General features: G+C 33.8%; 2 protein-coding genes across 2 annotated transcripts; one reads left to right on the top strand and one right to left on the bottom strand.

The window, feature by feature from the left end:
• Window positions 1-15,284: 15,284 nt before the first annotated feature.
• Window positions 15,285-26,448, top strand: LOC128192119 (uncharacterized). Its single transcript, XM_052864614.1, has 5 exons — window positions 15,285-15,716; window positions 22,143-22,240; window positions 25,256-25,363; window positions 25,695-25,830; window positions 26,118-26,448. Exons 2-5 carry the CDS (start codon window positions 22,146-22,148, stop codon window positions 26,181-26,183), a joined length of 405 nt encoding a protein of 134 aa, XP_052720574.1. The 5' UTR covers window positions 15,285-15,716; window positions 22,143-22,145; the 3' UTR covers window positions 26,184-26,448.
• Window positions 26,449-37,687: 11,239 nt separating this feature from the next.
• LOC128192637 (uncharacterized) lies at window positions 37,688-42,544 on the bottom strand. The gene is made up of 4 exons (XM_052865530.1): window positions 42,419-42,544; window positions 40,743-40,790; window positions 39,742-40,160; window positions 37,688-38,034 (listed from the first exon to the last, which is right to left on the bottom strand). Exons 3-4 carry the CDS (start codon window positions 40,030-40,032, stop codon window positions 37,732-37,734), a joined length of 594 nt encoding a protein of 197 aa, XP_052721490.1. The 5' UTR covers window positions 40,033-40,160; window positions 40,743-40,790; window positions 42,419-42,544; the 3' UTR covers window positions 37,688-37,731.
• Between the last annotated feature and the right edge of the window lie 10,926 nt (window positions 42,545-53,470).

The following is a 53,470-nucleotide window of genomic DNA, read 5'->3' as shown; positions in this document are numbered from 1 at the left end:
TTTGTAAAACGCATTCCAGTTACCACATAAATAATGTATATTAACTTTCAAGGAGGATTTTTGCAGCTTAAAGATTGTCAATAACTCACAAGATTTGAAAATAAATCGGTTCACAGTAAAAGATAAAGCCAAAGAAAATCTACCTCTCTTGAGAAAAGCTTCTCATTCCATTACATACAACATTATAAAAAACACGTACATTTTTTCACCAAATGAAACACAGAATTACTTGCCATTTCTTTGGAACTAAATTATTGATATATAGCGTTCACTCCCCCGTCTATTATGATTAGTTTGTTTAAAACCCATTTTTGTGCTGACTGATAATGGGACAATAAATAATTTGTATATTTGATTCAATGCTGATTTTGAGGCCATTTAATTTCTGTCATGGTAACATGACTCAGAAAACTTTTACCTACTTCAAGTTGTCGTTCTTACTTTGGTGTAATACATCGGGAGCAATATTTAATATTTTGTTTTCGATAGAGAGAGCTTTTGGGATTTGCAATGCAATATAATGTTTATAATAAGCGTTCCATTTTAAAGGAGTGTTTTATTGGATTTTTGTTTAATACCTTCGTGTGCTTTTACTCATCTACTCAGCATTTTGTTCCACCTGCGTAATAGAAATGCTTCAATTTAAATAGTATTAACAATAATAATGCACAAGCATGATCCATTTTCTATGAATTGAAAATGGTATTTTTATATCTTTATCAATGTGTCATTGTCTACGGGGGATAAGACCCCTTCTATTTGTTTTTGCTGCAACAACAATATCATTTGTTAGAATAAATGAGTTTTTTTAAAAAGAGGTGTTTTTTTTTTAATTTTACAATTTTGATACATAACAGAATTCGTAAACAGGTTTTTTAATACGTGAAAATAAAACATTCTTAAATGTCATTTCAGGAGACTGGATGTTCAACAAATTATCATTCAGACATACCTTGAAATTTTAAAATTAGTTTTAGTTGTAAAAAATCAAATAGGATGCGCTTAGACTTCGAATATTTTCTTTTAAAAATATCTTCTTACAGAGTGATTTAATATAGTGTAAAAACGACCACGGCTATTTGACTCTACACATATACATGTTCAAGTATATTATTAAAGTTTCATTTGACTTTAAGATGATAACATTAGAACAATTTGATGTCGAGTAACATGTACGTAGTTGGAAAAAAAACCCACCACTCCTGTTTTAATTGGTATAGTTGTAATCTGATTGCTTTTTGAAATCTTAAATCCCGGTTTCAGTTCGTCTGACAAAAAGACAAATATTCACAATAACAAACTCTCATCAGCAGCAGCAACAACAACAAAAACAACAAACAAGGCTCGGACAACAAGACAAAACGTCATGTATATGGCCTAGATACTCACCTGAACTGTTGACTTGAAGTACAAAAACCTACTTACTAAGGCAGTCGTGTGCTTAGGAATGACGGATTTTATTTCTTAAAAACCGAAATGATTTAAGGAAGAGTCATATCGCATTTGGTAAGAAAGAAATTCTATGCCATTACAGATTTTTAATATAATTTTTTTGTGCTAAAAGTCTTGGTTTAGAATTCAGAAATCTCCATAGGTTCCTTTATATGATAAAAAAAACTGAGAAATTTTGAAAAAAAAAACATGAAAAAAGTCTCAGTGACGTTGTGTATTGACGTAACAATTTTTGATGAGGGTGTACGGTGACGTTTTGTTTGGACGTTACAATGTTGATGAGGGTGCGCCCCATGATAATAGCACATGCGAATTTGAAATTTAATTAACACGTACATGTACACCTTCCGACCAAATGCACTGAAACTTCTCTTATAAAATGTTTTTTTTTCAAGAAAACATAAAAAAAAAAATTTAAGATGACAATGTGTTGATCTTGATCTTCGTATTAAAAAATAAGATAAAAATTCACACTGTCTTTTTATTTTTTTGATTGAGGCTCGACCTCAGTTTGTATGAAACAGTAAATAAACAATGAGGTATATTCTAAACATGCATAAAGTCACCAAATTGATAATTACACACAGCTAAATATTTACTAGCAATATCTTCCATGCTTTTCACTTGTTAGTTCGTATTTTAGAACAATTATTGCAAAATTATAGTTGAAATATGTTAGAACAGTGTATTTAGGAACAATGAATTACCACTTTTAAATGTAGGTAAACTGTCAACCAAACATACGTTGGCTTTTTTGTCGAATATTTTTTTCATAAACTCTGATGCAAAGTTTTAACCCATACTCGCACATCCTAATTTTTTGTGTTATTTTTTTCCTTCATGTGCTGTTACTCATCACGTAGACGAAACACTTAAAGGGGACATCACTTCCGATTTGCGCGGAGTAATCTCCGGTGCGCAATTAAAAACCTATAACATAGATCTTGGCGGGAAAATATATTTCTCCGTCTATCTGCATTGACCTGCTTAAATTACAGCTTCTCTCAGATTGTACTGGGCGTTTGTAGTCTGAATGTCATCACGGGTTGTGACTTAGAGTTTTTCTATCTCGGTGTCGAGCCACACTTCATAAACACAGTTATTAGGATGTATCAATGAATTTCTTAATCAATATTATCAGAATTTTGACACACATATTTAGAGGTGTGCTATGACCTCCATTTTTTCCTCATTCCTCCAAGTTTTGCTGCATGCAATCACATAGGCCGTTCATTACACATTTTGTAGCTTTTGGCAAGATTCAGAAATTGTAAAAATCAGTAGTATGACTAATCAATTAACAACAGATAATTGAGGGGAGCACGTGATCCATATTGCTTTTCTATGATACCACGTACCATTTTTCTCTTTTAACAAGAGTAAAGTCTAATAAAATTGGGCTTTTGGTAGATTTTATTAATGAGATATTCTCCTTATGAACATGCAAATTTTGTACATTATAACCAATGCATCATTATGAAAATTTATACACTATCTACTTTTCTTTATTTATGCAATATTTGTCTTCATATACATATTCATTAAGAATTACACAATAATTAAGGGTCAACTTGCCTCTTTTTCCGTTTCTCACCCCCTCCCCCCTCAAACTTTATGTGTACTGTTTAACAACACTTATCTATAGGGGAACATTCGATGAAAATATAAGTAAACATGACCTTCTAAAAAGCGGCCTTGGAAATGAATGAAAATTAGAGCAATTCTGCATAGTTTAAGCATTTTCGTTGATAAACTGTTCTTTTAGCCGAAATAATCTTGTTTTGAACGACACCAATCTGTATCCATTCCAGATAGAGAGTACTTAAGTGCGCCTGAGATTTAGATTTTTCTCCAGTTGTTTTGAACAAAGCACTTTGACATCCGAGTGAAATCAAACATTTTAACAATGTCTTTGAATGAATTCAATGCCATGAAATTTTCCGAGCCTGAAGTGTTAAGCAATGTGGTTAAAAGCATTTGCATCTCCTGAAGCAAACGGTCAGGTCAATGATGTGTTTTGTTGTTTTCATATGCAAAATCTTCGCTCTACATGTAGTCAAATAATATTCAATTTTCTAATATTTTGTTTAGGGTTCTCCATTCAAAATTCCAGATTGTAAATCGATTACCATGCGGGCGGGGCTCTAAAACAAAAATATATAAAGACACAAATTGTAATTGGTTGGTTTTGTAATGTACATTGTATGTTTAACATTGAAGACAAACAAAAACTACTATTGGTAAAGGTATAAAGAATTGAAATCTTTCTTTTACATTCATAGCTTTGAAATAACTGGCAAAATGGCCGAATTTGATAGAACAGGTTTTTATAGAACAAAGGTTAAGCGAATGAAATGCTTTTTGAAGCATAATGACATCGACATGATATAACGCTAACACCTCGAGTCAGTATTGACAAAAAAGAGTGTTCACGCTATTCAATTAGTTTTATTGACATTTGTCACCTTTGTTAAAAAAATTAAGATTATTAGAAGCTTAAATATCCGTAGAAATGGAAAAATAGTTTTGACTTGAAATTATATTTTTTTTTGCTCCATGATCACGAAAGCGGAAAAAGCGACATTTAGCATGAGCATTCGGCATCACTCGGCTAATTCCTTTGCTAACACCAACAGTTGTAAGACACGAATTGTTTGAGTGTAGCAAACGGTCTGTCAGTAGTTTTTAATTTCTTCCTAAACAGATATCGTTTATTTTCTGATTGAACCATTTTAACAAGAGCTTGGACTTTGGGTAGTTGAGTCAAACGGCAAGGTGACGTAGACCTGTCTATTTCATTGTAGGCCACCCAGCAATGGCTCTTTGAAATCAACAGGAGTTGTCTGGCTTTTGAGCGAAGACTGCGCAATCGCTGTATATATTTCGCTTGAAACCAGCGTCATTTTAACTTGTTTTGACACAAGAAATAGATCGTTACATCCTACTGAAAGTCCAAGGTCTTGTTAAAATGGTTCTAATTTAAATTGCTCCCCAAATTCTCTCATTTCTCTCTTTTCTGTATCTTGTACGATATTTGAAGAAATAGTTGCAGAAACGATTTACTCACATATTTATAACCAAAATCGCGTGTTTAAATCCTCGACTTTGTGACTTCGTCCAAATGTAAATATTAATCTGAACATTCCAGATGAAATAGTTTGTTGCAGGAAATTAACATAAATTTAAATCAATGTTCAATTAATACATGTGTAATGTTAGAAACTGGTAAAGGAAAACTGTACTGATGGCAAAATTTTAGTAAATGTATAAAAACTCAAAACAGATTTTAAGAGATATCTATATCCATAGTCAATGAATGTATATTGAAAGAGGTATCTATTCAAAGTCAATTTATTTATCTCATATGACCTGTATGTAAGAAGTTTTATTTACAGGTGAAAATTAAGTGGAAAATATTTTGTCATGTTGTCAATGTTGTATTTACACCCAATCAGTAAACTCAAAATTCACAACATGACAATCCACAAAAAGAATCCTGTATACCCCAACTGTAGTTCTATTTTTTTCATATCTAGAAAAAAATAAAAATTAATGCTGTTCTTAAGTTTTAGACACTGAACAAGGGAACTTTTCCAACTTTGTACGCAGATTCAATAGAGACAATGACTTAGGAACCTGAATTTTCATTGCTAGTTTTTTGTACACGTTTCTGAAATAACATTGTAATATGATCATTGCTCTTCAAATGTTTTGCTATTAACTTCATCCTATATGTTTTTCCCCTGATATATAAGAAATATCAAATATGTCTGTTTTGTACTGTTTTATTAAAAAAAAATTCGGTTCTATTCTATTTACAAAACTAGATATCGGATATAAATTGATCTGGTTTCCTAAAGACTCAAATTTCATGCGATGTCTGGAGTGTTTTTTAAGCTTTTCTACACTGAGTCATATGATGTTTGGTCTTAGAGAGAAAACAGGTACTCTATTCCCCCCCCCCCAATCCCTTTTCAATGACGGTGGTCGCTAAAAAGCCGTCGATCTTTGTGATGCATTGCGACTGAGCAACACAGAAACTGTAACAGCAACCAGACACGTTAATAGCTGTGAGTTGTTAAAACAAAATGTTAAATGTCAGATGATAAATCGGGATGCCTAACTTACATATCAGGTTAAAGTGCATGCAAGATAACGGTGGCGTATATTACTGGGATAAAAGTGTTTCAGCTGCCTTACTAAAAGAAGAAATCCATGCTTAGTCTCTTGATACTTGAAAATCATAGGGAAAACGTAGTATATCTCCAATTCAAATGTTAATTACTTTGCACAGTAGTTTGTAAAAAAGGAACATTTTTTAATAAATTTGATATTTTAATGATAAAATGATATTGGATTAAAAATATTTATAAAGATGCACAATCTGTGTAAAAATTTTAATTTTTCACTTTGAGAAATATTTCGAGTCTTGTTAAAAATGACTGCTCCTATTATATGAAGTAGATTAAATCGGTACGTACGAGAAATGACCGGGAAGACCGTTTGTACTTACTGGATATTAATTTTTTTTTTCTAATAAAGTTACAAAAAACCATTCTGTTAACTAAAACTCCCCACTTCCTAGAAAAAAAAACAACAATTTGGATCCGTGCCCCTCTAATACGTCCATTGGCTGTAACTTGTACAATGGTCTTCAGTTTTATGGAACTATATAAAATTCTTTCATCTTCATCCCTTATCTTATTATTGTACAGAACAGTCACAGACAAATGATATGTTAAAAAAGAGTTTCAAAGCAACTTTTGCTCAATATCTGCCGTTAATATATGTATGAATGCAATCGAAATTTTTTTAAATTACCCTACACGAAAAGCGAGTGACATACAGGGCTTGTTTCGGTTGTCTTAGGAGTGTGTCTTATGCAGACTTAGAGATTATTTACTGACGTCATTGGAAACCCTGTAATAACCTAAATTTCATTACATATTGGAACTAATTCAACTGTATTATCACGTTCCGGTTATCGAGGGAGTTATCAAGACAAAAAATTACTCTAAAGGTCGGCTTCTACATTTCGTCTCAAATTTTATAATTATTGTGCCCCCGAGTATTAATGACATTATGTTTTTGCTCTGTCTGCAAACTCTTCCATTTTTTTAGCGTTTGGACCTTTTATTACAGATTTTTTTTTCAAAATTGGAATTCAAAAACTATACTTCTTGGCAAAAATATTGAAATCTGCAAGCTTTTAATGAAAATCATCAGTAGTATATTTCAACAAGCCAACGGTACGATTTTTTTCAATTTACAGGACCTGATAAAAAAAAAATAGTATCATTGCATGTACCAAGTAGTCTAAGTTAGTCTAAACTAAACTGCAAGGTACAACATGATTGGACAGAAAGTAATGGAATCAAATCACAACAGCGGTTCAAATACAATGAAAGAAATGATAATTGTAACTAATGTATGTTACGAGTAAAAGAGGTGAATTATTTCCTGATAGTTTTCTCTGCATCTACAGAGAGGAAACTATATTTGGAAGATTACTGCTTTGTTTCAGTCTTCTTCCATGAGAGAGAGAGGGAGAGAGAGAGAGAGAGAGAGAGAGAGAGAGAGAGAGAGAGAGAGAGATTATTGTGCTTTTTGCTATTTTGCTATAGTTGTTTTGGCCAGAAATACGCTTTTTGAGCTTCTTGAATTCTAGGAAAGTAAATGCAGGACCAGGAGCAAATTGGATGTTGATTATCTATACTTTTGCTTCCATTTGCATTCAAAGGACTATATTTAATGAGAGTCAAAACTTGGTCTCCATGATTGAACGTTTTTAAAATTGTTTCATAAACATCTTTAAACGCATTGGCGGATCCAGAGGGGGGGGGGGGGTTCCGGGGGTCGGAACCCCCCCTTTCTCTGGGACATGAATTTTTTTGAAAACTTGTAATGCCTATTTAAAGGCAATTATTACCATATATACTATAAATATTTTAATTATCTCAAATAAATGCTTTTAAAATTGCTCATTTAAAGAATTTCTTATGCGGGTTATGCTATTTTTTTGGAATGCTAGCTACCTTCATACCTGAATCACAAACGAGGTTTTTTTTTGTTTCCAAGAATCGGAAATTACGTTACAAAAATACCGTGTAAGGGGTTTATATGTAAACCATTATGTAAATGCACAACTTTTCAAAACTTTCTTGAATATGATCGCATCTGTACTAGTGCCGGGTGATGTGGCTCGCCCATTACAGAGGTCACATCAAGTTCCCTGGGACGACTATTGTTTGTACTATTGTATTACACACGTACCATCTATTCAGCAGATAAGTTATACCCATTTTTTGTCATATCCTATCATTTAGACCTTAGGCAATCGATAGAAATCAAAATCGATAAATAGTTCAGAATTTAAACATCAAAGACATAAAAAAAATTGACCAAAATATTTATATTTATAATAGCTTGTCGTAATAATTCTGAATCATTTTTTTAGTGTTTCTTTCTATTAAGCATAGACGCACGTTCTCATTGCTGGAGACTTGGATTTTTTTTCTAATGCTAGAAATTGTGCAAATCTTCCTTACCTAACCCAAAACGCTTAATAAATGCAGGGCACCCTGATATTAAAATAGTTATGAAATACATGTAGATATTGACGAGATAACTGTTAATTAATTTACGCACGGTAAACGTTCAAACGGCCTTGTTTATTGACAAATAATGAATTTTGCACGTATTGATTATCATCAGTTGGAACCCCCCCTTTTCCAAATTGCTGGATCCGCCTCTGAAACGAGCACAAATGCTTTGTCAATTATTTGTCTTCCATGTAAATATTTCATTTGTCCAAGCTTTTATTAAACGTCTTTTGATAGAAAAATGCCTCAAAATAACCTGTTTTATACGATAAATAAATAGATAAAAAATGGGGGGTATAACTGTATATCAAATGTCATGTTTCGAAATCGAGGGCATTTGGTTTAAAATGAAAAGTTCATACATGGATATATAAATCTTAAGGTAAGCAGTTAACACTTTGTTCATTTTAAAAAAGAACCCATAAAATAGAGCATTATTCGTCTTGAAATAAACTTTATAGAGACAAAGTGAATTGTTTAGTTGTAAGTTTAGGGATTTTAAAAATTCAAAACCACAGATAGTTTTAAATTCTTTGATTTACAAAACCTTGATAATTAATATAAATCAAGCCATTTTGTCAATCCCTGTGGTTCTTGATACAAGCGTAACAACGTACATCACAAACAAATGAATTATCAAAGACTTGCTGTCCTTAGGGAAATTCTTATTGCGTTTAGTAAATAGGTAGACCCTTTGATGCCAACTCTAGGACTTTTCAATTCTAAAGCACTTTAAACACGTATAAAAATCCGTTTAATCAAAGAGGAGGGAACAACGCTTTTAACATTGCGTCATATTAATTATTAATAAAGCCGAAACTTGGTCCTCGTAATCATCCTACCATGCATTAAACACGTATGCATGCATGTCATTGAGAAAAACTTCATTTAAAATTCTATGTTGAATTTTTAAAGTTTAAAGTTTGAAAACCACAGGGTTGCATTTTAGGTTTTCAAAAAAAAAAAATCCACCTTTCTGTCAAATAAATTACATGCATCATGTTATATTTTCGTCCTTAAAATATTTTCCAAGAAAAATTATAGGCATTTTTTCAAGGCATTTAAAATAACGGCAACTCGACACTGCTTCAGAGCTCCGTAAAAAATAACTTAGAAATCTCACATATTTAATTCAATGCATAGAACATTTCTCTAACTCTTCATCAATGATCAGACTAGTCTGGTTCTGTTTCAGTTAATTTTTCAAGAAATTTAAAAAAAAAGTTAGCATACTGTACTTATCAGTAAAGAACAGTTCACATCAATAGTCCAAGAAGTTCAAGGTTTAAAATTACGAGGGCTCGATACTCGGGACCATTTTTAGACTGTACCAACCTCCTTTATAAGAAGAGCTCGGTATAATGATATTGAAAAATAATGAAATTAAAAGCTAAAGTTTATGAAATTTTTCTGTGATAAATAATATTTTATAGCTTAACAAACCCTATCTGAAATTTTGAAGGTAGATCTGATGGTTAATTTGTTGACAGCCTAGCCTCCTTAGATATGTCACCTCTTTTAACTCAATATTGACCATAGAGACAATGTTTTACCAGGAATTTACGGTTTAATGGACAAAACGTGTGAGTTAGTCGACGTGTTTTGATAGAAAAAAAAACATCTCTAGAAGTGAAAAATGTTGAAACCCCCAAAGTAAAATATTAAAAGTAATGGAGCGAGCGTTGAAATGATTTGAAATAAGAGACTTTAAGATAATTAATTTAAAAACTGTCCCGATGTCAGAGGAACACAATGTGTTTATATCCACAAAAATCATAAAGTTTCGAGGAACAGATAGGTTTTATTACGTATAAGACTCGGCGTTAAGATGAAACCCCCCTTGGAATACGCTTCAATTTGATTATAAAGAGAAAAGGCGCCGACAACTTTGATATAAGGTTGGTGTTAGGGTTATGAGATAGACAGTAGAAGTCTATGGGTCGAGAGATTACATGAAATGAAACAACGATTTCAAAGGGAACGCTATCTATATGATAGATAGTAAATTGTTAATTGATGTATATTAAGATAGAATTAGCTTCATTGATTAAAGATAAATCCACCGGTGGTCTTTCGTTTTGTAAGATATAAGAGTCTGATTTATTAAGAGAAAGATTAAATGCTTGCATTAATTTCTTGCATTCAGCTTTCGAGTAGGTACTTATCACTGCAATAATTTATCATCAACTACCTGTAATGCACAAGTAAACTGGAGATATAAAAAAAATTAGAAGTTTTCAAGATATATGTCAAAGTCGATTTCTCAAAGATTATACTAGCTAAGAAACAAAATAAAAGAAACTATATGAATGATATATTTAACTATACGCGTCAGAATCCACCCGTCCATTCATATATACATTTTAACACATGAAAGGAATTTTCTGTGAGCGATATCTTGATTAAATATCTCGATATCTTATCGTAAAATTTTGACGCAAAGTTAATAAAACGGAAGAAATGTATCATTCAATTCATCTAGTCGTATTGCACCATATAATTGATTCAATTCGTTGTATCTTAAAATATCAATGTCTTGTGCGATGAAAATTCACAACCATAACAACGATAATATGTTGTTGGTGATTACTAGAACTTCAGCGATCAACCGAAAAAGAAAGGGAAAAAATATGAGTTCTCTAATAATTCGCACTCTTAAGTAGAACATTATATAATATTTTCATTGTCTTTCCCATTGAGAAAATATCTCTTGACTAATTTGAAACATTGCTAGACTGACACTTTGGTTTTCTCAAGAGATCGTTGAAGTCAATGCCATTCAAATGTTAACGATTTATGAAGTCCCGATTTTTCTCTTAAAAACAACTGGAAGAAGCGTGATCATTTTCAAATAGAATTTAAAGCTTTAGTCACTTGAATAGCGAAATACTTCTTCAAACGTTCAACACTTAAACTGAATTAAATTTCATTTTAGTTGTCTTTACATCGTGACCTTGCAAAGCTTTTTAATGATAAATACGTTCAGATTTAGTTCTTTGATAATTATATATACTGAATGTTATACACAATTATTGCCTGGCTTTTAGCATAACATGCGTTTTGCATGACGTCCATCCAAGTTTTGCAAAAAGAGGTAAATCCTGAATTGCAAAGCAATTTCCTCTTTTAATTTTTAGGATTATTGAACTCAACCGTTTCAGCAGAAACACAGAAACACTAGCTTTTCTTCAGAAAATTGATGTTTTTATATATTCCTTATTGAATAAGGAAAATTCCGTAACGGTAAAAAACATTTAACAAGATTTCGTTCTTTCCCCCCTCTCGGGTATGAATCCAAATATAATTACAACCAATTGTTCGTTGAGGTTAAAGTCTAATACCAATCTGTTACCAAAAACTGATATCATCGAGTGGATATCAAAACCAGGAGCAATCTGTTTTCCGTTGTATAATTTGAAAGTTTTCTAATCTTAAAAAACAAACGGAATTGTTTTGCAAAGAGAAAGGTCTGCCCTTTTAATGTTCATTACCCCGGGGATCATTTCATTCAACTGATTACTCGATGAATTAATAACTGAACTGTCTAATTGATATTCCAATTGATTTGGCATGGTTAGTGTGAAAAAACCCTCTAAATATTTAAACTGCCGCTAGAAATTAGCAATTATTCTTAGAAATGCCATGTTAAATGGAAACAAAATTGAAAAAAAAGCGAACTTTACCTATTTTACAATTGATAAACAAGTTCTACAACTTATTTTAATATCTTTCGTTGGCACGGATGTTAGGTCAAGGGAATCATTGATGTGGGAGGAAGCCGGGGTGCCCGATGAAAACCAAACGTGTCCAAGCGGGCGACCCCCATACCCTTTCATATGCAACAACTGTCTATTACGGGGATCGAACGGTGAGATTCGAGTGCATTGTCCACTGCGCTAGCCTAAATGGACAGCAAAAGAGCGGAAAACTGGATTTTTTTAAAATTCTTGAAAATTTCTTGATTATGTAATTCAAACATTCTTTTGAATAATTACATGTAATCCACTATCTATCGTTCTGTCATTTTCCTTGAACGCAAGTCTCTATAATTTTCAGAACATGGAAAATACATCTTTTCCTTGCTTTTGGTCGCTGTTTGAAAAATTATAAGATTTATTGTTTAATTTCCGAGCTTACAAACTGTGTTCAATATTTTTTATGGGTAAAAGGTTTGCTTTCAGATGAGAATGATACATGCTCAAGTAAACCTGCCACAAACTGGAATAAATTACAATCTGCAATCATAATTACTGTTCTAAATAATGACGACCAAACCTTATATATCTCAAATATGTGCTGAAATCGTTCGTAATACGATAAGAGAATTTTACTATCTAAGAAGCGAAATGATATACTATAGCTAGTATTCGCGAGTCTTTTGAAAAATAATAAACACTTGCAAAAGCTGTCAAATACTTCGACAGAAGATTAAAGAAATATTCTAAAAATATATTTTTTTAAAAATCATCCGAACCTATATTTTTTTTTTCATTTTGTAAACAATATGTAAATGCTAGTATTACATGTAGCTTTTAATAAACAACAGTGCACAACATATTTTTATCAAGATTCAAGATTAAACGATATTCAATTACTCCATGATGATATAGTAACAAAGTGAATACTTCATCTTCCTGTGACAGGCAGTGATGCCAAGTCTTTAATATAAAAGTTTCAAGATTGAGACATTACCATTCATCAAATCATCATACAGGTTACATTTACATCCTCACAGATAAAACACAACTCTAAAATGCAAGCGAGAGAGCCTTCGAAATGTCAATACTGTATAAATCATTTCCAGATCACTTTTGTAGAATTTGCTGAATGACGTCATTCATATGATAAAACAATCTAAGAAGACACAATCCAACGTATATAAGCATTGAATGTTCGTTGTATAGCAAATACAGATTTAAAAATATATTTTGAAAATCATATTATTTTCTTTTTTCTGTTTGGATGACAACAATTCAGTCATATTATTTCTCTAGAATTGAATCTTTTGGTCAATTCCTTTTTCTTGAATTTTGTTGCATTACGCTTTTATATATGCTTACAGAAGCCCTTTAAGGCCTTTGTACGAAAAATCTTGCGAATAATTTTTAACGTGAGTGAAAACTTAAGTTTTTATTCATTTTGATAAAACATCTTATGAGATTCTTACGTGTTAAATTAAGATTAAAGTAGCGAGTAAAATGTTATAAGATTTTCCCCTAAGACTTTCCTCTCAGATTAACTGTATCAATTAACACTGAATCAGCAATGCTCAGACGTTGTTCAAACAATAATCAAAAAGAACCAACTCCTTTAAGTATACATGTAGTTTCGTTACTTTGATATGCCATGAACGCGATACGACAATGGGGAGGTCGATTTTTACAAATTAATCAAAATGATTCATGTCAACGTTCAACGTCATCGCTGACAGTAATTTCTTTTTTGTCATGTTAAAATGACCTCGACTAACGGCATCGAACAAAATTACCTCACTTGTTTGAAATAAACTCGATTGACAGCTAGTATTGCTCGAAGGAGTGGGTTTTTCTATTTTCAGTCGTTGAGTATATTTGTATACATGTATTTCATATACTTACTCGCTTCTTGTTAAATGTAGCCATTACAAAATCGATATCCGGAAATACTTGATTAATAGCTAAGTTACACTGGTCTAATTACTTATTAGTTGTCACATCAGGTCGCAAATAGCAAGGGGAGGGGATGGAGACGGAAACTGATGAAACCTATTAAATTTTTGGTGATGGACCATTTTCTGTGAATGAAATAATATTTTGTTTAGGCCAAATGCCCCCACCCCTCCCTTTTGAGACAGTCTAAAATTGATATATAAACTTTATAATTTAATAAGATTACATTTAGTTATAGTTGCGATTGACAACATTATTGATTAGTAATCAAGTGAAGGTCTTTGATTAAATGGACATTTTACATGTTTAATTAAATATGTGAAAACTTCAATTTAATCATTTCGTGTTTCCATATCATTATAAAGTTCAATCAATACTGACACGACCAATCAATCAATCAATCAATCAATCAATCAATCAATCAATCAATCAATCAATCAATCAATCAATCAATCAATCACAGATCGTTTTAGTTGTTGCTTTACGTCCCGTTCAGACGTTAACTGACCAATTTTTAATAAAAATTCAGTCATCGATAAAAAAACTTAGAACCTCTGATAAAGTAGGGTACTGTAGATTCCTTATTTTACGCGAGTACTTAATTCCGCGATTCAACGGTTTTCAAAAAAATCGCGAGAACATAAAATCGAGAATGACGAAATTTTATCATAGTTTCATGTAGTTTACATATGGCAAAACATAAAAAGCGAGATTTTAAAGTTCGCAAGACGGGCTTCTCGCAATTTTACGTGGATATTAATTTCTGGCGTTTAATTAGGAATTTACAATATTGTTCATATCATTATGACCTCGATATGTTGCTGACATGTTGGTGCTACGGCCTTTATAGTAAAATCATGGGATTAACATTTGTTTTTGACAATAAATATGTATAGAATGTGGATAAGACTTAATCTACGCATATGCACATAAACTGCACACGATGTGTTTGCAGTAATCCAAATATAATGTATTGAGAAGAGAAATTTGCATAACTTTTTGCGAGGTTCAAAATGAACCGGGGATAATGGCACAACGATATCGACATTAGAATAAATATATAATGTAATTCACCAACTTATTATTGAGAATATTTGACCGGTTTGGTCACAGTGCAGACACATATGACCAGGGCTATTATTTCTATTATATACGATACATGATTTTAACAATTGATAGAGTTTGGATAAGGGTTTTCCATGAATCAAATAATCTACTGCATTTCAACTGCCTTCCGTGTGAAACATCGAAACTTCTAAACCATTGTGAGCATCTCTGCATTCATATCTACACCAGACATACAAATAGAAGGCAAAATTAATCAAGGGCACTCGTCTTGCCTTTTGCCAAGCATGTCCTCCAATCTTCGTGGCATTCTTAAAGTGAGAGAACCGTGTAACGAAATCAACCTTAATCAAAATTCGTATTCGTCTGTATCTTATGCAAGATGGACATAAATAATTGCGGAAACTGATTCGATAAAACCTGACATTGTTGATAAATTAAAGCCGTGGCTGTTTGTGAAACACCCTACCGAGAGGGGAGCAACAGCGACTTAATTACCGATTATTTTGATGTATCGCACATCCTCGAGAGCTCACTCAATCAAAAACGGTCTTCTGTCTCCAAGTATACCGAAACTAAACGTCCTCCAGAGAAACAATAGATATTGGTCGTAACAAAAAACGTGAATTTCGAGCAAGAGAAGCCAGTTCTTCTTGATATCTGCGGTTGCCTGTTAGATGGAACTTTGGAGCCTGCTATAAGACTACCAGAGTATAAATGTATTAAGAGATCTAATGGGAGCTGTACCGTAGTGAGAAGTTGACGCATGTAATTTAATCAGGATTGACAAACGGGTGTCAAGTGGGCGACGTCAAGTTGAACAGAAAATAAAAGACAGAAAATAAATAGAAACTTTCAGTCGAGGACTTAATTTGAGAAGTGTTTTATGTTTAGGACAAGTTTGACGTGTCAGGGAGAATTTTATTCATCAGCGTGAGTACGTCTTCAGGTATGTAGAATTTGAGTATTCGACATCATGTGCTTTTGGTTGGTAATTCAAACCAATTACTTTATAGTTCTGTCAATAACACCCCAACACTTTTTTAAAATTATGACTTATGGTTATGATATGCTTCATAATACAATAATTAATTAAATGTTCTCATATATTTGTAGAACGATGCTCTCAGAAAATTTTGAAAAAAAATGTTTTGATACTGACATTATATAGGGTTATGAGTCATTACTGAAATTTTATTTAACAGCATCAAATTGAATTTATCTTCATCATGTTGAAAACCGAAAGGATCAAGTGTCTTTGCTGAAACTTTACAGAGAAATACACCTTTAATGGAAATGAATGAACAAAGTTAATTTTAGACTACCTGGAAACGGATGAAATCGAAATCAATTTTCATAATTAAACCCGGCTCTATATTTCACCAATTAACGAGATTGAATTTCGAAATTTTTCCAGTTTTCAGTTTATGAATTATGTATACAGTTAACTGATATTATAAAAAAAGAATTAATTAATAACATATAGTTTAAATGTTTTCACGTTAAAAAAACGTTTTTGTTTTCCCCGGAGAATCACCAAATTGACGATTCCAGTCGAAGTCTTTGACTGTCCGTGAAATGCTTTCTTAATCGCGTGCAAGGCATGTTGTCTCCTTTCATTGAGAGTTTCGTAGAACCGTAAGTTCAGGACGTGTTCCCAAGGGAAAACAAATGGGAAAGACACTTCGATAGTCTCTGTGTAGAGCGGAAATTCCTGGAAAAAGTCTGAAAGAATTCTACGTATAACGTAGACGATAGTTCATATTTAATAGAATATATTGTAGGTTTGTCGAGAAAATGACCAATAAATTCTAATTTCCCATTCAGTTTTGATTAGACTAAGATTAATATATGTTCAGCGATAAGTTTTTATTATCTACTAGTTTTACTATAATTACCTACACTTTATAAGAAACAAAGGGGTTTTAATGTATTTACAAGAGACGTAAAAATTTCGAGGTTTGATTTAATGTTTTGATGAATCAGAAGCTTATTGAATGATACTCAATAATTGACTGAAATAATCACAAAACTGAGAATAAAGTTCTAATACAATGTCGAACCGGAGTTATTACACAGTTATTAATGTCATTTTGTATACTATGAAATAACAAGCCGAGTCGCCGATATAATACATGTAGCTTGTCATCTCGTAACCGCCCTGACCAGTTAATTCAAACTTTTAGGCTTTAAAATGTTCTTAAAAGATTAAAATATCCTCCTTTAAAGTGCATCCATATGAAGACTTAATTGGCAACCATTTAACCTCGCCTCCACCTTTTGATCTCCAAGTATCTATTTTAGCGCACGCATCATACAGGGAAAGAATTCACCGGTTACAACAATATTTGGATAGGAGAAAGAATACTCTAGTTCAACACACAAAATCGGGAGAAATAATAGAGATCATTGTCAATATGATCTTAGGCTAATCACAAGAAGCTTTATGTGACAGACAGGCTTAAGAATTGCCAATAGACCAAGAAACAAGCCTATGATATGATTGTATGCTCGGAGTCCTTTCCGTGTAAATGAAAAACATATTGTTTAGCGAATAATATAAGATTAGAAAGGTGTAATGTAAGATTTCGTATATAGGTGGTTATTTTTCACATGTTCAGGTTATAAAAGTGATTCTGTCATAATAAGTTTTATAGTTACATTAAAAACTACAAACTAGTACATTGTATGTATATCTTTATGCGTAAGCTGAAATCTTATGCACGTCTAATATATATGATGATAACTTCTTATTTCTTCCTTTCTCTCGTTTTTGTTGTGTCCTTGATAGGTATCCCTTTTCTGTATATCTTTGCCGACTATCCAGTGTTACGATGTTTTATTCAGTTAAGCCAGAACAAGTATCACTAGTGGAAAAGCAGGACTTGACAACTGTTATAAGCAATAAAACATCATTCTTTAACTTATCTGGCAAAGTCAATTTCAGAACCATGATATATAGCCAGTAAACCTGGCCACATTGTAGAACAGTCCTCGGGGTAAAGTATTTATTATTTCATGTCATCTTGTTTTAATGCAATTCTGCGCGCGTTATCTTTGACAAATCCGATTCATTCAGTTTTATAACCCTTCACAGATATGCGGGGTGATGATGTATCTGAAAATTTCAAGATTCAATTATTGTTTGATAGAAACAACAGATCCATTTCACTTTTTATTGTGTTATAAAATGGAGAGGTTCAAATCTAGTATCGTAAATGACGCAAGAACACTCTGGAGGGGAAAAGAATTTGGCAAATCCAGGGCGCTGTTCAGAAAACAAGTGCACTGGTTATCAGAAATCTTTAAGTAAAATTATTTGAAGGTTTTTTTTATTTCCATTGATTTGATTTTTATCGATCCGACCTATTTTAACTTCTTATGTAACGCAAAAAAATTCGACCCCGGACTTTCAAACACCAGTGGATGTGTCGACATCAATTTAAAAGAAGCATGACTCTTGCCAGATAAAGAATAGAATTTGTTTAGTATTACGATCACACGTCGTTTTTACTTTCCTCAGATTCAGGAATACAAATCACCCTCTGCTATGTAGATCAAAGTTTACATAGATTAAATTCATGTTCTTTAAATCTTAAAAAACGTGGTTCCTGTATTGGTTATCGCAAGATGAGTTAGTTCTTAAGGAGTTTGAAAACGAAAAGGAGGAAACTAAATGAACTTTAAGTCAACACATTGTGTAAACAGTCCCCGAAACATGCTTCCATCGCAATAATCATTTCGTTAAAATATTGCACGTATATATGATGTATATACAATTCTTTGAAAAAAAAAATGATAGAAGGAACGAGCTCTTACCAAAAGTGCAATGTTAGAAATTAAAACAACTTAAAAGCTTAAATGTTTAAAAAAGCGAAGACCAGCTTCGCATTAAGTTAAACCAAAATAGTATTTGTCAACTTTGGGAATTTACTTATCAATTTCTAATTTTATATGATATGTGTAGAGTAAATAATATTATATTGGAGTATCATGAAGATTTAATAAAAAAAAAAGTTGAACAGCAAAATAAATGGAAAAAAAGTCAGAGAGCCTGTCAGTACTATCGGTACTTTGATTCTAGATATTTTTAGATGCATCAGCAGTCAAAATCAAAAAAAAAAACCACCCATCAGACTGATTAACAGCCGCAAAGTAAATCATCAAGGAACCACCAAAAAGTAGTAAAATATATTAACTTTTTCGATTCACAAGTCATTGATTTTTAAAAAATAAGTTATATATTCTTTTGCAAAGACCAAACCTTTTAATTTTAATTTTAAGATATAAAAAACTTTTAATTCTTCTATCAATTTACGCAGTTTGGGAAGTATGGTAGAGTAATACCGATAACAAGGATAATCAATGAAGAATTATAAATATTAATATTGATTCTTTTTATTTTTTTCGGGGGTTAACTCAATGAGAATATGAAATAAAAAAACCCCCCAAAAAACAAAAACAAAAACGGTACATGTATATGTAAAATTAAAGTTAAATCTGCCCTGAGAATGATAACATTTCATTGAGAAAGTTTTCAAACAAAATGAAAAGATTGAAATCTAGATTTTTTCTCTTGTTGGCAAATGACCATGTGTTTATGTGCAGATAGGGTAAAAACATGGAAAATCTCCCCATCTTGTATCGTAAACTGGGTGTTCCCCAAAGGGCAGATGGTGTGATGGGAAAAACAATATGTTTGTTGATCAGATACACAAAAGCAGCTTAGATTTTAGAAATAGATATTTATTTTGTTCTTACAACTCGACAAATTAAATGGTAGATTGAAAAATGTGACGTAATCCAGTTCTTATGCTATTGCAACTTTATTCCGCCAGGGGGCGACATCTTATCGACAATATAGCCTTATTTTGCATCCGGATTCATTGCCTGGCAAATACAATTCGTTTAATTTCTAAATTCACAGCAAAAATTTTCTAATTTTCTAAGTTGTGGATGTACGTTATGAATGGTCGTTTTAAGTTGTAAGATGTTAATTCACAAATTCTATTGGAAAGTTCTGCCTCGGATAACAATTGAGTTATCGATACACTGTGGGGCGAATTGTCGTGTTTAAGTTTAAGGCCACAGCATCTCCCGAGGGACATGTTGTTGTTCATTCACGAGACAGAATATCATTAAGAATGGATCATTATACGGAAAAGTAAACGTTAAACTAATGGCAGCAAAACGTTTGTAATCAAATCTTATTTCTTATGACACCTAATCATTTTCCCGTTTAAAATAAATCGGTAATATGTATAACTCAATTAATTTATTTTCTGAAATAATGAATTGCACAAACAATAAGATAGATAAGTATATATGAAATGCTGCCATCAATGCAGGGGTCGGTCAGCTCTGTGTAGTTAATCGACTAGGATAATTGCATTTAAAATAGTTCGGCTTTACTCCATTACTTGAAATTCCGGGGTTTTTAATCATTATTGCAACGGCTAATTTTTGTAAGGAGTCTTAAACATCTAAATAAAAAATTCGTTTGTACTTTAAAAACATAACTATAAAGGTATCGTAGAAAGTGCTCTGTATATAGAAAACTTTGCAGTTTTCATTTTTATTTAATTGTTTGAAATAGTTCAGAATGGGAAAATTAATACATGTACCAAGTAATTCTTGTTTGAAACAATGCATTTATTTTGATTTATTATATTAAGTTTTTAGCGAGAACATAGGAGAAATCTCAGAAACAGCATTGCATAACATGCACTTTTGATTTAAAAATACGATTTAATACCATAAGCACGTCTTGTCTTAATCAATAAGATGCCTTTAAATTGCAATTAACTACAGCATTTCAAAAGCATATTAACTAATTATCCAGAGTTTTGACCTGATGTTAATTTTTTAGACGGTTAGGCACAGAAGAATCTGTAACAGGAAGTTGTTACATCAGAGTATTAAACAAAACCAACGGAAATTAGAAGTGACAACGGAAACAAGATAGTAATAACTGACTTTTCTGAATGAAGAATCTTTGAGTTAGTTCCCGACAAGCCAGACACTTGTTGCCTGGAACCGGTAAAAAGAACATTTCCGCGTAAAGCTATATTAAATTGTTAACATATTCAATGTACATACATATATTATACATGTGTGCCTTGAATACTGTAAGTCATTTTTTTAATTCCGCGGTGTTAAATTTTCATGATATCTCAAAACGTACCAATCGCAATGGTTTTAATTTCACGCTCCAAGAAAACAAGTTGATCAAGGTATAAGCATTAACACGATTAAAAATCTTTTGTTAATATTTACGATTGGTTTAATTTTTGCGGAAAAACGATAAATCGCGAACATAGTGAAATTAAAACCATATTTATTGAATATGAATACATGTATTTAGTAAATTAAAATCGTTATACAATTGATCTTCAAGGCAGATCTGTGCATAATGTAGGCATAATATTTAAAATATCTTATCGCTACAAATGTTTGCAGCAAGTATTTACTTTTTTAATATACTAAGTGTATTCTTAACCAAAAAAAATATACTAATGAGAAAATGGAAACATTATTTTAGTAACTACGTGTATGAAGCATTTAAGACTTTTAGATTTGCTGTTGATAAATGTATGGTATTGGTATCTAATCAAACACGTTCAATATTATAGGACTTTGGAACATTTCATTGTTTTTAGAATAAAAAATATCTATAAAAAAGAGAAAACACTCTGATGAATAAATTCTTCAAAAACATGTCAGAATAGCATTTTCTTTACATTTTCAATTTTTTAAAAGAGGTTGAAATCTTTCTCGCAACAGTTTACGGTCATATGAACATTGTTTTTTTCGGACATCAATACATTCATAATTATCATAGTTGTAGTGTCTGGTCTGTAATGTTTCTCAGGTAGTAAGCTAGTATAGTGCAGACTTTAAAATTAAATGAATTACAAAAAGACCACGTGCACACTGTAGTACTTGAATTAACTGTTGATTACTTATCGCAACCTTTCACAAGTGGGAAATTAAGGAAGATATTTGCAAATTAAAAACGGAATTTGACGACATTTCGACCGCGACTACCCTCTTGTATTGACATGCCAGTAGGCGTTGCTCTTCTTTATTTAGTCGGTTTCATTACAGAACGAGATTTCATTTTTGTTCAATCCCTGGACACTGGTGTCTTCAAAATGATTTAATTATCTTACATGCACAGCTTTAATATACGCCCTGGAGATAAGCTTTATCATATTAAATATGAAATAAAAGAGCATCATATATTGTCTGATCGGGTGTCGATGCAACACAAGGTCTCGTCACAGCCGTATGTCTTTAAATGTCTGGAGCAGTAGTAAGCTTTAGCCATAACGTGAAATTCATAGGCAATAACAGTCGCATCAATATTTTGCAGAGCATGCAAGTGACAACGATCGAGAACGTCATCCTTGCGTTTGTTCTGTTTACAATGACGGTTGCAGGTCAAATACGAGCGAGGAGAAGGTTTTGCGAGTAAGTATAACATTTGTCTATTGGAGTTACACTTACTAACAAAAGTTAATGCGACTCTGGCAAACAGGTATTTTCAGAAAAAGTAAGTTTATCTTGTGGAAAAAACCCGTTACAAGACCACAGGTTCGTATCTTATACATTGTAAGTGCGGGTGGTCATTTCCAAAATTTGATCTTAAAGTTTTTCAGTTTAGAATGAAAATTTTTTAATGAAATATAGAAGACATCTTCATCACTATTTCATTATTTTTAAAGTACTGGTCAATTAAAATTTGATCTATTAGCCTGCCGGAATAGACAACATTATAGCTTACATGTAGATTTAAAACTATCCACTAGAATGTTATTCTGATTATCAGTTAATCAATATATGAGTGTTTCTTTTTCAAGAAAAAATTATATACAATTTCATTTTCTTTTATACATGTAGTTTGTTTTAAGTAGTTTAGAATTTTAATTTTTAAAAATCTTGTTTTTATATACAACATTGCGAAAGATAGCAGGTTAACGCGACTCTATTTGTAAATTCTCATTCGCCTGGGGTGGGGGTGGGTGTGGGTGTGGGGGCTTGATCTCCCTTTAATACTAGTAACTATGGGAAATTTATTTACAAATATCTATGTCGGATTTTCATCGAAACCTGTAGAACACGTAAAACAATATCTCAGAAATGAATTGGGGATGCCGGTATCGATCATCTATTGCTTATGCAATTCTCATAACACTCTTATTGAACGGCATATTTTTTTTTCCTGAAAATAAAGATATGGAGAGATTTCTTTATGAGATGATAAAAAAAGTTAATGCAAGAAAAACATCGCGTATCGTAAATCTGAACCAAATCGACAAAAACAGAAGTGCAGTTTGTATGGGAATTCTTCATCAGATCATTTGACTGCCAAACAATTGAAGTGTGTAGCAACAGGTTAAAAATGTTTGAACAAGGAGCTGTTGGTAAAATCATGTTTGAAATTTTATTCCTAAAACAATTAAAATGAACAATTCTTGTGAAATTATGTTTTTGAAGAATAGAATAAAGTTCATTTTTCTTAGCAGATAATGAGTTAGGATGAATTAGCTATGTTAATTATAATTTTGCAATCGAATTATACAAGTCAACGTAGCTAACATATATAGTATATATTTGTAAGCTGCACAATATACAAAAAATCCAATATTATAGAACGTTTTAAAAGAATTGCAGCTTTTATGTGTAAAATGACAAACATCTACTTCTTTCAGACGAAATTAAAATGATTTCTTGAAATTTTCTTTCTGACTCGATGAGAAAGGAAGAAACCATTCATGATGAGTCCCTCAAGTAATATTAAGTGAAACCGCGGAACCTCGAAAAATAATTTTTTCACAAAACATTCACTAAGATATTATTCTCTAGAGGAATTAAAATCTAAGCTATCAATCAAATTGTAATACTTCGGAGACAGAAATTAAATCTATAACTCTGATGTAAAATATCAGAACTGACTTTTTTTCTTTAAACAAACACGTTCAGTCTGGGCATATTTGAGGATAGATCTATTTATTACTACATGTAAATTTCAGAACAGATACATTATTTTTTTTTAATCCCCCACAACTGTGTGCTTATGTCAGTAAATACTGTTATGCCTTTCAAAGCATTCATCTCTGAGATCGAATACTGATCATAGGAAATGTTCAGGGTCGTTTCACATTTTGTTACTAACATTTAAGGATGAATTAAAACATTTATAGAAGAACACGATATCGGATTAGTCTTAATACAGTGTAAATGAACGTGTTTATCTTCTTATGTTTCAAGAATATTCACTTTTTTGTTACAAACATACTATGTATAACCAAAAAAAATTACATAATTATTTGTTTTTTATATACAGTAAAACACGGTTATAGCGAACACGTTTATAATGAATTGACGCTTACAGCGAAGTGAATTTCATCCCCCAAGTCTCTATTTCATGTTGTAAACTTGACGGATATAACGAATTACGCTTATAACGAAGTTAAATTTGCCGTCCCTGGGACTTCGTTATAAGCGTGTTTTACTGTAGTACTACAAACACGTTCGTTTTATACATATCAGGCTCATAAATTTTCCATTGAATACTTATATATTTGGTTTATGCATTACAAACATATTTGTTGTCATAAATAACGTATATATTCGTTTTATACAATACAAACATTTTTATATTCGTATATATAAACAAAATAATTAATATACAATTATTTAATGCTTGAGCAGTCAATAGACCAGAATGTTTTTCCCGAGGTGCAGGGAACAGCTCAGTATGATCTATTGCCCGAGGCCAACGGATAAAACGAATATACACGTTATTAATGCAATACACAGAAATACATCTAAGATTACCAATCTTAATCAATTTTTTCTTCGGGAACAAATAATTAAGAACTTCACTATCCAACAACCAAGCCCCTGTGCACAAAACCTGTTGCATGCATTACAACATCTCAATTTAATATTAGTTTACACAAAGAAGGGGGAGTCTTCAACCCATTAGATTTTAGATAGTCTTTTACCTTATATAAAGCTTTAGATTATATGATACTCCATTTTTGATAACATTGAATTTGGTTTCAGTAAGTATTAAAATAGCGTCTATGTAAAGGAATATACATTCCCTGAGAACTATCGAAAGGATGTAACATTAACATGCTCGCGTTCTGAAATACGTTGCCGGTCCAATAGATCGCAGTCTATTGACCGGCGGTCTAATAGATCGCAGTCTATTGACCGGCAGTTCAAAATAGACGCAAATATTTAATTTGTAATAAAACAACAAAATCCCTTTGATAAGGTAAATAATATTTTATTCAACCATTACATTGTTTTCAGAATCACCAAAACAAAATTGATCAAAGTAAAAATTCTGGTAAATAAGAAATATACTGAATTATATATTACTAACATGTTGGTATTCAACCAAATGTATATCATAGATATGTTCGTTTCCAATCTTTAATATATAACGAACTTTTTATTACGTTCCTTCAGAACATACCCGTTCGCACGTCGATGTTTGGGGGTAGCAGCCAAGAGAGACGTCACAAGTCTGCAGACCGAGAATAGCCGGGAACAGAGATTGTTGGAAATCGAAAACATGTAAGTTCTTTATGACAAATTATTGTATACAGGGTAATTTTCGCCACGTGTTTTTCCCGCCATTTTAAATCTGCAAACCGTTTTGCTCCATCTTATATTTGCCCAAACACAGTTGTGTAAAGAGAAAGATAATTTGAGACATTTGAATTCGCGCAGTCGTATTTGACCAATGACAACGCGGACAAAAGTACATGTAGTTATTCGGAAACTCAACCCTCTTTTAAGTTTCGTCTATTACCCTGTGTTCATGTATGTATAAATGTATAATAATATTTATATAGCAATCTCTCCAAGGGTCGCGTGTTGTTTTAACTTTAATTCTGCTTTCTAGGCTTGAAAACGAAAGGTTTCCAGAAAGAACAGAATCCCCCGAGACCTTGTTCCCAACCACTTACGTAAAAAGATCACCTGTCAGTTTACTTGAACAGATTCTCAACAACAGGCGGCGATTCGGATTAAAAAGACAGGTGGGAAAAACTTTTATTCTCTTAAAAGTCGGGTTCATGTGATATATGATCTTCAGTCGGCCAGCGGGTGGGATATATTTCTCCCTCAATTCTTTGCTTTGTGAACTACATTTTTTTTTCTTTCTTTTGTTATCCAAATTTCACGCCCCTTTAAAATGAACTACGAAATCCAATTTTATTCTCTCGCAGGATTTGCATTTTTATCAAATAAAGTGATATAAGTAAATGATAATTTTAGGTTTTTTTGCAATGTATATAGTGTAATAAAGATATATTTTTCTTTTCAGGATGAATTTTCAATATCATTAAAAGGTATTTCGGAAGATGACAGCGATTTCCCGGACGGGTTTTGATTTTTACTTTTCGACTGACTGATGTCTTCTGCTTCTTGTTTTTGACGGAACTTATATCTCTGCCATTTACTAAAACATCACAGTATGTTGGAATCGAATCAGTGTTTTTATTTATTGCTCCTCGGAATATAAATTCCCGTTCTGTGAAAATTCGAACTCAATTAATATTTATTAACATTATAGCCTAAATTATAATATATATTTGTTTTTGTTATAGTTGTTTTTAGAGTTAAATTTATTTTGGAAATAAAACTGTAAAAATGTCTACACTATTTGTTAGAACAGCCAGCCATCAATTTGAAATTATGAAATATATTTTATATACTCTGCATGACATCACTGTTATTTGTACGTCGTACGATGACACCAAAACCTCACGATTTCTGTTAGAGAATAATTTTAAAATAAGTAATACGTGGTTGAACATTCTCTAATACTGTTAGAATGATGAGATTGTCATTATAATTTATATTTAAAACGATCTTTTATCGTTGTTACACGCTCTGAATACCCAATATCTAAATTAAGAAGGACTGTTACTGTATCTGATAGCGGTGCTAATACTCACTGGTCGCTGAACTTGTCATTCTAATATAATTGCAATTATTGGTATATAAGGATTTCATTTATTCAGAGGGTATAAAAATTCCAATTATAAGAATGACAAACCACCAAATGTAATATTAAAACAAGTATTCACTGCCAAATAACTAGGTCAATGACCTTTTTTTATGCGGCTCATGATTTCAATATGTACTGCTTAAATTAAGATAATTCTGTATAAGTCAAAGCTTAGATCGTAACTGGTCCGAAATTTACACGTTTTCCAGAAGAAAATTTTGGGAGTTTGTTTGTTGAGAGAAGTATATGAAGGCTATTTCTACCTGTCCACTTCTCTTAAAAGAATAATTACCGTTCCAGTGTATCTGCCTTCAATGCTTATTTCTTGCACCATTTTTCATTGAACATCAATGCCGAAACCTTCTACATCGCTCATGTGAAGATCCATAAATAGCAAATTAATTTTGTTGCATTTGGCACATCATTTTCCATTCAAAACATATCGGAGGCAATCTCAGTCAACTGAAGGTGTATCGCATCAGTTATTCTTGATCGAATTATGAGACAAATAGCGTTAACTGTAACGACGACGATGTCGTACTGTCATGTTGGAAATTTTGAATTTATTGGGTGGCAGTAAATACAAAATTTACAACATGACAACTGTTGTAAACTTTGTATTTACTTCCCCGGTACCTTTAAAATTTACAACGTGACAGTTGATGCAATCTGTCTGCTACACTGCAACACCAGGTCAAAAAAAAGTTTTCCAAATTTTGCACGCATATTTACTTGCTTTTTCACCCTTCTATTAAATGCAAGTATTTAAGTAATTGTACCTTTTTATTTCATGGTATAAAAATAATAACATATGGGTATTTTGTCTTTAAAATGTATCAGTAAAATGATAATAATATTTTTAAAATATGCCACTATATAGGAATAAATCGGACGGAACCAGTTTCAAGTAACCGTTTGGCACTTCTGCATTCGATTGCTATCCTTATTATAAATAGGCTTGAGTCTGAATTCACGTCACTTGTTTTTATAAGAAATGAAATTGAAGCCCTTATATTACATATGAGTTTTTTTTCTCTCCAATGTTCTCCAATTTAATTGATATTGTTTTTTGTTAATAAAAAAAATTGAGCCTCGAGAAGGTGTGGTACTTAACACACGTAATTATCTGGTAGTTGCAAGGCATCTCCGATGCACGTGTTTGTAAGATAATGTGGGTGCAGTCATATCTTCTTCGACTTTAATCAGTGTAAATTGGTTATAGCAAGAGGGCATGTTTGTAGATACACGAATATTGGAATTAAGTGTTTACGAAACGTACAGCATATGTCCCCTTTTAGAGAAACTAAGGAGCTTTCCGGAGAAAAAACCACCAGACGCACCTGTGAGTGTTCAAAGGACAAAATGCAAATAGAAATAATTTTGTTTACATCTCGACACAATGATTAAAAACACCACATTTCTGTTAGATTATTAATTAATATTCAATTCTACATGACATTTGATTAAAACTCATCAATCTGACGCAAAATAAATTCGACCCCTAGCAACTTCTGAATAATAAGCTAGAAGGTTGTTTATCAATTAAACTTAATAATTGTACTTTTTACACTGGAAATTTGTTCAGCATAACATTCTGTCTAGTGCAAGTCAAAGTGTAGATATAACAAACGTCGGAAACCAAATATCCGAAAAAAGTTCGTAACATCAATGTAAATACGCGCATAATCCGAACCGAGTGAGATGATATGGGACACCTGCATATTGTAAAGTACTTCCTATTTAAAAAGACCCAATAAAATCAAGTATAATTTCATAAACATTTCTTTCCCTAAATTGTTACCTAACAGCGTAGCACAACGGGTTAGAGCGTTCACTACAAATCTGTAAGTCATGATCTCGAATCCCGCTGGTGCTTTTATAATTTTACCTTTCAAAATCTTTTAAAACATTTCATTTGATCAAATATTGTAAAATTTAAAAATTCTAATATTGTGATAGTATTTTGATTATAATTTACAAATGTACTTTTATCTACATTAATATTTACAAGTGTCCCAGACCAACTTTCATTCCTATACCTATAAAACAACAAGGCCTGCAACGGCAATCGGTTTTTAGAACGCAGTTCGCAGTTCGCAGTTCGCAATTGAATAGTGAACTGCGTTCTATAGAACGCAGTTCGCAATTCAAAATTTAGTGCGATTGAATAGTGAACTGCGTTCTATAGAACGCAGTTCGCAATTCAAAATTAAGAATTCATATTTGGGGCCCGCTTGCCTTATATTTGGGGCCCGCTTGCCTTATATGCAATTGAATAGTGAACTGCGTTCTATCTAGAACGCAGTTCGCAATTCAAAATTTAGAATTCATATTTGGGGCCCGCTTGCCTTATATGCAATTGAATAGTGAACTGCGTTCTATCTAGAACGCAGTTCGCAATTCAAATTGCTGAACAGTGAACTGCGTTCTATCTAGAACGCAGTTCGCAATTCAAAATTTAGAATTCATATTTGGGGCCCGCTTGCCTTATATGCAATTGAATAGTGAACTGCGTTCTATCTAGAACGCAGTTCGCAATTCAAAATTTAGAATTCATACTTGGGGCCCGCTTGCCTTATATGCAATTGAATAGTGAACTGCGTTCTATAGAACGCAGTTCGCAATTCAAAATCTAGAATTCATATTTGGGGCCCGCTTGCCTTATATGCAATTGAATAGTGAACTGCGTTCTAGAACGCAGTTCGCAATTCATTTTTGGGGCCCGAGATTTTCAGGGGCATCTACTAGTGGTGTTTCACTACCACTGTGAAATTTGGTGATGCAGTAATCTATAGTTTTTGAGATCTGTATGGTGTCCGGATAGGGCCATTTGCATTAGCGCGACATCGCGTTCAGATAAACGAGACATTGCGCTAACACATGTACACAACACACCGTCGCGCTAACGCAACTTTGCACAACACGCCGTCGCGCTAACACAACTTTGCACAACACGCCGTCGCGCTAACACAACTTTGCTTAACACGCCGTCGCGCTAACGCAACTTTGCAAGTTTCACAGTCTAGTAGGAAGTCGTGTCCGGAAATATTAGACTGCGCATGCTGAAATATGCATGCACGCAAGCATGGATAAAAAATAAATAAAATGTACTTTGAATATTATTTTCATTTATTATCAGTGCATATGAATAAAAATATAGTTATTAGTGTGTCACTAGATAAGGATATGAATTTCGTGGATCATTGTTTAGTTGATCCACGAAATTAAATATTCATTGAAGTGCAATTTTAATTAACATTTTGTATTGATAGGTTCATTGGCCACTAATTTACGTATACTTGATATTGTGATTTTCACTTTATCCACGAAAATTGATGCCCTTGAATATCAATGAAACTACAGTATTCAATTGCATATAAGCCCGATTCTCAGAAACTATAGATAACTGCATCACCATATTTTCACAGTGGTAGTGAAATACCACTAGTAGATGCCCCTGAAAAATTCAGGTCCCGAATATGAATTCTAAATTTTGATTTGCGAATTGCTTTCTAGATAGAACGCAGTTCACTATTCAATTGCATATAAGCCCGATTCTTAAACATAGGTAATAACAGATTACAAAGCTCACTGAGACGAGGGATCACCTTTTTGAGGAATCACCTTTATGAGACCACCTTTATCATATTATTTGAAAATCATAGTTAATGATCTTGGATATACATGGATACTGTTTTGACAAAATATCGTATAACAATATCATATAATAAATATTGTATAATAATCATATGTTTATTTCATAGGGTATTATATGATACAATGTTTATCAATACGATAATATAAAATACTATATTGCATCCTATGATACCAGTACAATATATATCATATATTACAATAAAATACTGTAATAAATAATGATGAAATATGATATTGTAACATATGATATGACATTGTATCTTGTTATACATTATTGTATTTGATCACATAATATAATATCATAATATATTATGATATTGATATGATATGATACATTATAATAATATATGATACAATATCATATCACATAATGCATCACAATATTATACTGTATAATATTATAGCATGATATTGCATTGTATGATATTGTATCATATTTAATACAATGTAGGATATTGTATCATATGATACAATAAAATTAGCTACAACATTGTATCATATCAATTGATACAATGTCATGTGATATAGTACTATATTATATCATACAATATCATAGTATACTTTATTGTATTATATGATACAATATCACATTATACAATATCATATAATACATTTTCATATATTGATATAATAATATATTATATAAACCAATCTCATTTTATACAATATCGTATCATATGATATGATATATATTATACAATATCATATCATATGATACTATATTATGTTGCAATATCATATGAAATAGCATGTGATAAAATATAATATATGTGATATTATACAACATCATATTTATTGTATCATAATAAACAATACTATACATAACAATATCACAATACAATATCATATAATGAACAAAAAAAATTGATACAATATCATATCGTATCATATAACTTTTTACAATATAATATATGATATAATATTGTATCATATAAAACAATAGTGTATCATATCATACAATACTATATCATAGGAATCATATTATATCATTTAACAACGAACACATCTATCAAGCAGGTTTTCGATAGGATAATTTTTTTTCGCAACTTTGATAATGGAGATCTGCATCTGAAGCTACCTCTGCAGTTCATTAATATTATAGTTAAATCAACTATGCAAGCTATTATCTATAAAATTTGTGACCTGTTCCAAAAAAACAAATCTCATCCAGCATCCGAAACATACGCCTCAGATTCAGCATTCAAGCCTGCCAGGTGCATCAGTATCATAAGACGTATCATCCATGCAAGTTTTATGAAGTTAGGACCAGTAATAACTAAGATATAATCATCAGAGGGCACCTGCTCCAAAAACTTTAACAAACTCTTAAAACCTTAACCTCCATCAGCATCCGAAACCTATGGCTCAGATTCAGCATTCATGCCTGTCAGGTGCATCAGTATTATAAGACGCACCATCCATATAAGTTTGGTGAAGTTAAGACCAGTGATAACTAAGTTATAATCATCAAAGGGCACCTGCTCCAAAACTTTAACCAGTTCTTAAAACCTTAACCTCATCCAGCATCCGAAACTTATGGCTCAGATTCGGCATTCCTTCCTGTCAGAGGCATCAGTATCATACGACACACCATCTATGCAAGTTTGGTGTATTAGGACCAGAAATAACTAAGATATAATCATCAAAGGGCACCTGCTCAAAAACTTTAACCAGTTCTTAAAACCTTAACCTCATCCAGCATCTGAAACCTATGGCTCAGATTCAGCATTCAAGCCTGCCAGGTATATCAGTATCATAAGACGCACCATCTATGCAAATTTAGTGAAGTTAGGACCAGTAATAACTAAGATATAATCATCAAAGGGCACCTGCTCCAAAAACGTTAACCAGCTCTAAAAACCTTAACCTCATCCAGCATCTGAAACCTAAGGCTCAGATTCAGCATTAAAGCATGTCTGATGCATCAGTATCATAAGATGCACCATCCATGCAAGTTTGGTAAAGTTAGGACCAGTAGTAACCTATAAATTGCTATCAAAGGGCACCTGCACCAAAAACTCTAACTTGCTCCAAAAACCTTAACCTCCTCCAGCATCTGAAACTCATGGCCCTGATTCAGCATTCAGGTCTTTCAAGTCCATGAGTAGGTCAAAATGCATCATCCATGCAAGTTTGGTGAAGATAGGACAAGTAATAACTTAGATACAGGACCTGCAACAAAAACTTTAACCAGGTTCGGACGCCGACGCCGACGCCGAGGGTATAGCATAAGCTCCCCCCGACTTCGTTTCGGTGAGCTAAAAACTACCCAAATATGAATTCTAAATTTGAATTGCAAACTGCGTTCTAGATAGAACGCAGTTCACTATTCAATTGCATATAAGGCAAGCGGGCCTCAAATATGAATTCTAAATTTTGAATTGCGAACTGCGTTCTAGATAGAACGCAGTTCACTATTCAATTGCATATAAGGCAAGCGGGCCTCAAATATGAATTCTAAATTTTGAATTGCGAACTGCGTTCTAAATAGAACGCAGTTCACTATTCAATCGCACTAAATTTTGAATTGCCAACTGCGTTCTATAGAACGCAGTTCACTATTCAATTGCATATAAGGCAAGCGGGTCCCAAATATGAATTCTAAATTTTGAATTGCGAACTGCGTTCTATAGAACGCAGTTCACTATTCAATTGCGAACTGCGAACTGCGAACTGCGTTCTAAAAACCGATTGCCGCCTGCAACTCGCGGCCATTTTACTTGTAAGCTACTGAACGCATATTGCGGATGCAATTTTTAAATACTCTTATTAAGATGGGGGCTACTATGGTACATGTACATTGTATTCACACAGTTAGAGTCGGACAAATGTTCTAGATTTTAATGGGCTATGACTAAGTGGCCAGCTATGAAATAGACAGACCTACGCCACATTGCTGTTTGACACAACCACCCAAAGTCCATGCTCTTGTTAACCTGGCTCTAAACCTACATATACTTTATATAACTGGAATCGGTTTATACATTTTTTTCAAAATGCTACGAAAAATTAATAAGGCTACCATTAAACAATTGACAAACTCTAACACAAGACGACAGACGCTCAAAAGAAATACTACTAGAATGCACGCCACAATGAAGATGTACAACGCCAAGAGTTCTGGGTCTACACAAGATTTGCATTTTCTCATTGCATGACCTCTTTTCTTCCTTATATAACTTTTTTCTTAACTTCAGTGGTGAATTATTTACAATACTTAGGAATTCGGAAAGAAATAAATGTAAAACGTTTGTTCTTTTTCAAGATTTGTAGAAAATGGAAAAAAAAGGAATGAACGATGAAATTTGACTTCCGTAACTCATCGATATGAATGACATGCGGTCTCTTTTTTAGGGCGACATGTGTCGCCACAAACCCTAATTACTTGTTTGTTCCAATTCATACCCAGATTGTAAAAAGTCGACGAGCAACTTGTCATTCAGATTATTACAGAGTATATTACCAACAGTTATATGATTTGATTCATGAAATCATTCCTTTATTCGTGTTAATAAAATCTATAAAATCTTTAAAAAATGTGACAGATGTTCATAACTAAGGCCACGCAATCGGGCCTATAGTCAAAACAAGTGTTATAGTCTAATGAACGCAAATTGGTCAGAATGATATATAGTCACGAATATCTTAGCGAACTTAATTAAAACCCAAAACCATCATGTTTCCAAAAAAGTAACTTGACATGGGAGTGGTGTGTTATACATGCATCAAGCGTATGTTAAATGGCATGGACACGATTTCAACTGAAAATTTTCAAATTAGATAATAAATCAATGTTTTAAATTTTAATGGTCAGATACATCGCTTAAAAGCAAAAGTTGTGTGCATTATTTTTGTACTTAGAAATAAACTATATCAAGTGTTTGTTATATTCAATTATTTAAAAAATACAACGGGTGTTTTCTCTAAAGCATTCAATATTTGAATACAAATTTCAATAACAAAGAATTGTGAGCTTTCTATTTCCATTTTAGCTCAAATTTTGGTTGATCATTGGAAATACCTTTATTGTTATGATTATCAAAAATGTGAAAAATGACAAACGTTCTATTCATTTTAATGTATTAGTTTCCATAAAAATAAAGACAGTCTAAAGAAGAGACATCGATGCTTCTTTTGAAATCAAAATCAACAATACAACACCGTATTGAGGACTTAAAATGTGTACAAATAAATTGTGAATGAAAATACATCATTAACTAATCTTTTCTCTCTAAATTGTCATTAGCTTTATGATAAAATGTTTGAAATGAATAGAACGACACAGAAGAGATCCAACACGCATCTTCTGAGGACGTTAATCCTGTTTATCTGATCTTTCTGTTCAGGTTACACTGCCTGTCAATAAGTGGAATGGAAGAGACATCTGATAATGATTTTGTTATTGATTATCCCTTGTCATTGCTATTCTGATCATCATATACAATAGCTAATCTTAAAATATTTGACATTTTTGCAAAAAGAAGATGGGGGAACAAGATACGCAAATGCCCATTTAGTTTTGTCGTTAAAACAATTTCAAATTATTTTTTTCCAACTAAATCAGTATACTGGATGATGTTTTATTACAAGTTTACAAAAGCACAATTTTTAACTATATTCAGTTTTGAATATTTTAAAAAACGATAGGAAATAAAAATGAATTTTAAAGTTTTGGTGGTATCGAACCCACAACCTAAAAACCCTTGCTCTAGTTTGCTTCCTATTGTCTGGTGCTTTAACTACTGATCCATTTCAGTCACAACAAACTTCGTTGTTAAATGCTATATGGAACTTCAACCACGAATTTCATACGTTAGCCATTTGGAGGTTTTTAAAAATGTTTTGATAATGTCACCATTAAATGCATACAGACACGTAGCATCGGGGGGGGGGGGGGGGTACCCCCTTTTTCTCGCAGCAAACATTTTTTTTAAAGAACTATATATGATATTAGTCAAATTTGGCCCCCAAAATTCGCTATTTTTAAAATAATTCAGGTACATTCACTTCTTGTGTTATTTTATAAAAGAGGTGACATGAAATATGTTTTTCACCCATTTATTTGATTTATATGCACTCACTGGCAGTATATGACGTCAGAAGTGACGCTATTTTTATAATTCAATCAAAATCAACCAAAAATTGACATTTTTCTTATCTTTTTTCGAATGGGAAATATAGAGCGACTCTTTGAACAAGAACGAACTTTTTGTCACTTATAAGTATTGTAAAGATACATCTTCGGTGAAAATATTTTGTTTGTTCAAGTAGTCGCTCAATGTTTCCTTAAAGGAAAACTGCCTCAAAACAAGCCTTTTTATGCTAAAAATGAGAAAATGGCGGGAAAAGGTTAAGTTTATGATGTCATATTTTTAAATTGTGGGCACTAAAAATCAAAATGAAAATTATGAAAAAACTTCAAATGTATATTTGTACAAATAAAACAAAGAATTACAGTAAAATGACAATGTTCATTTTAGGGGGCCATTTTAGGCTCAAACCATATATAGTCCTTTACATATAAAAAAGTAAATTAACATAATTATATAAATAAAAATGTTAATATCTTGAGAACAGCAATGCAAAAGTTTCTGAAAGAACTTTGTCACATCCTGCTTGATATAAATTCTCAATTGTTCAATCTGTGATCTTTGGACCATAACATAATTCATTATGAATAATTGCAAGAATCATAACACGTATATAAACTGTAATCCAAATGGGCGAAAAAGCAATGTTTGGATTAAAACTATGATTTAGGATATTGTGGGTGACCCTCAAGCACAATGAGCCATTTTGTAAGAAATCTTGTTGATTGAAAACGGAGAAAATTTCAACAGAATTATCATCATGAATTTGATATCCTTTATGGAGAGCCAGTTTAATTACTTATATGCTCTACAAAATGGACGATTTTTTCGTTGCAGACTACAATGGTCAGCCACATTTGTTTATCCCGGCGTCTTATCATTTGGAACATATCATGGTGTGATCATGGCGATTTAAGAGTAACTTGCAAATCAATCAACGCCTAAATCTCTTGCTTATAGGAAGTTTTATTTACATTTTTGAAGCTTTATGATAACGGCCATTATAAAAAAGTATCATTTATCTAAGTAATTTGAAAATTGTGTAACAGACACGGTCCCTAAAAAGCTTAAAGGTTATCACCGGAAATCAGAATTCCTAGATATTCAATACATTTAGAATTCACAGTGTAAGGAAAGAGAGACAACTATTTCAGATGAAATTCAATATCAAAGCAAACCATGGTAGTGATGGATGAAACGTTTTGTCGAACTTTAAAAAGTAACCTTTTCAAGGATATAAGCACAGATTTCTTAAGCTTTAAAAATGTGCACCATGTTCACACACTGATTGAAAATTTGGATTTGCGGGCGCCACCGCGGACGTTTTCAACTCTACGTTTAATAGCTTTCCAAAACTTTTTGTCCCCGACTATCTTTGGATATACATGTACGATATAATTCTTGTGATATATTCTTTAAGAGGACTGGTTGATCATTGCCATTTTTAGACTCAATTTACCTCCTTTAGAGAGCTCGGTATAAATATATGAAAACAAAATTCTCAAATTAAAACACTGCAATTTATTGAGTTTTTCTTCACAAAATAATACTTTATATAGCTTTACAAATCATATCTGAAATTTTATGGTAGATCTATGAATGGTCAATTTGTTGACCACACTGTGTCACTAAAGTCTTAAAAAGCTTTATAGGCAGCAACTAACAACATATTCCTACGCAGCTGTAACAAACAACTTGATAGGTGTTTGGTTTGCTTTGTCAAGGGCAAAACCCTCTTTCGATTTTATGAAATATATAAAAAAAAAAAGCACTTTCCAGCCGCCATGTTAAGACAAGTCACTTGTACAGCAATCACGTGACTTTTTTGTCCAATTACAGAGCGTCATTTTAGTTTGTATTTAAAGAATGATTGTTATTATCTCAAGTATGTTTTGTTACAGTTCAGTCCGTCAAAGAAGTGTATAATCGCTTTAACTATTCACAAATTTATGTAACAAATGAAAAAGAACATGTGACTTGTACTTATAAGCCTTAAGCAGAAAAGTAAAAAAAAAAAAAAAAAACAAAAAACAAAAAAAAACCAAAACAAAAAAAACAACCCAAAAACCAACCCCCCCCCCCTAAAAAAAAATAACCCCCACAAAAAAAAAAAAACCAAAAAAAAAACAAGGGGTATTGCTTTGACCATACAAAAATTCATTTTACATCAGTGTTTTTTCTCATTTTGTCCTGCTTATGGAAGATTTAGACTGCAAACAATTGAGGACATCAAACAAAATAAGAATACAAACTACGATAGCTATAACCAGCGCCCCCAGATACCCGAGGCCCTGGGCTGAGGTCCGTGAGTCTGTAGCTGACGTCAGCTTGCGGATGTAGGCGGTCAGGTTCGTTTTCTGTAGTGTAATTTTAGTCTTTTGAAGGTGAATCTTTAAAGCCAACTCCGCTTCTGTGATGTAATTTCCGGTTCCTTTACACTTGCAAACACACGCACCAACACTTACGATTTCTTCTACGTCTGTCTGTAATAGGAACAAAGGTATGAAATATACTTGTATAACACCAATAACACTGTGCCGGATAAATAGGTCAGAGCTAGTTGGCTTTTTGCACCCGCTTGATACAATTTCGTCAAAATCCATATTTACCAAATGATAAACCATTGCCTTAAGAGTGCATGACCATTTTTGTTTTAGTGTCCCAATTAAAAAATGAAAAAATTATTTTCTGATGAAAAAATTAATAATTTTTAAGGAGGGTACAATGCTTGTCGAATTCCCCGCACATGGGTATTTAAACGACTTTTGTAATTCGCTCATATAAAAGAAATTTACATTTATATGTGTGCATCACTATTTTTATAAATGTATTACCTGATCATTAACAAATATATGATACATGTATATATAATTTACTATTTCTCTTTGTTTCATAATTTTTCTTATTATATTACAACATGATCTCAAACATATCTGCGCTAGTGCTAAAGTGTTATGTGACAGGATTTGTACTGGGCAAGATAATTATGTACTTTTGTTCATTGCCTGAGAGGTTTTAAATATGCCCCTTAATAATTCTTTGCATTAAAAATAGGAAAAAAATGTTATACCTAAAACGGGATGTTAGCAATAAGATTAGTAAGATTACGTAAAAACGCAGAAATGAAAAAGTTCATTATTATTGGAACATCCTCTCAGCCGTCTATCATACTAAGCTACGCTGACATATTACAAACATAGTGAATAACTGTTATAGTTTGGTCATTATTAAGAATTGTAAGAGCTTTTGTGGAAATACATGTACTAGATTTGACCCGGCAAGTGTCTAGACTACATTTTAAGAAATCAATAATAAAAATGAATGAAAAATTATCCTTTCAATAAAAGTACATTTATGATGGATTCTAGATCCATTCATACAGAACGTTTGCAATTTGGAAGAGTAAATGGTGGAGATTTTGGCATAAAATGTCATGTAGCTTAATTTGGAAACACATACATGTTGTGTTTATGGAATGAAAGCACGTAATTGATTTGCAAAGTGAAGTTTTTACTATAAACAATGTATACAAACTAAAAAAAAATTAACCACATTTGAAATTGGTTCTTCTTTATTACGCTAAGTGGGGGATATATAACGCCTTGTACGGACCTAGCTGTTCTTTTCTACAGGATATTTTGGAATTCCTACGTGAATTTAATAAAGACAGGGAGTTTTCCTATAGAAAACTAATTTCCTATTAAATTTTAAAATTCTATTGGATATTTGTTTAAATCCTATCGGAATTAAAATTTCTTGGAAATAGTTTAATTTCGGTGGAAAATTCTAAATATCTCATCAAAAAATTCATTTTCCTTAAAGAATAATTTAATGTTCTTTTTACGGTAAATACTTCACCTGGTTAGGTGAGATGAATCAATAACAAATTGGACTATAAAGTATTAAACTTTTAAGCAATGGTCTATCTTCAGACGTTTGAATTTTTCGAAACCTGCCTCTTAGACGGATGCAAAATGTCACCATGGTACTGGCATGAATATCCGTTCTGTGTTCAATGCGCAAAACCATAAACCTAATCCTTTATTCAGGATTAAATTAAAGAAAGAGCCACTATTTTTTTCAACATTTCGGAGAAAAAGAATATATATGTGTAAATGGTAATACGATTTTGTTTTCGCAAGATATAAAAAGTGTTAGCATTCCTTTAATAAAGCGAAATACACATATACCTGTGAGGTTCTTGTCCCAGACATGATATCCGTTGTCGGGGGTTTTGGGTCTATTGTTTTCTGTGTGGTATAAGCTAAGTTAGAGATCGCCGTTTGGTTCGAGGAGATTGTTACAGAAGTCATCAATTGTGAAGTATCAGTAATTTGGGATAAACTTGTTCCAGTTTCGGTGGTTGTTCCTCGGCTCAAAGTCACATTAAAGTTGGATTTCTTTACGGTACTCGAAGTGGTATCTAACCCCGAACTTGTCTGCACAGGGTGTGTGACCATTGGCATTATCGTCGGGGTCATACTTAGGTTAACAGAGGTATCACTCTGCGTGCTAGTGTGGTGCACTGTTGTCTCTGCCGAGGTTCCATTCCCACTTGTTGTCACGGAATTATCTTCTGTGCAATGCGGTAATGAAGACGTGGTATTTTCTGAAATTTACGTTCTTTTAAAGTATTTTCATTCATTGATAAATTCATATATATATCTTATGATATCTACGAGGGTTGATCCAAAAGTTATGTCAGAGATTCGATAAAACCCGGCGCATGGAGGCAAAAAGAACACTTTTCGCACTTTAAAATACCAACCTATTTTAGCAAAGATAAAAAACTTCAATGCCAAATGATAATTGCTTCCAATAATAACATACTTTATATATGTAGAGTGAGAAGAAATGATAGCGACTGCATGCCATGGACGTTATTTTCGGATTCTTGACGAATTGTTTGATATTCATTATTTAGTCCTTTATATATATATATATATTGGCCTTGGTGTACTATTTACATTTTATAATTTTTCATTGAAAACATCATTACTCCCACGTCTAAGATAGAGGAGTCTATTAGAATTTTTACTGTGCGATCTGTAAAATCGAGACCTCAATAAAAAATGAACAACCTTCATGGCATTGTTGAGGTCGTATGTCGCTAGCTATCGACTTTATTCACAAACGAGGCATGTGGTTTTAACCTTTTAAAAACTAGAATTTAGAAAAAGAGAATATTGACCTTCCAACCAGAATCCAGTGATCACCGCTGCTTCTCCTTTGACAAAGGCTGAAAAAGATGAACAGATATACAAGTAAATGCATCGCAAACATTAATGATTATTGTAAATAATACCTTTCATGTGACGTGCTGTGCTTATTTATCCATTTACCTCACTTTACCCTGTTCTTTACTTTGTTAATGTCCTGTAATCAACCTGTGTCTATGTTAACCCTAACCATTAAGTTGTACATCTAGCAAATCAGAAGTGTTCAATTTGTCACGTGTCACTTACTGAATACTGACCTGTTTTGGTGTCTAACTATCTTTTTTGTGGGCAGGCATTTTTTGAGGCTCGTTTTTACTTATGTGTCTATAATAGGAGGTCTATAGCTGTCATGTATTTTTTTGTGTACATGTGTTTCATAATATTTCTAGTCCTTTGCCCCCCCCCCCCCCCTCTGTTTATTATGGGGGCATTGGTTGCATTCAGCACCACATGTGTTAAATTATTATCGTAGTAACATGTATATGAATAACCCCCTCTTTTGTGTATATCTTTTCGTCATTTACTTCATAAAATGACATTATACATAAATGTGTTCCATTTTCGCCTGCTTGAGCAAAAACAAGCTCAGTCTTCTTGGCAGGGTTTTAAAAGTAACGGAACATATGTACTCTTATACATCAGAAAATTTAATTTGTAAAGTATTATATTTCTTGGAGTTGTGGTTAAAGTAAAAAGGAATTCTGTATCTTCTTTATTTGTTCATATCCTGGTTTAGGTACCAAAATTATGCTTTTGTTTGACTGTTAATGATACTTTTAACCATTGGTAACTACATTACACTAAAGTATACTAATATGACACGAGATGTCGATATATTGAAGATAAGGCGCAATAATACATGCTACGGAGAATGATAAGTTGCAATCTTTATTTGGAAAATTAAGCCTGTCTTCTGTCTTATATATAGAAAATAACATAAATTTTGTTTTCAATAAAACAACCCTCAATACACATAATTTTGATAACACGAACGAGTATAGTTCGAGTGCGCATAGCTTCAAGTTTGCGCAGTTTCTTATTTTCATTCAGTTGTAGGTGCAAAGCTATAATTTTCTTTTATTTTGTGTTTTCACTAAAAAATAACCTTGTCCGTTTAGATCAGGCCCCGGGGCCATAAAAGTTAGACGAATTCACTTTTGATCTCAGTCTCACTTTTCCACTATATGTTCCTTTTGTAAAAGTGAGACCGAGATCAAAAGTGAGCTCGTCTAACTTTTATGGCCCCGGGGCCAGAAGTAGAGAAACCATGCTTTTATGACTTTAATCGAGTAAAATTCTAAAATTGCGCCTGCAAGAGCACTATTGTCCGTTATTCAGCGGGTATTGCAGAATTTGAAAAGCAGAAGAAAAAAGTATGCCTCGCTCAATAGTTCGAATCGATCATGGATTATTTTTAAATAAGAAACTTATTTACAGAGCATCAGAAGAAACATATTATGTTTAAGCAGTATAAAAATAAATTTAAGCTAATATATACAGCAATATATCAAATTAAGAGATGGGACATTGAAAAAAAGTACTTGGAACAAACTCTTTGTCCAAATTCGGAAGTCAATACTTATTAAAAATTTATCATTTGGTGACATTTACACGAGTTTTCATATATTTGAAGAAATATGAAACTTACACCTAGATCCTCTGGCTTTGAAAGTGAAAGTCACTCCGGCCTCGGCATTTTCGACAGTCGCCTCCAGACATCGCACGACAAGGGTTGGGAGTGGTACGTACGACAAACATCCATTAAGAGTGTTGAATAGCTGTATCAGACAATACAATATACTGGCATCAGTTTCAATACCAAATTAAAGGTAAAAAATGATAGTAGCCACAAACTACGTTCTTAAAAACGCGAACACTCATCATTCATGGCCGATATTTTGTCAGAATTACTTTTTTTTTGCTTTATTAATACTTATATCTGCAGCAGCACGTTTCTGGTACATTACAGATGAAGATCAACGAATTTTTAGCCTTCTTATTTTTCTAATTTGTCTCTAACTTTTTCACTGACCTTTGGTTGACTTGATTCCTGGATGTAAACGGCGGAATTTGTAGAACATCTCCCTAAACTATGTTTGATAGTGAATGTATGTGAAAGATAGTTTTGTTGTATCGAGCTATATGCGCAGCCAGACAATTCCTCAATCCCGATTCCTATATCGTTGTCATGAAGAATGTACTATCAAAAATGTAAAAAATGATGCATCGTTATAATAAGATATGAACTGTCCACAAAACACATTATTTTGAAAGTATTGAAGGAAATTTAAGTTTTAGACTTATTTTTTAAAATTCATAGTTTTTTTTTGTTCATGAAAAGGGGAAATATTCAAGTTTGACTTACTGTTCTATTTCCTTTAATATAATTGAATTTTTCGAAGAATAAAATTTCGCCTATCAAAGCTTGGTTACCTAAAAGAGCAATAAAAAATCTTAACAAGGGTCCATTTTGGACGAATTCACACAAACAAAAAGGTAAAAGAAAATTAACGGAATTTTAGGAAAAAGAATATTTTTTGGGGGGGGGGGGGTATATTGTAAAATAAGGGATCATTCTTTGAGCACTAAGAGGTGATCAAATAATGTCAAGTGTGATAAATTCTTGATAAATAAAGAATTTAAAAATTATGATAGATTGAAATTCGCTTGACCGTATTGATCACCTCATAAAATTCAAAGAATTATTCCTTAATTCATGAAATTTCTACAATTGTTCGGTTCAATTTTAAATTGTTAATTTTATTTTCATTTCTTTTCATTACTCAAATCCCGATTGCTTCCAACAATTCAACACTTCATTTGTATTGGACTACTAGACAGTGTATGTTACAAATCATATTCCTAGTGTTATCACTGACAAAGATACAAAGCTACTATAGCATTGAATGATTTATTTTTGACGTCGTCGTTTCAATAACTGCCGTCAGGTGAGCAGACAAATTGAATAACGTGCGTTAGCGCGTTATGATAATTTGTCTGCTCATCTGACGGCAGTTATTGACACCACGACGTCAAAAATAAATCATTTAATGCTTATATTTATATTCCCTTACTGAAAAATTTAATTATTTACTTAAGCTGGTTCTTAAAACCGGTTTAAACTGGTTTTCACATAGACTGTTGAGATGAGATCGACGAGCATGAAAATATAATACATGAAAAATAGCTCTGGAAACGTTGCTTTTAACAATAAAGTCAACTTTTTTGTTGAATAATTATAAAACATGGTGTTTTGACAACATTCATGAAAAACATTTTTTAACCGATAACATAGAAATAACTGTTTGAGAACTGCTTATGTAAATTACTCGTAAATTCATACGCAGTGAATAGGTGTAGCATTTAGAGGCATTTAAACATCACTGAATTGAATTGAAAAACACATTAGAATGTAAATATAAACAGTTGATTTAACAGTTTTTAAATACTTTTTAGCTCACCTGAGCTGAAAGCTCAAGTGAGCTATTCTGATCGCAATTTGTCCGTCGTCCGTCCGTCCGTCCGTCTGTCTGTCCGTCTGTCCGTCTGTAAACTTTTTATCTTTTGAACTTCTTCTCTAAAACCGCTTATCCAATTTCAACCAAATTTGGCACAAAGCATCCTTATTGGAGGGCGAATATAAATTGCAGAATTGAAAGTCCGATCTGTATTCAAAGCGGAGAAAACCTTGAAACTGTAGAAAAAGGGGGGTGCATTTTTAAAAATCTTCTTCTCAAGAACTACTGAGTCCAATTCAACGTAGTTTAGCATAAATTATCCTTATGGGAAGGAAAATATAAATTGCAAAAATTAAGGAATAATTCTGTTTCAAATCTGAGTTATTACGAAAATAATAATAATGGAAAGGCGTGTTTCAATCAGTTTAATAGCTTCGGGTTCGGCATCCGGTAAAGTGGGTAGGCAAGACTTGGCCTGAGCAAAACAAAAGATTGGCAGTTATTAATCTGCCAATTTTATTAAAATTTCAGGATATTTGATGGACCAGTATATTTGTATTCGCTGTAGATATTGCTGCAAAATAATGCGTATTTGGAATTGACGATTGCCGATCTGCCCCGGCTTTTATTTTACCACGGCCCGGGTTTCCATACCCATTTTACCAAGCCTCGTATTTTCTAAAAAGAGGTTCTTTGTTTAAAGCAGCCATGACATTATACAAAAAAGGGTCGATCTGGCTATGCTGAATTTGCTTGTTGTGCAACAGTTGGCGTATGAAGGGAAATTTTTGAAACATGGAAAATATATTGGTGCTGATTTTGTGAAGTACATTGAGGCTAAATATTTCAATGCGTTGACAGTTTTCACACATGACGTTGGTGTTAGCTTGTTCTGATTTTCGCTTCGTTTTTAGCTCACCTGAGCTGAAAGCTCAAGTGAGCTATTCTGATCACATTTTGTCTGTCGTCCGTCCGTTTGTCCGTCTGTCTGTAAACTTTTCACATTTTCAACATCTTCTCAAGAACCACAGGGCCAATTTCAACCAAACTTGGCACAAAGCATTTTTAGCCTAAGGGATTCAAAGTTGTGAAAATTAAAGACCAAGCCCTTTTGCAAAGGGAGATAATTAGGAATTTATGAAAATTTTCGAGAAATTTTCAAAAATCTTCTTCTCATGAACCATAAGACCAGGAAAGCTGAAACTTATATGTGGAAGCATCCTCAGGTAGTGTAAATTCAAAATTGTGAAAATCATCACCCCCAGGGGTAAGATAGGGCCACAAAGGGGGGTCGAAGTTTAACATATATGAATATATAGAGTAAATCTTTAAAAATCTTCTTCTCAGAAACTAATCAGCCAGGAAAGCCGACACTTGGGTGGAAGCATCCTCTGGTAATGTAGATTCAAAGTTGTGAAAATCATGACCCCCGGGGGTAGGGTGGGGCCACAATGGGGGGTCGAAGTTTTACATATGAATATATAGAGTTAATCTTTAAAAATCTTTTTCTCAGAAACTAATCAGCCGGCAAAGCTGAAACTTGTGTGGAGGCATCCTCAGGTAGTGCAAATTCAAAGTTGTGAAAATCATGATCCCCGGGGTAGGGTGGGGCCACAATTGGGGGTCGAAGTTTTACATATGAATATATAGAGTAAATCTTTAAAAATCTTCTTCTCAGAAACTAATCAGCCGGCAAAGCTGAAACTTGTGTGGAAGCATCCTCAGGTAGTGCAAATTCAAAGTTGTGAAAATCATGACCCCTGGGGGTAGGGTGGGGCCACAATGGGGGATCGAAGTTTTACATATGAATATATAGAGTAAATCTTTAAAAATCTTCTTCTCAGAAACTAATCAGCCAGGAAAGCTGCACTTGTGTGAAAGCATCCTCTGGTAATGTAGATTCATAGTTGTGAAAATCATAATCCCCGGGTGTAGGGTGGGGCCACTATGGGGTGGTTCGAAGTTTTACATATGAATATATAGAGTTAATCTTTAAAAATGTTCTTCTCAGAAACTAATCAGCCAGGAAAGCTGAAACTTGTGTGAAAGCATCCTCCGGTAGTGTAGATTCGATTCAAAGTTGTGAAAATCATGACCCCAGAGGTAGGAAGAGGCCCCAATGGGTGATCGAAGTTTTACATAGGAATATAAAGAGTAAATCTTTAAAAATTTTCTTCTCAGAAACTAATTGGACAGGAATGCTGACACTTGCGTGGAAGCATCCTCAGGTAGTGTAGATTCAAAGTTGTGAAAATCATGACCCCTGTGGGTAGGGTGGGGCCACAATTAGGGGTCGAATTTTTACATATGAATATATAGAGTAAATCTTTAAAAATCTTCTTCTTAGAAACCAATCAGCCGGCAAAGCTGAAACTTGTGTGGAAGCATCCTCAGGTAGTGTAAATTCAAGTTTGTGAAAATCATGACCGCTGGGGGTAGGGTGGGGCCACAATGAGGGGTCGAAGTTTTACATATGAATATATAGAGTAAATCTTTAAAAATCTTCTTCTCAGAAACTAATCAGCCAGGAAAGCCGAAACTTGTGTGGAAGCATCCTCTGGTAATGTAGATTCAAAGTTGTGAAAATCATGACCCCCGGGGGTAGGGTGGGGCCACAATGGGGGGTCGAAGTTTTACATATGAATATATAGAGTTAATCTTTAAAAATCTTCTTCTCAGAAACTAATCAGCCGGCAAAGCTGAAACTTGTGTGGAAGCATCCTCAGGTAGTGCAAATTTAAAGTTTTGAAAATCATGATCCCCGGGGTAGGGTGGGGCCACAATGGGGGGTCGAAGTTTTACATATGAATATATAGAGTAAATCTTTAAAAATCTTCTTCTCAGAAACTAATCAGCCGGCAAAGCTGCAACTTGTGTGGAAGCATCCTCAGGTAGTGCAAATTCAAAGTTGTGAAAATCATGACCCCTGGGGGTAGGGTGGGGCCACAATGGGGGATCGAAGTTTTACATATGAATATATAGAGTAAATCTTTAAAAATCTTCTTCTCAGAAACTAATCAGCCAGGAAAGCTGCACTTGTGTGAAAGCATCCTCTGGTAATGTAGATTCATAGTTGTGAAAATCATAATCCCCGGGTGTAGGGTGGGGCCACTATGGGGTGGTTCGAAGTTTTACATAGGAATATATAGAGTAAATCTTTAAAAATGTTCTTCTCAGAAACTAATCAGCCCGGAAAGCTGAAACTTGTGTGAAAGCATCCTCAGGTAGTGTAGATTCGATTCAAAGTTGTGAAAATCATGACCCCAGAGGTAGGAAGAGGCCCCAATGGGTGATCGAAGTTTTACATAGGAATATAAAGAGTAAATCTTTAAAAAATTTCTTCTCAGAAACTAATTGGACAGGAATGCTGACACTTGCGTGGAAGCATCCTCAGGTAGTGTAGATTCAAAGTTGTGAAAATCATGACCCCTGTGGGTAGGGTGGGGCCACAATTAGGGGTCGAATTTTGACATATGAATATATATAGAGTAAATCTTTAAAAATCTTCTTCTTAGAAACCAATCAGCCGGCAAAGCTGAAACTTGTGTGGAAGCATCCTCAGGTAGTGTAAATTCAAAGTTGTGAAAATCATGACCCCTGGGGGTAGGGTGGGGCCACAATGGGGGGTCGAAGTTTTACATATGAATATATAGAGTAAATCTTTAAAAATCTTCTTCTCAGAAACTAATCAGCCAGGAAAGCTGCACTTGTGTGAAAGCATCCTCTGGTAATGTAGATTCATAGTTGTGAAAATCATAATCCCCTGGTGTAGGGTGGGGCCACAATGGGGTGGTTCGAAGTTTTACATAGGAATATATAGAGTAAATCTTTAAAAATCTTCTTCTCAGAAACTAATCAGCCAGGAAAGCTGAAACTTGTGTGAAAGCATCCTCAGGTAGTGTAGATTCGATTCAAAGTTGTGAAAATCATGACCCCAGAGGTAGGAAGAGGCCCCAATGGGTGATCGAAGTTTTACATAGGAATATAAAGAGTAAATCTTTAAAAATTTTCTTCTCAGAAACTAATTGGACAGGAATGCTGACACTTGCGTGGAAGCATCCTCAGGTAGTGTAGATTCAAAGTTGTGAATCATAACCCCTGTGGGTAGGGTGGGGCCACAATTAGGGGTCGAATTTTTACATATGAATATATAGAGTAAATCTTTACAAATCTTCTTCTTAGAAACCAATCAGCCGGCAAAGCTGACACTTGTGTGGAAGCATCCTCAGGTAGTGTAAATTCAAAGTTGTGAAAATCATGACCGCTGGGGGTAGGGTGGGGCCACAATGGGGGGTCGAAGTTTTACATATGAATATATAGAGTAAATCTTTAAAAATCTCCTTCTCAGAAACTAATCAGCCAGGAAAGCCGAAACTTATGTGGAAGCATCCTCTGGTAATGTAGATTCAAAGTTGTGAAAATCATGACCGCTGGGGGTAGGGTGGGGCCACAATGGGGGGTCGAAGTTTTACATATGAATATATAGAGTTAATCTTTAAAAATCTTCTTCTCAGAAACTAATCAGCCGGCAAAGCTGAAACTTGTGTGGAAGCATCCTTAGGTAGTGCAAATTCAAAGTTGTGAAAATCATGATCCCCGGGGTAGGGTGGGGCCACAATTGGGGGTCGAAGTTTTACATATGAATATATAGAGTAAATCTTTAAAAATCTTCTTCTCAGAAACTTATCAGCCGGCAAAGCTGAAACTTGTGTGGAAGCATCCTCAGGTAGTGCAAATTCAAAGTTGTGAAAATCATGACCCCTGGGGGTAGGGTGGGGCCACAATGGGGGATCGAAGTTTTACATATGAATATATAGAGTAAATCTTTAAAAATCTTCTTCTCAGAAACTAATCAGCCAGGAAAGCTGCACTTGTGTGAAAGCATCCTCTGGTAATGTAGATTCATAGTTGTGAAAATCATAATCCCCGGGTGTAGGGTGGGGCCACTATGGGGTGGTTCGAAGTTTTACATAGGAATATATAGAGTAAATCTTTAAAAATGTTCTTCTCAGAAACTAATCAGCCAGGAAAGCTGAAACTTGTGTGAAAGCATCCTCAGGTAGTGTAGATTCGATTCAAAGTTGTGAAAATCATGACCCCAGAGGTAGGAAGAGGCCCCAATGGGTGATCGAAGTTTTACATAGGAATATAAAGAGTAAATCTTTAAAAAATTTCTTCTCAGAAACTAATTGGACAGGAATGCTGACACTTGCGTGGAAGCATCCTCAGGTAGTGTAGATTCAAAGTTGTGAAAATCATGACCCCTGTGGGTAGGGTGGGGCCACAATTAGGGGTCGAATTTTTACATATGAATATATAGAGTAAATCTTTAAAAATCTTCTTCTTAGAAACCAATCAGCCGGCAAAGCTGAAACTTGTGTGGAAGCATCCTCAGGTAGTGTAAATTCAAAGTTGTGAAAATCATGACCGCTGGGGGTAGGGTGGGGCCACAATGGGGGGTCGAAGTTTTACATATGAATATATAGAGTAAATCTTTAAAAATCTTCTTCTCAGAAACTAATCAGCCAGGAAAGCTGCACTTGTGTGAAAGCATCCTCTGGTAATGTAGATTTATAGTTGTGAAAATCATAATCCCCGGGTGTAGGGTGGGGCCACAATGGGGTGGTTCGAAGTTTTACATAGGAATATATAGAGTAAATCTTTAAAAATGTTCTTCTCAGAAACTAATCAGCCCGGAAAGCTGAAACTTGTGTGAAAGCATCCTCAGGTAGTGTAGATTCAATTCAAAGTTGTGAAAATCATGACCCCAGAGGTAGGAAGAGGCCCCAATGGGTGATCGAAGTTTTACATAGGAATATAAAGAGTAAATCTTTAAAAATTTTCTTCTCAGAAACTAATTGGACAGGAATGCTGACACTTGCGTGGAAGCATCCTCAGGTAGTGTAGATTCAAAGTTGTGAATCATGACCCCTGTGGGTAGGGTGGGGCCACAATTAGGGGTCGATTTTTTACATATGAATATATAGAGTAAATCTTTACAAATCTTCTTCTTAGAAACCAATCAGCCGGCAAAGCTGACACTTGTGTGGAAGCATCCTCAGGTAGTGTAAATTCAAAGTTGTGAAAATCATGACCGCTGGGGGTAGGGTGGGGCCACAATGGGGGGTCGAAGTTTTACATATGAATATATAGAGTAAATCTTTAAAAATCTCCTTCTCAGAAACTAATCAGCCAGGAAAGCCGAAACTTGTGTGGAAGCATCCTCAGGTAGTGTAGATTCAAAGTTGTGAAAATCATGCCCCCCCCCCCGGGGTAGGGTGGGGCCACAATGGGGGGTTCGAAGTTTTTCATAGGAATATATAGAGTAAATCTTTAAAAATCTTCTTCTCAGAAACTAATCAGCCAGGAAAGCTGACACTTGTGTGGAAGCATCCTCTGGTAATGTAGATTCAAAGTAGTGAAAATCATGACCCCCGGGGGTAGGGTGGGGCCACAATGGGGGGGTCGTAGTTTAACATATGAATATATAGAGTAAATCTTTAAAAATCTCCTTCTCAGAAACTAATCAGCCAGGAAAGCTGAAACTTGTGTGGAAGCATCCTCAGGTAGTGTAGATTCAAAGTTGTAAAAATCATGATCCCCGGGGTAAGGGTGGGGCCACAATGGGGGGTCGAAGTTTTACATAGAAATATAAAGAGTAAATCTTTAAAAATCTTCTTCTCAGAAACTAATCAGCCGGCAAAGCTGAAACTTGTGTGGAAGCATCCTCAGGTAGTGTAAATTCAAGTTGTGAAAATCATGACCCCTGGGGGTAGGGTTGGGCCACAATTGGGGGTCGAAGTTTTACATAGGAATATATAGAGTAAATCTTTAAAAATCTTCTTCTCAGAAACTAATCAGCCAGGAAAGCTGCACTTGTGTGAAAGCATCCTCTGGTAATGTAGATTTATAGTTGTGAAAATCATAATCCCCGGGTGTAGGGTGGGGCCACAATGGGGGGTTTGAAGTTTTACATAGGAATATACAGAGTAAATCTTTAAAAATGTTCTTCTCAGACACTAATCAGCCAGGAAAGCTGAAACTTGTGTGAAAGCATCCTCAGGTAGTGTAGATTCAAAGTTGTGAAAATCATGCCCCCCCCCCCCCCGGGGTAGGGTGGGGCCACAATGGGGGGTTCGAAGTTTTTCATAGGAATATATAGAGTAAATCTTTAAAAATCTTCTTCTCAGAAACTAATCAGCCAGGAAAGCTGACACTTGTGTGGAAGCATCCTCTGGTAATGTAGATTCAAAGTAGTGAAAATCATGACCCCCGGGGGTAGGGTGGGGCCACAATGGGGGGGTCGTAGTTTAACATATGAATATATAGAGTAAATCTTTAAAAATCTCCTTCTCAGAAACTAATCAGCCAGGAAAGCTGAAACTTGTGTGGAAGCATCCTCAGGTAGTGTAGATTCAAAGTTGTAAAAATCATGATCCCCGGGGTAAGGGTGGGGCCACAATGGGGGGTCGAAGTTTTACATAGAAATATAAAGAGTAAATCTTTAAAAATCTTCTTCTCAGAAACTAATCAGCCGGCAAAGCTGAAACTTGTGTGGAAGCATCCTCAGGTAGTGTAAATTCAAGTTGTGAAAATCATGACCCCTGGGGGTAGGGTTGGGCCACAATTGGGGGTCGAAGTTTTACATAGGAATATATAGAGTAAATCTTTAAAAATCTTCTTCTCAGAAACTAATCAGCCAGGAAAGCTGCACTTGTGTGAAAGCATCCTCTGGTAATGTAGATTTATAGTTGTGAAAATCATAATCCCCGGGTGTAGGGTGGGGCCACAATGGGGGGTTTGAAGTTTTACATAGGAATATACAGAGTAAATCTTTAAAAATGTTCTTCTCAGACACTAATCAGCCAGGAAAGCTGAAACTTGTGTGAAAGCATCCTCAGGTAGTGTAGATTCAAAGTTGTGAAAATCATGACCCCAGAGGTAGGAAGAGGCCACAATGGGTAATCGAAGTTTTACATAGGAATATAAAGAGTAAATCTTTAAAAATTTTCTTCTCAGAAACTAATTGGACAGGAATGCTGACACTTGCGTGGAAGCATCCTCAGGTAGTGTAGATTCAAAGTTGTGAAAATCATGACCCCTGTGGGTTGGGTGGCGCCACAATTAGGGGTCGAAGTTTTACATATGAATATATAGAGTAAATCTTTACAAATCTTCTTCTTAGAAACTAATCAGCCGGCAAAGCTGACACTTGTGTGGAAGCATCCTCAGGTAGTGTAAATTCAAAGTTGTGAAAATCATGACCGCTGGGGGTAGGGTGGGGCCACAATGGGGGGTCGAAGTTTTACATATGAATATATAGAGTAAATCTTTAAAAATCTCCTTCTCAGAAACTAATCAGCCAGGAAAGCTGCACTTGTGTGGAAGCATCCTCAGGTAGTGTAGATTCATAGTTGTGAAAATCATGACCCCCGGTTGTAGGGTCGGACCACAATGGGGGATCAAAGTTTTACATAGGAATATATAGAGTAAATCTTTAAAAATCTTCTTCTCAGAAACGTATCAGCCAGGAAAGCTGACACTTGTGTGGAAGCATCCTCAGGTAGTGTAGATTCGTAGTTGTGAAAATCATGCCCCCCTGGGTAGGGTGGGGCCACAATGGGGTGTCAAAGTTTAACATAGGAATATATAGAGTAAATCTTTAAAAATCTTCTTCTCAGAAACTAATCAGCCGGCAAAGCTGAAACTTGTGTGGAAGCATCCTCAGGTAGTGCAAATTCAAAGTTGTGAAAATATTAACCCCTTTGGGGTAGGGTAGGGCCGCAATGGGGGGTCGAAGTTTTACATTGGAATATATAGAGTAAATCTTTAAAAATCTTCTTCTCAGAAACTAATTGGACAGGAATGCTGACACTTGCGTGGAAGCATCCTCAGGTAGTGTAGATTCAAAGTTGTGAAAATCATGACCCCTGTGGGTTGGGTGGCGCCACAATTAGGGGTCGAAGTTTTACATATGAATATATAGAGTAAATCTTTAAAAATCTTCTTCTCAGAAACTAATCAGCCGGCAAAGCTGACACTTGTGTGGAAGCATCCTCAGGTAGTGTAAATTCAAAGTTGTGAAAATCATGACCGCTGGGGGTAGGGTGGGGCCACAATGGGGGGTCGAAGTTTTACATATGAATATATAGAGTAAATCTTTAAAAATCTCCTTCTCAGAAACTAATCAGCCAGGAAAGCTGCACTTGTGTGGAAGCATCCTCAGGTAGTGTAGATTCATA

The sequence above is a fragment of the Crassostrea angulata genome, chromosome 1 (genome assembly GCF_025612915.1).
Source record: "Crassostrea angulata isolate pt1a10 chromosome 1, ASM2561291v2, whole genome shotgun sequence".
Lineage (NCBI taxonomy): Eukaryota > Metazoa > Mollusca > Bivalvia > Ostreida > Ostreidae > Magallana > Magallana angulata.
The sequence above is the reverse complement of the archived record's forward strand: the minus strand, read 5'-3'. Positions and strand labels throughout refer to the sequence as shown.

What these genes read in the sequence shown, in the direction of transcription:
- LOC128192119 (XM_052864614.1), top strand. Translation starts at nt 22,146, where the DNA reads ATGCAAGTGACAACGATCGAGAACGTCATCCTTGCGTTTGTTCTGTTT. An exon ending in GCGAGGAGAAGGTTTTGCGA is followed by an intron (nt 22,241 to 25,255) that starts GTAAGTATAACA and finishes ACGTTCCTTCAG; the next exon opens with AACATACCCGTTCGCACGTC. An exon ending in TTGTTGGAAATCGAAAACAT is followed by an intron (nt 25,364 to 25,694) that starts GTAAGTTCTTTA and finishes TCTGCTTTCTAG; the next exon opens with GCTTGAAAACGAAAGGTTTC.
- LOC128192637 (XM_052865530.1), bottom strand. Translation starts at nt 40,032, where the DNA reads ATGACCCCGACGATAATGCCAATGGTCACACACCCTGTGCAGACAAGT. An exon ending in CTGGGACAAGAACCTCACAG is followed by an intron (nt 38,035 to 39,741) that starts GTATATGTGTAT and finishes TTCCTATTACAG; the next exon opens with ACAGACGTAGAAGAAATCGT.